Genomic DNA, 61,991 nt, shown 5'->3' on the forward strand with positions numbered 1-61,991 from the left:
GTGGGGAATTAAACAAACCTGAGTCAGCATTTGCTCTTTGAGGAGGTGTGTTTTTCTGTGGGCTTGTGTAGTTGATAGACTGAGAAAGAGCTTGTTTCCCTTGTGGAAACCCTCTTCCTCTAGAAGGGAAGGTTATTCCTCTACCTCTGCTCCTTCCCCTATGAGCATAGAATGCTTGGTTGTGGTCTGGTTGTGATGTGTTTTCTTGTTCTATATCAGCATTGATCATTACCACATGTGCCTTGAGAGCTAGAATGAATTCGTTGTAGGTTGGGTATGGTGCTTTGGATAGCATTGCTGTCTTGAATCCTTGATATTTTGTCCCCAAACCTCTAGCTACATGGAATACTTTTGTGAGGTCATCCACTGGTTTCTTCATAGCTGCAAGTTGATCACATAGAGATTTAATTTTCTTTAAGTATTCATCCAACGAGAGACTTCCCTTTCTCAGACTTAGAATGGCTTCATTCAAGTGGATTTCGTTCTCCTTCGTCATAGTGAGGAGTTGTTCTTCTAGTGATTTCCACATTTGATATGCTGATTCTGTTCCTTCAATTGTTGCCAACACTTCCTCGGTTATCATGCCTAGAAGCCATGATGTTAAAAGGCCATCATTATTGAGCCAAGTGTCGTATTGAGGATTTGGAGTAGTTTCTCCATCTTTGTCTGTCAAGAGCTTCTCTGGTTCACTACTTCCTCTAAGATGATGTTCAATCCCAAGACTTCTCACCAAAGGTATAACTTGTGGCTTCCACAATAGATAATTGGAGGCACTCAATTTGATGGAGATTAAACTTGAGCATTGGTGGAAGGATTGAATCGAAAGTGTTGTTTCTGATTTAGCCATAGTGAATTGTTGCGGATCGATCAGTGGTACACTCCTTCGAGCAAGCTCTGATACCATAAAAAAATAGATCAAAACTAGATCAGAATTTCTTGAAGCCTTACAATCTGTTTATCACAAACGAGATGGCAAAAGAAAATGTTCTATTATTCACTGGCTTCAACAATGAAAATAAAGAGAAAAATATATTTCCCAAAAATTACTCCTGCTCGAAGAAGAAAACCTATGTAAATATACAGTATGATAGTATACATTCTTGAGCTAATTAAGGTAAACTTGCAACGGTGAAGAAGAGTAAATATAATACAGCAGAATTGTGATCCTTTCCACATGAGGTTTAAATAAAATATCGGGAGAAATCACAGATTTTCTATGCAAGGAAGTTTGATTTAATTGTTTATTCTGCTGGTTCTGTGAGGTGGCTGATGATTGAGCATTTGTTGGAGCCCGTGTAGAGAATGTAGCTACTGATGTGGCTTTTGTACGAAGATCTCTCGAATCTAACATTTTTTTGTGTGGTGGACTGGTGATTTTTTTTTTTTTTTGGTTTTTGGAATAGTTTTTATTTCTCTCTTTTGTTTTTTGAAATTAGCTTTCTTAGTGGAGAATTGAAGATTGTTAAGAGTGCCTACTAGGTGTTATTTATTGTTATAACTAAAATCCGTTTAGTGTTATTCTGTTGTATTTTTTGATTTATTATCTTTCAACTTACCTATAAATAGGTAATTGTTGTTTTACTGTTATCACTAGAAAATTAGCGTAGAGTTATATAATTGTTGTTTTGATCATGTTAATAAAATACAGATGAAGCTTCAGTGATCAGTTTCTCTAATTTGTTTGTTTCTTAATTTTTTGTTGAGAGATTTAAAATGGTATCAGAGCTATTTTAGGTCTAACGACCGATTGTGAATTTTTTTTTCTCATCTACTCCAGAATCTTCTGCTTCCGAAGTGCTTCATTCTTCCATTTAATTCCAAAGCTCTTAATCCAGGGAACAAGACTACCACCGTTAAGCTTGATGAGGAGAATTTTCTTCCGTGGAAATTCCAAGTTCTCACGATACTTCGAGGCTATGATTTGGAGCAGTATATTGATGATTCTGCTCCTGTTCCTTCCCAATTTCTTACTTCTACGACTGATACAAGCTCTAATTTTGTTCCAAATTCGATGTATTCATTTTGAATTCGTCAAGATAGCTTGATTGTAGCATGTTTGTTCGGATCAATGTCCAATTCTCTATTATCGGAGATGCTTGATTGTAAATCTGTTTCTGAGGTTTGGCGCACTCTAAATGCTCGATTTTCCTCGCGTAATATGGCCAGATTGATGGATCTGAAATCCAAACTTGAAACAACAAAGAAAGGTGGTTTAAAGCTTGAACACTATTTTCAGAAGATCAAAAACCTTGTTGATTCTCTAACTGTAGCAGGCCGAAAATTTCTCATAATGATCATATTCTTCATATTTTACAAGGATTAGGTCCTGAATACGACTAAAGATGATTCTCCATCTTTACAGTCGAATTGACCACCATTCCTCTATTAATTCTGATGGTTCTTTGCCATCGGTGAATCTTACCACCCAGTCCTCAGCGAATCAATCGTCTGTGCCAGCTTCGTCTGCAAGTTCTAATGATGTGAATAAGCATGGGAGAAATCAAGGGCACAAGTTTCATAATCGGCGATTTTGGAATAATAATCATGGCCGCATTCAATGTCAGCTATGTGGTCGCTTTGGACATACTGGTTTTGACAGAAGCTTTCAAGGTTCAAATGCTAATTCGTTTCATCCAAATTCTTCTCAGTTTTCTCAGGCAGCTGGTTTTGGTTTTTCTTCTGGTTTTAATGCTCTCACACTACAACATGATTTGAATAAGGAGAACCAGTGGTTTCCTGACTCAGGTACTTCCAACCATGTGATTAGTGATCTTGCTAATTTAGGCATCAGTACTGAATATCTTGGGGATAACAAAGTTCTTATCGGCAATGGTGCAGGTTTGGATGTTCTTAACATTGATTCTTCTATTCTTAACTCTTCTTCCTCTCCCAATTCCGTTTTTCTACTTAACAATCTCCTTCATGTTCCCCGTATTACAAAAAATATTATCAGTGTCAGTCAGTTTGCCAAAGACATTTTGAATTTCACCCGTTTACTTGTTTTGTGAAGGATCTCAATGACAAAATACTTCTCCAAGGCACACTTAAAGATGGACTAAACAGCTTTGTTATGCATCCTTCTGACTTCCATTTAGATAGTTATGGTATGTCCACTGTTTCCAAAATTGAAGAACACACTTGTGCTGCTACGTCTACTGTTTCTTCTCTTTTCTTTTTAGTTTTAGAATTGTGGCATAATAGGTTAGGCCATTTGGCTATTCCTATTGTAAATCATGTTCTTGACTCATGTAAAATTTCATATCCCCGTAATAAATCTCATGCTTTATGATGTCATGCTTGTGCTATTGGTAAGAATCACAATTTACCTTTCTCGAACTCTTCCAATGTCTATACTGCTCCTCTTCAATTAATTGTTGCAGATGTGTGGGGCCCTGCTTTCAAAGCTTCTAGAAATGGTTTTCGTCATTATATTACTTTCACTGATGTTTATTCTCGTTATACATAGATATATTTCTTAACTTTCAAATCTGAGGCCGTTAAAGCATTTCAGTTGTTTAAATTCATGTTGAGAAGCTTTTTAGTCGATCTGTACTTCGTTTGCAAACCGATGGCGGGGTGAATTTCATCCATTCATTCCCTTCCTTAAATCCAACGGTATTGAACATAGATTGACATGTCCCTATGCTTCCCAACAGAATGGTATAGTGGAACGTAACGAAATGTTGTTGATATGGGCCTCACCCTTCTGTCTCATGCGTATTTATCTTTGGAGTTTTGAGATGATGCGTTTTCTACAGCTACGTATCTCATTAATCGTCTCCCTAGTATAGTTCATCTTAATATGTCCCATTTGGAGAAGTTATTTGGTCACACCTCCAATTTTTCTTTTCTAAAAATTTTTGGTGGCTTGTGTTACCCTTCATTGCGATCCTATAATCGTCATGAAATCGAACCTCGATCTACTTCTTGCTTGTTTCTAGACTATAGTTCGGTTTACAAGGTTATAAGTGTCTTTCTGCTTCCGATCGTACATACATTTCCCGCCATGTTCTTTAATATGAAACCAAATTTCCAACCTCTAATTTTCTTCTTTCCTCAAGTACCACTCCTTTGTCCTTTCTTTGGTTGGAAATCAATTACCCATTCTCTCTCCTATACCTTTTTCCCGTTTATCCACAAATTCTGTTAATAGTACTATTCCTATTGACTTGTCCTTTCATGGTCAGCCTTCAATTAATGCTCATGTACCTTGTCCAACACCCCATTTGTCCTCTTCTCCTTCTTTAGTGGCTCATTCTTCAAGTCATCAATTTTCTCCTTCAACTTCTCCTACTTCACGTGATGTTATCTAAACAGCTGCTGTCTCTTCTCCTCTCAATAATTCAGTTAGTCAATCAAATTCTTCTCCTTATACCTCTCTTATTGGTCCTGTTCCTACCTCTTCTAGTCCCCTGCCTGCACCATATGTTGATTCTTCTTCACGGGCTATCTCCTCACCTGCTGATCCGCTTGCTCCAATTTCTTCACTTGCTGTTGTTAATCGACATCCCATGCTGGCCCGAAGCAAACTTGGTATTTTCAAGCCTAAGGTCTTCTTAACTGAGTATAGTAATGTTGAACCACCATCCGTTAAAAGAAGTATTACGTTGTGGTCATTGGGTTCGAGCTATGCATGAGGAGTATGCTGCTTTGCTAGCTAATGACACATGGTCTTTAGTTGCTCCTCCTTCTGACAAGAAGATTATAAGGAGTATGCTGCTTTGCTAGCTAATGACACATGGTCTTTAGTTGCTCCTCCTTCTGACAAGAAGATTATAGGTTGCAAGTGGGTGTTTAAAAGTAAAAGAAATTCTAACAGACTTGTTTCTCAGGGATTTCATCAGGGGACTGATTTAGACTATATTGAGACATTTAGCCCGGTGTTTAAACCTACTACGATTTGGGTTTTGTTTACTATTACTCTTTTTCATGGCTGGTCCTTACGTCAAGTTGATATTAATAATGCATTTTTGCATGGTGTTCTTAATGAAGAGGTCTATGTGGTGCAGCCCCTAGGGATGATTGCTTCTTCTCCGACTACCTTTGTTTGTCGATTAAAGAAGGCTTTATATGGTTTGAAACAGGCTTCTTGTACTTGGTTCGATCGTCTCAGCTATTTTCTTCATTTTCTTAGTTTTGTAAGTTCTAAGGCTGATTCTTCTTTACTTGTTTGTCATAAAAATGGTCATTTCGGCTACGTCTTGGTTTATGTAGATGACATCGTCATACTGGGAGTTCTCCTACCGCTATTGACCATTTAATTAAGTCTCTGCATCACAAGTTTTCGTTGAAAGATCTGGACAATCTTAGTTATTTTTTGGGAGTTGAGGTGTCTTATCCTTCGTCTGGTGGTTTGTTTCTATCTCAACAGAAATACATTTTCGATTTGTTACATAAGGCTCAGATGAGCCCAAGCTAATGACACATCTTCTCCTATGATTGGTGGTGTCATTTTGTCTGCTTTCCATGGTGAAACTTTTTCTGATGTTTGCTTGTATGGGAGTACAGTGGGTGCTTTACAATATGCCACTCTTACCAGACCGAAAATTGCCTATAGTTTTAACGAGGTCTGTCAATTCATGCATTCTCTGTGCCTTGTTCATTGGCAGGCTATGAAGTGTATTTTACGTATTTAGGAGGTACACTTGATCATTGGTTATTTTTTAAGCAGCCACAAAATTTGATTCTTTAAGGTTTTGCCGATGGGGATTGGGCGTCTGATCCTGATGATTGGAAGTCTATCTCTGGGTATTGTGTTTATTTTGGTGGTAATCTGATTCAGTGGGCCTCAAAGAAGCAAAACATTATTTCTCGTTCCAGTACAGAGGCGGAATATCATAGTTTGGCTCATGTTTCTGTGGAGTTAATTTGGTTACATTCCTTATTTTGTGATTTACAGATTCATTGTCACAACCACCTATACTTTGGTGTGATAATCTTAGTGTTTATCTCGATGAAATGAGCGGAATGGCTATCCCAATTCCAAAAATATTCACGACTTCAGTATCTTATCGATGGCTTCCCTTGCATTGCCGGGTATGAGCGGTTTTGTTGCAGAATTAATAGTCTTTTTTGGAATAATTACCAGCCAAAAATATCTTTTAATGACAAAAATACTAATTACTTTGGTAATGGCAATTGGAATGATATTAACTCCCATTTATTTATTATCTATGTTACGCCAGATGTTCTATGGATACAAGCTTTTTAATGCTCAAAATTCTTATTTTTTTGATTCGGGACCGCGAGAGTTGTTTGTTGCGATCTCTATCCTTATACCTGTCATAGGTATTGGTATTTATCCAGATTTTGTTTTCTCACTATCAGTTGACAAGGTCGAAGCTATTTTATCTAATTATTTTGCTAGATAGTTTTCATAAAAAAAAAATGAAACTGCTGTTCATTTAAGTGCCAATCCGGTGTTGCACTATCGCACTAAGCATGTGGAACTTGACATTTATTTCGTTCGAGATCTTGTCCTACCGAAGCAACTGCAAGTTCGTCATCTTCCATCTCATACTCACATCGTAGATGTGTTTACTAAGCCTCTTTCTTCCTCCAAGTTTCTTCCTTTGCGTTCCAAGCTAACTTGACATTTATTTCGTTCGAGATCTTGTCCTACAGAAGCAGCTGCAAGTTCGTCATCTTCCATCTCATGCTCACATTGCAGATGTGTTTACTAAGCCTCTTTCTCCCTCCAAGTTTCTTCCTTTGCGTTCCAAGCTCAATGTGTGTTCTTCATCACACCTTGGCTTGAGAGGGGTGTTAGAGTGCCCACTAGGTGTTATTTACTGTTATAATTAAAATCCATTTAGTGTGATATTCTGTTGTATTTTTTTATTTATTATCGTTCAACTTACCTATAAATAGGTAATTGTTGTTTTACTGTTATCACTAGAAAATTAGCGTAGAGTTATATAAATGTTGTTTTGATCATATTAATAAAATACAGATGAAGTTCAGTGATCAGTTTCTCTAATTTCTCTGTTACTTAATTTTCACTACAGCAAATCTTGGTTTTAATGTTGGACAAAAAAAAAAACACGGAGGAAATGATGTCGGACAAGAAAAACACGAAGGAAACCATGTCGGACAAGGTAAAAAACGCACCAATTTTAATATATATATATATATATATATATATATATATATATATTTCAAGTATCTATGTCGGGCCTAGCCCACCATTGTAAGTTTAGTTTTAATGACGGGCCAGGCCCGACATGGATAATGTGTGATTTTAATTAACCCTAACTTCAAAATTTCACCCAAAATTTTACAATCGATAATTTTTTGCCTCCCACCTCCCTTTGCGAACCCAGCTTCAAGTTCAAAACCCTCTCTACCATGGTTGTGAACCCAGCTGCACTACGTGGGAAGGCCAACGAATAGCCATGAACGGCGGTGCGAGCGACGATCCAGGAGTGATTTTCTGGCAGCGGCGAGCTTCAATTCGGCAGTAGGCGGCGACGACGAGCGAATATATTAGGCAGTGGCCACAACATCGAAGGTTCCATTCTTCTTCTCTTCTCTTCCCTAGTATTAGCTCGTTTTCATCTCCTTCTAGTTTGGTAACTTCTCATTTTCTTATAGTTTGAGTTTATGTTATTTTATCTATAATTTTCTCTGTTGTGCCCTGTTGCACGAATGAAATGAAATAAAAAAAAAAATTGGAGTGCGTTTAGATGGGAAGGGAAGGGAAGGGAAGGGAAGGGTAGGGGATAATCTTGTTTGTTGGAGGGAGAAGAAGATTCGAAAAATGGAAAATGAAGGGGAAAAAAACTAAAGAACCTGAAATTGAATAGGGTAGGAGGAAAATAATCTTGTTTGTCCCTTGCCATTTCACTTTATCACCACTTAACAAACTAACCATCTACCGCTTACGTCTCCACCCACTCTCTATCTCATCCTATATATTTTAGATCGGTAGTCCTAGTCATCATTTGAATTGGTTAAGTGTTGTTGCTGCTGCTTGGTGAATTGAATTGAGATGTGTGGATTTAGAAGGCATGAAAGCAGTTGGTTTTGTCTTGTCTTGGGCATAGAATGATTTTGTCTTGTCTTGGGCATAGAATTTAACCAAAGTCGACAAAAGGGTGAAGCCGAATGGAATGGAAATTGGCATATTTTAAAATTCTAATTCCACATGTCATTCACCCTCTTTTAGTCTCTACTTTCTTGTCTTCTCAATTCTATTGTGCACTTTGCTACTCTCATCAATAATAATACTACTTTCAGATCTATATTCACTCACCCTTCAAACTGACCCAAATTAGCGTGCAGATGAGCTTCCATCTGATCATTGAAAAAAATAAACAAATAAGATCAAAGACCCGAATAAGATCTTTTTTTTTCTTTTTCTTTTTTGCACCATTTTCTACAGACCTTTGAAAGTTAAAGTAATAATAATATAAACAATAATAACAAACACTTTTTCTTTTGCGGGTGAGTGTAGAGTACAGACAGGTGGGGTCCATCTATATTTCCGTTATAACCTTCCATGTTTACTAGCTACCACTTTACACACCCCACCTTATCAACCATTTGTTTCTTAATCATTCATGTTTTACTTCTTAAGAACCCGACAAAGTACACAAGCTTAACCATTGTTTTTTCTTTTTGTAGATTAAACTTTCATAAATTTAGTCATGGATAAGTCGTGGATGACAAAAAATAAGATGTCAACCGAGTATAGTTTAGGGGTTGAGATGTTTATTGAAAATGGATTACGACATTCAAAAAGATCAAATGTCATTTGTTGTCCATGTTTAAAGTGTGCGAATGCAAAGTCTCAAAATGTGAATGTAGTAAGAGATCACTTATTTTTTTATGGTATCGATCAAAGCTATATGACATGGATTTGACATGGTGAATCACTACCGATTAAGAGAAACATTGAAAGTATGTCTGATAGTGTACAAGAAGAAGTTGAGGATGAAGATTTTGATTACACAATAGGGATGTTTGAGGCTGCATATGATTACTTTGATGAAAATCCACAAAATTTCGAGGAGCTACTAGGTGATGCGAAGAAACCATTATATTCAAATTGTAAGAACTTTACCAAAATATCTGCATTGTTGAAGTTATATAATTTGAAGAAATCATTAGGTGAGTTTGTTTCACCATCCCTATATTTTAATGTTGCCAAAAGGAAGTCAAATTTGGGATTGCAACCTCAAGACCAAGCCGAATTGAAGACTCAGAGCTCACAACCAAAAATATCCACAACTAAAGTCAGTAATGTCTCAAAGAAAAAGGAGAAAGGGAAGGAAGTTGTCAATGCACCTACTAAAGTTTTTATCCCAAACGAACAACCAACAATGGTAACTAATTTGTTTTAATTTTGTCACTTACTGTTTTTGGGCACGACACTTATCTTTTTTGAGCATAACATTTAACATTTTGCTTTTAAATTTTCTAAGGGAAAACTGTCTCATCTGGCTATTGGATCGGTGGAGAACATTGTTGTAGTTGGCACAGTATTTGATAATGACGTTCAAAGTCCAACAATTCATGGAGTGCCATTAGGTGTGGACAATGTCAGAGCGATTGTAGACATTGTCATGGGCGAAGATGCTACGATACCAATTCTTGTGAAGGGTGAGATAGAGACATTAAATCAAACCATTGGTAGCTTTGTGGCATGGCCTCGTTGACTAGTAATTTTAGATGAGGAGAAAAATGTATGTCTTATTCTAACTTGAGTGAAGTTTTAACTTTTCGTTTGTTAAATGTTGTTTGTAATTTTGTTTGTCAAATGTTCCTTCTCCTCGAACATCCAAGCCAAGAACACAATCATCTGAACATATTAATGTCCACATGATTATTAAACTCCTAAATCAATATGACGTGCGTTCAATGAACAATAAGGATGTAATTGAATTCAATATCGGTGATTACATATTTGGAATGGAGAAGATCATTGGTTTAACACGTGATGACATCATACAATATTGCAAAATGATTCAAATAGGCTATATGTGTATGCTCATGTCCATCGCGTAAGTATATTAAATCTATTTCATATCTTAACGTCCCTAACTATGAAGTTTAATGTTTTACAATTATATGTTTAGGTATCTTTGGAATGAATGTGAGGAGGAGACACATAAGAAGTTCTTGGTGGTTGACCTTGATAGTACCACAAATTATGTCTTTAAGAAGCTTGTTCTAGACATCTAGCCAATAGGGTAGACATGAGTAACTTGGAACAAGTAGTACTCATCCCACATAACCGCGGGTAAGCTAGCAATTTAACTTGATTTTACTTATTTACAGTTTCTTTATTCCATTCATGAATGTAATATTATCATGTTGGTTATTAATAGTTTTCACTGAAAGTTGTTTGTTATACATCTTCGAGAGAATTGTGTTTATGTATTGGACTCTCTAGGAAGTAAGATTGAAGAAAATTATAAGGGAATCATAAACACGTAAGTGCCTTGAACTCTTATAGTTATAATTTTTATAATTATGTCATTCTAATGTTTCAAGTTATTTAGATCATTGAAAATGTGACAAGCCAAACACTCTATTCAACATTGTCACAGTACTACAATTTGGAAACTTGTGAAGGTAAATTTGCATTTGATTACGTTTTAAATATGCTCAAATTTGCATTGAAATCTTTTGTTAACTCATAATTATGTTACTTTTCAAATTTTCTATATGTAGTGTCCTCATCAACTAGGTTCTATCGAGTGTGGGTTCTATTTGCAAAATTATATACGAGAAATAGTGCGGAACCCTAATACTCTCATAACTGAACTTGTACGTATTATCATATACCTTTATGTGTTTATATATGCTTTATCCTTATATTAATTAGTATTATCTTTCTTTTTTTGTAGTTTAATACAAAAAATGCCTACAAACAAGAAGAAATCGACAAAGTTCGAATAGAATGGACATCATTTGTTGGACGATTTGTGTAGTACCTATGGATTCATTAGTTTTGTTTATTTGATGTAAGTATTTTGTTCGGGTTACTTTCTATAGTAGTACTTAGTAGATTTGAAATACTTGGTCTTGTTTATAATATATAGAACTTTGGATTGTTATGCTGAATGTAGTTTTGTTGGAGGGACGGGCGGTCCCATTTGTTTCTGTGTGGAAGGGTGTTAATATATAGAAGTGTTTGGTTGTTGCTGAATGTAGTATATTATTGCGTTCCAAGTTAATTTTGAGTTATTCTAAAGTAGAGAGGTCATGTTGAAATTTGTACTTGTTTGATCAACTCTTAAATAATTGTGTTTTGAGTTTAATGTTAGTTTTTGAGTTAATTTTAGAATAGATCATGATGTTGAAATTAGTTTTAGTTGCATATTATGTTTTCAATTTCAATAATATTGAGATTTATTTTGTGTCAATAAGTTGGAAGGAGATATATTGGTTGGTTAGTTTTGAGTTCTATTTTAAATTGGATAGGTCATGTTGAAATTTGTATTTTTTTTTGTTTGTGTTTTGAATCTAAAGGTTAGTTTTTTAGTTAAGTTTTTCGAATAGATCATGATGTTGAAATAGTTAAGATTTAGTTGCATATTACTTTTTGAGTTGCAATAATATTGAGATATTATTTTGCGTGATTAGGTTGGAAGGAGATATATGGTTGGGGTTAGTATTGAGTTATATATTCTAAAGTGGAGGTGTCAGGTTGAAATTTGTACTTTTTATTATTTGTGTGTTTTGAGTCTAAGGTGAAATATTATCATAAGCCTGAAGGAAATATAGTTGGTTAGTCACATATCGGCAACCAACTATTTTTTTAATTAAATTATTCACGAAATAATGACGGTCAATGTCTGTCATGAAATATAGTCATTCCATGATGCACGAGACGTAGATACAATGACGTACAAATAATGACGCTCAAACAATGACGTACAAACAATAACGCTCAAACGATGACGTACAAACAATGACGCACAAACGATAACGTACGAACAATGTCGCACATATAATGACGGGCAAAAACCGCCATGCAAAATTAAACGAAACAAGGACACTCATAAAGATTTCGGTCACCGCCCGTCATTGTTATCCTTCCATGACGGGCATGTCCGTCATGGAAAAGAAGATTTACATGACGGGCAATGCCCGACAATTAAAATTGTTCGTCATTGAAAGGAAACAAGGACACTCGCATAGATGTCGGTCAATGACCGACATGGTTACTCGTTAATGACGGGCAATGCCCGTCATGAAAAGCCGAATTTGTTGTAGTGTTTCTGTTGAGAGATTTAAAAAAGATCTAGTAGTTAGCTTTTTTTTACCTTAATCTCGACTAATTAATTTAATTAATTAATATTTTGATGATAACAAACACAATTAGTAATTATTATTTTTGGTGTATTAGAATTGTTGTTATAAAACATAAATTTATTATGAGCTTCAATTAATTATGTGTAGACACCGTATTTGATTCGGTTCATTTTTTATTTTTTTATATCTTATTTTTTTTTAGTTTAGAAAAAGAGGAAAAAAAACTAAGTTTACTTTATTATTGTCTTTAACCTAAAGTTTAATTAAATTTAAAAAAAATTTGATTTGTTTAAAGGTTTTGATTTTATTAATAAAATTAAGAAATGAATTTTATCTTGTTTTCAATTCAAAAGAATTTTTTTTAAAGGTATTGTTTTAAATAATGAAAATGAATTTCTTTAAATTGCAAAGTTTAAGTTGAGTTTTAAATAAGGAAATTTTTGTTTTGATTAGGTTTTAAGATAAAGCTTTAGAAAGAAAATTAAATTGGTTTAAACTTAGGAAAACGAAGTCGACACCATTGGGTGCTGGCACGATGGCAAGAAGCTTTGGTATTGAAATTCACGATCTAGGATCGAGCCCTCCTGTGTGTAGAAATAAAAAAGGTATGTTGTAATTCATTAATCAATTCGTATTTGTATCTACAGTATAAAATTCACTGTGTGACCAAATAAGATATTTGCCAACATGAAATTAGCTATGCAATAATTGATACCTGTTTTTGACTAAGAGATAATTAGTTCGAATCCCGAATCTTTACTTGTTGATATTTAATAAATAAATATCAATTTGATCTCTACACCATGTGGTGTGTAATTATTATACCAAGTACTATCAATCAAAATTTAAAATGTCAAACATCAAATACTCAATTTTATAATAATGTAGATAGAAATTAAATATCGTGTTGATGTTAATAGATATTTCTAGAAGAATAAAAAAAATTGATAAAAGATATTTAAATGAACAAATAAACATTTCAATAAGTTAAATTAGGTTCTATGTTTATTCCAAAATGAAAAAAATGCCTATTTATGACTGAAAGAATATTCTCCTACCTCTTTATTCTTTCAAAATTGTTAAATGAATCAATAGCATGTACCTCATAATTTATTAATCACTCGATGTCTATAGTATAGAATTCACTGTGACACCAACTAAGATATTTGCCAACATGAGTTTAGCGGTAGTTGACATCTGTTTTTGATTAAGTGGATATGAGTTCGAATTCTCCACCTTCACTTGTTGACTTGTTGGGAGTTTTTAATTTAAACACTCTCACTATTGATGATATACTTCCCCATCTCTCTTTTCTATTATTTTCTCTATCTACAAAATTTTCTCTCTTAATCTTCTTATTTCTTTCTCATTTAGGGTGTATCGGGGAGCGATACTATGGTGAGTGATTTTGAAAAAAAAAAGATTTAAGAATAATTAATTTTTCAAAATCACCATCCAAGTGGTACATTAAAAATCAATTTAAAATGATATTAAACTTTCCTAAAATCAGTGATTTTGACAATGATAAAAGGGTGTGTTTTGGAGTGAAGGTAGAATGGGCGATTTTTTTTTTCTTTTTAAAAAGAGAGATTGAAGTATAATTAGTTTTTTAAAATTGTTCACACGATATTTCTGGAGAAATTATATTTCGTGGACTAAATTTGTATTGATATTTGTGGTTTGTACAATCTATAATATTTATCCTCTTATTCTTTCCCTTGAATTCTTAGCTTGTTGATCTTGATCGGTCTCTTGGCGGCTTGTTCATCTTGATCGGTCTCTTGGCGGCATGTTGATCTTGATCGGTCTCTCGGAGGCGTGTTGATCTTGATAGACCTCTTGGCAGCTTGTTCATCTTGATCGGCTTCTTGGTGGCTTGATGATTTTGATCAATGTCTAGCTTGATGATGATCTTGATCGGCCTCTGGCTTGATGATGATCTTGATCGACCTGTGGCTTGTTGATGATCTTTATCGACCTGTGGCTTGATGATGATCTTGATCGGCCTCTGGCTTGATGTTGATCTTGATCGACCTCTTGATTTGTTAATCTTGATCGAACTCTTGGCGGCTTGTTGATCTTGACTGACCTCTAGACTTGTTGATCTTGATCGGCCTCTTAGCAACTTGTTGATCTTGATCGGCCTCTTGGCGGCGTGTTGATCTTGATGATCTTGTGACTAGCCTCTAGCTTGATGATGATCTTAATCCGCCTCTGGACTTGTTGATCTTGATCAAACACTTGGCAGCTGGTTCATCTTGAACAGCCTTTGGACTTATTGATCTTGATAGGCTAGGTCTTATGGACTTATTGATCTTGATCATTTATTATGTTTACTAATTTCTTATTTTCGAACATTTTTTATACTTTAAAATAAAACTACAAATTTCAGGTGTAACACACATATTTTTTATTAGTCAGTAGTTATACAAAGTACTACTAATATCTCTTAGGGATCACGATGCAGCATTCACGGCCCTTTTCATCAACGCGATAAATTTAAGTAATACATCCTCTTTGTATTGCAAAAAAAAACCCATGGGACCTGATCCTCTCTGGTACCCATCACGATTGGGTCAAGGAATCCCCAGTTTGACTGAGGAAGGGGTCAAACCGGAGATCCTAATCAGGGTCCCCGACGGGGATGGAGGGAGGTCTCCCCGCCCGGTCCTCGTTTAATATTTTATTAAATTTTATTTTATGTATATAAAATAGTATTAATATATATTATTTTTTATAAATATTTTTTTTAATTTTGTAGCTGTATTTATTTAAATTTTACGTTATTCCATAAAAAAAGTTTATATTTTCTAAAGAATTAAAATATTTATAAATTAAAAAAAATAAAATATAAATAAAAAGATCGAGGACAGGTTCTTCGCGGGGAATCCATCCCCGATCAGGGAATCCCGCCCCGTCCTTGCCCCCGAATTCGAGGGCGGAGGCGAGGATCGAGATGGCCCCCCGGCCGTGCCATGCCCCGTTGCCATCCCTAGTTGTTGTATATGAACGTAACATTTTAATTTGAATATGAAATGTGTTGTATCTAGGGGTATTCTAAAACTTTGGTGACAAAAGAATCGGAGCAGGCCAATACCAAACGTAATGGTTGGGATGGACTTAGATAGAGATAAATTATTGATTGAGTTGTGTTGGGTTAGAAACGTCAAGAACCAAGTACTACTACTATCCCTTAGGGATCATGATGCAGCAATCACGACCCTTTTCATGAACGCGATAAATTTCAGCAATACATCCTCTTTTGTTCGTGGTCTTTTCAATCCAAAAGAAATACTCATCACATCTCTTCTCTTGAGAAAATCTGTTGTAATTTCTGCTGGTGGCGATGACGGTTTTCAAAGTGGTGTGTAGTCAGTCAAGTGAATCCTGCGTATGTATAGGGACATTGAAAAAGACTTGTATGAGCCGATTTCTGATAGTAATATATTATTACCTCTTGTGCGTCTGTCTTGAGCGTGGAAGGTGTCGGAGTGGGCCATTGTCCGGCTACTAATCAAAGTTTTAAATGTCGATATCAAAATTTTCAAAGAAAAAAAATGTTGATATCAAATAAAATGCCGATTTCTCAAATTTATAGGAACTAGATAGAAATTGATAAAATGTCCATGTTGATGAATATTTAAGTGAGCAAATAAATAGTACACCATTCTTAAATAAGTTAAAAAAATCTTATCATTAATATTATATTCACAATGATATTTTGTTGATGTTTTCGATTTCTATTGTTAATTTTTCTATGATATATAATAGAAATATCGATTAATCACCCTGATCGTAATGTCACAATCATGAATATATGGAAATGTGGTAGAAAATATCGACATTACTCTGTTACCTAACTTTTCATGTTTTTTGTGGAAAAAAAAAAACCAATCAAAAGTTTCTAATTTCAACGTGAAGGAAATATCGTCTCAATTTTATGAAAATGTTGATCAGGGTAGATATTTATGAAAAAATTATATAAAAATATTTAAATTAACAATAAACGTTTCACCATTTTTAAATAAAATTCATAATTATTAATATTATATTTAGTGAAATGCTGTCAATATTTTGTTAGTTTATCTTGCGCTATACTGTGAAAATTTCGAGTCACTATGTCCAACCGAAAATTAAATAACTGAAAGCAATAGTCAGTCTGGTTGTTTCATGTAAGAGACTTTATCAAAACGAAAATTTGAGAGCGAAAAAGACTCCGAAATTGAAAGCATTCTAAAGATAGATTGTGGTGGCGAAAAAATATGGCCAAAGGGCGGATTACGTTATGGGTTTTCACAGCACTATAAATTTCGAAGTCAGAAGTCTTATTTTTCACAAATAAAAAAAACAAAAAAAAAGAAGTCAATCTGGTGGGTTAATATAATTCAAGTCACCGTCCATTATGGCCATCCCGGAGAGATCGCACGCCGCCGCCGCCGCTCGTCGGTTAATAATTCTAGGCATGGCATGGCTCTCCTGTATGGCCTGGTGCAGCTCCGCCGTTGCACCTAACTTTTTTGGTGACTTCTCCGACGGTCGTGGTCGTTCCCTCGCTGCGGCTGCACCGGCTACTCCGGCTAAGGCTGGGGCCGCTCAGGCTGGGATTGCTCCTGAAGCCGCTAAGGTTGGGGCCGCTCCTGAAGCCGCTCCCGCTGGGGCCGCTCCTGAAGCCGCTAAGGATGGGGCCGCTAAGGCTGGAGCGGCTCCTGCAGCCGCTCCTGCTGGGGCCGCTCCTGCCGGTGCCGCCTCGGGCGGGAAGGTTATCGATGTTAAAGCCCATGGCGCCGTACCGGATGGCAAGAAAGTTAGCACACAGGTAAGATAATTGTTTACCATAATGATGCCAACTCAAAAGCTTAAGGCTTAATTGATGGGTTAATTTATTTAATTCATATATACATATCTCAACATTAAACGTGAGCACGAATTGGGTTGAAAATATACAGGCATTCATGAACGCGTGGGTTGAAGCATGTCGTTCAACTGGACCAACAAAACTGCTTTTCTCGGCAGGGACGTTTCTTATCGGACCAGTGGTATTTGCCGGGCCATGCACCGCGTCACCCATGACTGTCGAGATTCAGGGAACTGTCAAAGCTACCACAGATCTTTCTGAATATTCTGGTCCGGATTGGATTCTGTTCGAATCTGTGAACGATCTGACGATCACCGGGAGTGGAACCTTCGACGGGCAAGGTCAGGAAGTATGGAAGTTCAACGATTGTAGTCAAAATCCCCGTTGTGTACTTCTGGCGCACACAATCAAGTTAAACAAGGTGAAAAAAGGGTTGGTAGAGCACGTTTCTTCAGTGAACGCCAAAGCCTTCCATTTCTTCTTGTTTGCTTGCAATGATATTAGCTTCAACAATGTCAAAATAATAGCTCCTGGCGAGAGCCCCAACACAGATGGAATTCACACGAGCGAATCTAATCTTATCAATATAACAAACACCTACATTAGCACTGGAGATGACTGTGTTTCCATTGGCCAAGGCACCACCAATATCAACGTTCACAATGTCACCTGTGCCCCAGGACATGGAATCAGGTATTCAATCTTTTCCCATTTGAAATAGTATTATATGCAAATTTTGTGCTAACATATGCAGATTTTGCAGTGTGGGAAGTTTAGGAAAATACCAAGATGAGAAGGACGTTGTGGGAGTTACCGTCACAAATTGCACGTTGAGAAACACCACAAATGGATTAAGAATCAAGACATGGGCTGATTCACGTCCAACCCAAGCTTCCAAAATCAGTTTCCAAGACATTATCTTAGATGCAGTCAAAAACCCCATTATCATAGATCAAAGCTATGGCTCCAAAGATAAGAGCAAACCCGTAAGTATTAGAACAAGCAACAAGAACGTTACTAAACGATCCATAAAGACTTCGTTTGATAACGATCATGACCATGTTATTATATCTTACAGTGAGTTTGAAGTATTATTATTAATGTTGTTCATGTGTTTGATATGCATGCAGCCATCTCAAGTGAAGATAAGCGAGGTCAATTACAAGAACATTCGAGGCACGACGATTTCGGTCGTCCCCGTTTCGTTGCAGTGTAGTGCTAAAGTTCCGTGCGAGGGCGTCAAATTGGAAGAGATTGATATGTCCTTTGTTGGCTCAGAGAAGAAGAAGGCAGCTTTTGGAAATTCATGTTTGAATGCCAAGATTACAACCGTAGGAAAACAAATCCCACCAGCTTGTGCTGTTTAATTTTGAAACATTCATTTATATAGCTCACATTCTTTCAGATTTGTCAATACAACAAATTTGCCTTTTTAATGTCAGAAAAAAAAAAATTCGGATGAAACCAATGTTTGACAAGGTTAAAAACGCGCTAGGAGATTGGAGTGAGTGTTTTTGCAGGTGTAGGAGATTGGACCACAAGTGCATATGTGCCTCAATTGACACCAACAAAGCCAATGTCAGAAAAAGAACAAGCAAGCTGTGTTGCGATGAACTTACACAGACAACAAATAGAGCTTCCACGGAGCAAGACAATGAGGATCATAATTCTCACCAACTTAGTGTTGACGATATCTTTTCAACTCCGGTCAACATTCATAAAGCTGGTATTGAGGAAGGATCCTCAATTCCTATCAATGCTGCTAAAACAAAAAATGGTCATGCACCTACCATTGAGGAAGGACAATCAAATCCAAGTGGCAATACAACCCATGATGATATTGACCATATAGAAATCGATGGAGAAAAACACTCTCAAATGGAAATCAGCTCTACCTCCAGCGACCATACCGAGAGATATGAAGGAGATGAAAATCATCCAACATCAATGCTAGTGCCCTCTTCTTGTGAAGCAGAAGTTGTGATAGCAGCAGAATATTTCATCTCAAACCCTTAACAACCTACTATAATTCAAAATTCTTCTTTACTTCCTGATATTAGTGATCAACTAACGATTGAATTACCACATTTACCTGCAGGGATTCGAGAGAAAGTCAATTCAAAACAACCAAATCCTCCAATTCATCAAATGATTACAAGAGGAAAATTCGCAGCAAATCCAACATTGGATCCTCAATTAGCAACAACTTCTAAGAAAATACAAGCTGAAAAAATTCATCAAGCACACTTGTCACTTTCTACATATCCTAAAAGCTACAAAAACGCTTCGGATATTAAGATCTTAATGTAGTTTTGTGGACGGATGGATGGTCTCATTGTAATTAAAAATGTTAGATGTTGTTAAATATAGTTTTGAGTACATACTAGGCATATTTTTTTAAAAGACTATTGGGATTTGTGTACAGGCGGAGAAAAGGAGGAAAATTTGTTAGTTATCTATAGAGAAGCTTTTATGCATATTATGTATGTATGTATAATATTGCATGTTACTATATTTCAAGTGTGGTTTACGATATTTTAATAGAGACTGAAATTTTGACATTCTTTTTAGTTATGTTTGATGAATGAATATTGAATCTTTATTTTCTATATTTATTTAATTATTATATAAAGAAGAAGCTTACTCTTTACAAGTACACACTTGTTTTGGGTGAGTACTTTTATTTTTTTTAAAGACGGTTGAGATTTGTGCATAGGTTGAGAAATGAGGAAAGATTGTTTGGTTAGTCCATGTGAGCAACCAATATTTTTTATATTAAATTATTACCCAAATAATGATGGGCATTTCCCACCATTAAAAACAAACATAAATATAATGAGGGACATATAATTCGTTTTTGGCCTTAGGTTGAGAAGGCCCTCGGTGCTCTCCTTTCTCTCTCTCTTAGTCCTAGTTCCAGTTATATGATGTTCAGGCCCAAAGTCGAGCCCTGTCCCTGTTCCTCTACTGATGCTGGAGGCATCCCAGCCCATAAGCCCACGAGTGTCAAACCTAGGGTTGACATCTTGTGAAATCCTAGGGCCAGTGACAGAAGTCACACCGGATTAGGGTTATTCGGTTTTGCAGGTATCCGGTCCCTTGATATTCGAGTTTGGTGCACGAGGTGGAGTGAACCGGTCTACCAGAATCCAAGCATCAACAGACATCATTTCCATTCAATAACGAGTAGTACTCGTCATTAAAACCCGATTAGGATCCATATTTATTACAAAATTAGGTTCTATATATTTCAAAGGTTAATAAACTTTTTGAAATATTTTTCGAATGAACATTTATGAAATTAAGTGCTATTGATATTCCAAAATTGAAAAAAAAGAGCCTATTTATGAATATCAAAATTGAAAGAATATTCTCCTATCTCTTTCTTCTTTCAAAATTATTAAATGAATCACCACCACGTATTTGGTCATTTATTAATCAATTCGAATCTCCCTACCTTTACTTGTTGATATTTAAGAAATAAAAATTAATTTGATCTGTACAACATGTGGCGGGTAATTATTATACCAAGTACTGCCAATCAAAATTTAAAATGTCAACATCAAATAAAATGTTTGAGTTCTCAATAGATAGAAATTATTTATCTATGTTTATGTTAATGGATATGTCTAGAAAAATAAAAAAAATGGATAAAAATTGATAAAAGATATTTAAATGAACAAACCATTGTGGTTAAATAAGTTAAAAAATCTTATCATTAATATTATATTTCCAGCGATAAATTGTCAATGTTTTCAATGTTTTAAATATTTTAAAAGTGCAACATTTATGAAATTAGGTTCTATGTATATTCCAAAATGAAAAGAAAAGGCTATTTATAATCGAATGATCTCCTGCCTCTTTCTTCTTTCAAAATTGTTAAATCAATCAACACCATGTACCACGTAATTTATCAATCACTCGATATCCATAGTATAAAATTCACTATGAGAGCCAATAAGATATTTGCCAGCATGAGCTTAGCGGTGGTTGACATTGTTTTATTAAGTGGCCATGAGTTAGAATTCTTCACCTTCACTGGTTGGGCGCTTTTAATTTAAGCACTCTCACTATTGACGGTACTTCCTCATCTCTCTTTTTCTTTTATTTTTCCTCTCTGAAAAATTTTCTCTCGTGTCGAGGAGTGATACTATGATGAGTGATTTAAAAAAAAAAGAGATTTAAGAATAATTTATTTTTCAAAATCACCATCTAATTGATACCTTAAAAATCAATTTAAAATGATTTTAAACTTTCCTAAAATCATATTTTTTATTTGTCAAACATGATCAATGGAAAGAAAAGTGATTTTGACTATGACAAAAGGGTATGGTTGAGAGTCATGGTAGAATGAGCAATTTTCTTTTAAGAGAGATTGAAGTATAATTGATTTTTTAAAATAGTTTACACGTTATTTTCGGAGAAATTATATTTCGTGAACTAAATTTATATTGATATTTGGGGTTCGTACAATCTCTAATATTTATTGTCTGATTCTTTCCCTTGAATTCTTAGGTTGTTGATCTTGACCGGCATCTTGTTGGCTTGTTCATCTTGACCGGCCTTCTCGACATGACTTGTTGATTTTGATCGATGCTCTGGACTTGTTAATCTTGATCGGCCTCTTGACGACTTGTTGATCTTGATCGGCCTCTTGGCTATGTGTTGATCTTGACTGCCTCTGGCTTGATGATGATCTTCACCGCCCTCCGGCTTGATGATGATCTTGATCGGCCTCTAGCTTGATGTTGATCTTGGTTGGACCCTGGCTTGATGTTGATCTTGATTGGACTCTGGTTTGATGATGATCTTGATCGGCCTCTGTCTTGATGTTGATCTTGATAGGCCTCTGGCTTGATGTTGATCTTGATCAGAATTTGGCTTGATGTTGATCTTGATCGGCCTCTGGCTTGATGTTGATCTTGATCGGCCTCTAGAATTGTTGATCATGATCGAACACTTGGCGGCTGGTTGATCTTGATCAGCCTTTGGACTTATTGATCTTGATAGGCTATACGATCTGGACTTGTTGATGTTGATCATTTATTATGTTTACTAATTTCTTATTTTCTAACCTTTTCTTTATACTTTAAAATAAAACTACAATTTTCATGTGCAACACACATATTTCTTACTAGTTAGTAGTTATATAAAGTACTACTAATATCCATCACGGATCATGATGCAACATTCACGACCTTTTTCATCAACGCGATAAATTTCAGCAATACGTCCTCTTTTGTATTGTAAAAAAAAACACGCAGGACCCGATTGGGTCAAGGAATCCCTAGTTTGACCGAGGACGGGGTCAAATCGGGGATCCTAATTGGGGTCCCCGGCGAGGATGGAGGGAGGTCTCCCCGCCCCGTCTTCGTTTAATATTTTATTAAAATTTATTTCATGTATATAAAATAGTATTAATATATATTATTTTTTATAAATAGTTTTTTACTTTGCATTGTATTTGATGAAATTTTACATTATTCCATAAAAAAGTATATATTTTCTAAAGAATTAAAATATTTATCAATTATTTAAAAAAAATAAAAATAATAAAATCGGGGACGGGATCTCCGTGGGGAACCCATCCCTGATCGAGGAATCTCACCCCATCCCCGCCCCCAAAATTTCGGGGACGGGGCCGGGGATGAGGATGGCTCCCCGACCCGGACCCGTTGCCATCCCTAGACTAAATCTCCCATAAAATTAGTTGTTGTATATGAACATTTTCATTTGAATATTAAATGTATTGTATTTAGAGTGATTCTAAAAATGTGGTGACAAAAGAACCTGAGCAGGTTGTGGGTTCTAAACATAGATTGTGGTGGGGAAATAATATAGCCAAACATGGCGGATTAGGTTATGGGTTTTCACAGCACTATAAATTTCGAAGTCAGAAGTCTAATTTCTCACAAATAAAATAAAAAAACAAAAAAAAACTCAATCTGGTGGGTTAATAAAAGTCGAGTCACCGTCCATTATGGCCATCCCGGAGAGATTTCACGCCGCCGCAGCCGCCCGTCGGTTAATAATTTTAGGCGTGGCATGTCTCTCCTGTATGGCCTGGTGCAGCTCTGCCGTTGCACCCAACTTTTTTGGTGACTTCTCCAACGGTCGTGGTCGTTCCCTCGCCGCGGCTGCACCGGCTGCTCCGGCTAAGGCTGGGGCCGCTCCTGAAGCCACTCCCGCTGGGGACAATAAGACTGGAGCTGCTCCTGAAGCTGCTAAGGCTGGGGCCGCTCCTGACGCCGCTCCTGCTGGGGCCACTAAGGCTGGAGTCGCTCCTGCAGCGGCTGGGGCTACTCCTGTCGGGGCCGCTCTTGGAGCCGCTCCTGTCGGAGCCACTCCTGCTGGGGCCGCTCCTACTGGGGCCACTCCTACTGGTGCCGCCTCTGGCGGGAAGGTTATCGATGTTAAAGCCCATGGTGCCGTACCTGATGGCAAGAAAGTTAGCACACAGGTAAGATAATTGTTTACAATGTGTTAGTGAAGGATAAACGTCACTCAACTAAAAGTTTAAGGTTTAACTGAGGTTTACTTAATGCAGGCATTCATGAAGGCATGGGTTGAAGCATGTCGTTCAACTGGACCAACAACGCTGCTTTTTCCGACGGGGACGTTTCTGATCGGACCAGTGGTATTCGTCGGGCCATGCACCGCCTCGCCTATGACCGTCGAGATTCAGGGAACCGTCAAAGCTACAACGGATATTTCTGAATATTCTGGTCCGGATTGGATTCTGTTCGAATCCATCAATGATCTAACGATCACCGGGAGCGGAACCTTCGACGGGCAAGGTCAGGAAGTATGGAAGTTCAACGATTGTAGTCAAAATCCCCGTTGCGTTCTTCTGGCGCACACAATCAAGTTAAACAAGGTGAAAAAAGGGTTGGTAGAGCACGTTTCTTCAGTGAACGCCAAAGCCTTCCATTTCTTCTTGTTTGCTTGCAATGATATTAGCTTCAACAACGTCAAAATAATAGCTCCTGGCGAGAGCCCAAACACAGATGGAATTCACACGAGCGAATCTAATCTTATCAATATAACAAACACCTACATTAGCACTGGAGATGACTGTGTTTCCATTGGCCAAGGCACCACCAATATCAACGTTCACAATGTCACCTGTGCCCCAGGACATGGAATCAGGTATTCAATCTTTTCCCATTTGAAATAGTATTATATGCAAATTTTGTGCTAACATATGCAGATTTTGCAGTGTGGGAAGTTTAGGAAAATACCAAGATGAGAAGGACGTCATGGGAGTTACTGTCACAAATTGCACATTGAGAAACACCACAAATGGATTAAGAATCAAGACATGGGCTGATTCACGTCCAACCCAAGCTTCCAAAATCAGTTTCCAAGACATTATCTTAGATGCAGTAAAAAACCCCATTATCATAGATCAAAGCTATGGCTCCAAAGATAAGAGCAAACCCGTAAGTATTAGAACAAGCAACAAGAACAACGTTCCATAAAGACTTCGTGTTATAACGATCATGACCATGTTATTATATCTTACAGTGAGTTTGAAGTATTATTATTAATGTTGTTCATGTGTTTGATATGCATGCAGCCATCTCAAGTGAAGATAAGCGAGGTCAATTACAAGAACATTCGAGGCACGACGATTTCGGTCGTCCCCGTTTCGTTGCAGTGTAGTGCTAAAGTTCCGTGCGAGGGCGTCAAATTGGAAGAGATTGACATGTCCTTTGTTGGCTCAGAGAAGAAGAAGGCAGCTTTTGGAAATTCATGTTTGAATGCCAAGATTACAACCGTAGGAAAACAAATCCCACCAGCTTGTGCTGTTTAATTTTGAAACATTCATTTATATAGCTCATATTCTTTCAGATTTGTCAATACAACAAATTTGCCATTTTAATGTCAGAAAAAAAAATTCGGATGAAACCAATGTTTGACAAGGTTAAAAACGCGCTAGAATTAAAAAAAAAAAATTATGTTTCAATGTCGGGCTAGCCAATGTCTATTATAACATGACTTCTCAAGATATTGGCTCTTTTGGCTCATCCATCTTCACCGGATCCCATTTTTCGGACCAAATGCTCATTTGAGATGTTGAGTTCTGATAGCATCTCAACAATTTCAATGTTCATGAGGTTCCATCACAATATTTATTGGTCAATCTCAAAATCAAAAGAACCACGATCTTGAGGAGGCATATTAAGGATCCCACATTAATATTATAAATATTCATGATGAGGGGAGTAGCCCACTTATACCCTTCGTTTAGGCTCTGATACATATTAATATTTCATGGGTTCCTATTAAAACTAATTGCCAATTAGAAGAGTAACCATGTCTATTATAGACCTTTGTTAGGCCTCCCTCCACTACGCGAACAAACCAGTTCCATTGTCTTGTGGATCCAGCTCCACTGCATGCGAACATTGATGAGAAGGCGGCGGCAACCTCCATCTCTCTGAGTGACAGTGATGTTCAACTATTTGAGTAGTGACAACCTCCCTTGCTCCAAATGGCTCCAGCGATGGCGAACAAACAAGCAATTCGATGATTCTTCAAGGTGAGAGGTTACCTCAAGTGATTTTGAACATTGCGGCACAAACTTCGACGATCGAACATCTACATATTTGCAATTCTTCGACCTTCGATCTGTACAATCGATTTCTTTCGGCACTGATCCAGTGATTACCGAAGCCTTTTTGGTAAGGATCAGTAGGTAAGACTCTTAAATCTATTTTTAATAGTTTTATTAGAGTATTCTGAACTGAATTACTTTTATTTAAGCTTTGGATTTGTTTGAAAGGTTGAAGAATGGGTCTGTTTTTTAGATATTAAATGTGGTGGAATGGAGGTGGGCATTGGTTTTTTTATAGGGTTTTTGACAAGAAATATTAGCAATCATACTTGATTTAGGGTTAGGGTAAAATGAACAAAAATGAGGACACCATTCAAATGTCATACCAACTTTGATGTAATAAATTGATATAAATAAATGAAAAGTAAATGTTGAAGATCAGTAGAGTGAAGAAGTGAACAATGTATTTAATGTATTTGAGATTGATTTGATGCTTATTCCGGTTGGGACATTCCATAATTTGGCTCTCCAAGAAGATCATGAACTCCATGGACATCGGGTAATAATGAGTATTGACACTTTGGACGAACTGGTGACACAACTAAGATCATAGTCATTTTCAAATAGCAGTGCTTGCGATGAGTTAGTTGTTGTGCCCTTATTTTAAGTTATATATACACACATGTATATACATACACGTGTGTGGAGCTAATTGTAGTAGGTAACAAAAATATTTGATGTATTTCAAAAAATGTCACCAGTTTTGCAAAAGTTCAAATATAACAAAATATTTGAATTTTTATTTTTTGAAATTTTTATTATTCCAATTTTACCCTTATGATATCTGATATATATCTGACGTATATCTATATCTGATATTCATATGATGTATATCATACATCAAATCTATATCTAATATCCATCCGATCTAAATTTGTATATGATATACATCCAACCTATATCTAATGTACATCCGAGGTAACTCAGATATAATTCCGATATACATTCGATGTAACCCTAATATAAAGTATCAGATGTAATCATGATATACATTATCAGATATACCACCGATATACATCAAATGTATGTAATATACATATAATATATATACATATATATCACTAAATATATTTCCAAATGATATACTAAATATATTTGCAACTGATATACTAAATATAAGGCATATCAAACGTTTAATTTTTAGTGATATATCAGCGGTTTAAATTATAGTTTACCCTTTCAATTTGTTGATTAATATACTAATATTATCAATAATGTTGATTACTATGTCACTACTATTTATTCAATATTAATATTAATTAGATACTAAATATAAGGGATATCACTGTTTAAATTTATAAAGTATATCAAAATTTTAATTTGTCTTTTTGGACGTGCATGGTCCAGTAAACCTTTTATATAATAACTTTATATTTCAAAAATAAAAATAAAAATTTTTGCACCATTGTTTTCATGTGAAAAATATATTGGATATAATAGTATTATATCAACACACATGTATCATAGTTATATAGTTATATTAGTAGATATAATGGTAATATCAAAGGTATATAAGTGGTAAATTAGAAGCATATTAAGTATATATGAAATATATATCAGTGTTATATTAGTGGTAAATCATATAATCATATAAGAAATTATATCAGTAGATACCATAATTATATCAGTGGTATATCATTGGTATATCAATGGTAAATAAGATAAATATCACATATATATGTGTTGTATCAGTGTTGTAAATCAATGGTTATTATACGTATATTAGTGATAAGACATGTTAGAAGGTGAGTAGATATGATGGTTCTACCAGAAGTAAATCAATTGTATATCATTATTATATCAGTGTCAGATATATTACAGATATATATATCAGATATATTAAAGGATGAATTTGTAATTTTATAATTGGACCTCCATTTTTTCTCAATAGAAATGCTATATTTGAAAAAACAAAATATGGTTGTTATTTTGCTTATTTCACTCGAATATTTTGCGATATTTGCAAGTGTCCCTGGAGTTTTTTCTTTCTTTCTTTTTTTTCAATTTTCAACTTTCCGTGAAAGGAAGAAAAACGTGGGAGTGACCAATACTTTTTGTTGTTGCAAAAAATCTGAAGAGACAGTAGTCGTTCTTTGGCAGAGAAGAAAAAGGAGAAAAAAAGTCTATAAAGGGTTGTTGGTAATTCGTTCTCATGAGCTAGTTTAGTGAGGTTTTTCTTTCTTGTATTCATGGGTTCTTATTGGTATAGAACCTAGAAGCTAGGTAGCTGTGGTCGAGGCCTCTAGAGTTATTGTATCCCATTTTATTTATCCCAAAATTATAGTATAATCCTTGTGTAACAGAAGACTGAACATATCTCGTGGTTGGGTGAACGAGTATAAATCTTGTATCATTTACGTCCTTTCTTTTATTCTACGTAGTTTACTGAAATTCGTTAAATAATTGTGTGCGCATAGTAGCAAACGATGATTTTTTCAACCGAGCCTCCAATTCCAAGACACCTTATCGTTCCACATTTATATCTTTGCTCATTTTGGAATTATAACGACAATCATATCTATTTTCTTATTGGCTCATATGGCTATCTTTATGGGAGGCGTCAAGTTTACTCTTGCATAGCTTCAATCCGCTGTGAGTAATTCAATAACTGAAGTTCTGTAGAAATTTCCTTTAGTTTAATATCTTGCACTTCAAATGTAATTTCTATCATTTCAAATGTAATTTCCTTTAGAAATTTCCTTTTGTTTTGCTTAACAGGTAAGATTTCCAATTTCATGGTGTTCGTACCGGAAAAATATCGATAGTCAAAATAAATCTTCGAGAACACTCAAAGATAGGAAAACTTGCAAAAACGAATTACCACTCCGACGATCTTATTAGTCTTTGTGCTGAGTGATAAATGATAAGTAAAAATTTAGTAAGTTTTCGCATACCAGCTACCTTAGTTTAATTTGGTATTTATAGTGGATAAGAAAGTAACCGTTGGAGAGAGAGGGAGGCTCCCGTTTGAATTAGACGGTTCATTCTCCGTGAAAACGGGAAACCACGCACTTAGTGGAGGAAACGATTGGCATACTTTGAAATGAGCTCTACTAGACAGTTCGGTCTTGGTCCAAACTGACATCATCTTTAATACGTTTATCCATGTGTCCTTTTCTTTTAATTGAATTAAACGACGACATGTCCGCAAAATCAAGAACTAAACACATGGGTTCTTTCTATTATTTGCTATAAGGTCGTGAGTCATGAGTTGTCTGCATTCCAACTTTCTCCTAAACATGTACTTTCTTCCGTATGGTTCTTTACGCATCTCTAGATCTTGTTTCTAGTTGAAATATAGCTAATAGAGATGGCTTCTATAGAGATGAAGAAAAAAAAGTGCTGCATTTGAAGATAAATTATTCAATATTTGGCAAAAAGGAATATGTGTTGTAGTTCTATGTATTAGAAAAAAGAGAAGAAATTTGATATTTCTCATTTTTATTTACATTCTCCCAGAACCCTATATGTACACGAAAGAATGATACAAAAAATAACTAAAATTAGATAACAATATATCTAACTACTTACCGCACATAACAGAAATTCTACATCTCCTGATTTATCTGACTACCAAGATAACAAGCTAACGTATTGTACATAATAGAAAATTCTATATCTCCCAATACTCCCCCAGATAGATGGTAAATGTCTAAGACACCCATCTTGGATAATAAAGGAAAAAGAGTAAGTGCAGGAAGTGCTTTGGTAAAAGGATCAGCAAGCTGGAAATGAGTCCGTATAGGCAAGAGTTTGAAGAAGGCGTCAACTATTTTGTCCCGAACAAAATGACAATCCAATTCAATGTGTTTCATACGCTCATGAAAGATAGGATTAGATGCAATATGAACCACAGCCTCATTATCGCAAAACAAAAGAGCTGGCGGGTTGAAAGGTACCTGTAAATCAGACAAAAGACTAGACAGCCATACTAACTCACAAGTAGCAAACAGCTAATGCTCGATATCCAGCTTCAGCAGATGAACGAGAAATGGTAGCTTGCTTTTTGGACTTCCAAGAGACTAAAGCATCGCCTAAGAAAAGACAAAAACCCGTAGTGGAACGCCGTGAATCAAGGCAAGAAGCCCAATCGGAGTCGGCAAAAGCTCGGAGTTGAAACGAAGAAGAAACAGGTAGGAAAATACCCTGCCTTGGAGCATTCTTTAAGTAACGTAATAGATGGTAAACAGCAGTCAAATGAATCTTGCAAGGGCGTGATACAAAATGACTTAACTTATTCACTGCAAAAGAGATGTCTGGGCATGAAATTGTTAAGTACAGAAGACGGCCAATAAGTCTGCTGTAAATGGAAGCATCTGGTAGCAAATCGACATCAGAAAGTTATAACTTCAAGTGAGGATCCATAGGTACATGGGCCGGTTTATAAGCTAAAAGACTCGTGTCTTCAAGAAGCTGCAATGTATAATGGTGTTGTGACACACAAATACTCTTAATAGAACGAGCAAGCTCAAGTCCGAGGAAGTATCTGAGAGATCCTAGATCCTTGAGTTGAAAACGATCATTAAGTAAAGACTTTAACTGAGCAATTTTAGAGGAACATGCACCAGTAATTATAATATCATCGACATATACTAATAGGACAATAAAACCAGGACCAGAACCTTGAACAAATAATGAATGACCGACTTTAGATTGTTGAAACCCAAGAGAAACTAAAGCATTAGAAAACTTGGCGAACCATTGACGAGAAGCTTGCTTCAAGCCATAAATGGATTTATTGAGACGACAAACCAAATGCTCCCCTGAAGTGGAACCGTAGCCGGAGGATGATATCCTAAAGGCAAATCCATATATACCTCTTCAAAGAGGTCACCATGTAAAAAGGCATTATTAACGTCCAATTGAATAAGAGGCCAATTATGAGAAACAGCAATTGTAAGAAGGACGCGAACAGTAACTAACTTTGCTACTGGAGAAAATGTCTCAACAAAATTCAAACCTGCTTGTTGTGTAAAACCTTTGGCAACCAATCGAGCCTTATAGCGTTCAATAGAACCATCAGCTCGATGCTTAATTTTGTAGATCCACTTGCAACCAATGGTGTGTTTCCCTCGAGGAAGAGAGACAACCTGCCAAGTATTATTCATCTCCGTAGCTTTCAACTCTGTTTGCATAGCCTCCTGCCAATGTTCAAAAGGAAGAGCTTGATGATAGAATCGTGGTTCATAATGGGTAGAAATATCCAAAGAGAAAGCCCGGTGGGAAGGTGATAGCTTATTATATGTAATATAATTTTGCAGGGGATATTTAGTGGACAAAATAGGAAGAGAAACGGATGATGCTAGATGACAATGGTAATTCTGAAGATAAGAGGGCCTTTTGGAAACACGAGAGGTTCGGCGAGGGGCAATAACATCACGAGGTATAACAGCAGTCGCATCCCGAGATGGCAAATAGACGAGCCATGTCCAAAAGCAGTGGAACTATCATTTATAGGAGGTACAATATCATAATCTGGAGGAATATTTGACACATCATCATGAGAAATTGGATTAATATCAGAACATGGCAAAGGCAAATGAACAGGATCAGCATTATCAAAGGAGGCAACAATAATATCAATATTTGGAGCATCAATTGCAACATTATCAACAACATTATCAGTACGTGCAACATCAATAACAGTAGTATCAATATTTGCTTCAGTATTAGAAAATTGATTACAAATAGATTGATCAGTAGGCTGAAAACCAACATCCTCCAAATGCAACTGAGACGCAAATTTATCATCAAAGGACTTTGGAAGGACAAAGTCAGATAAGAATTCTGGTACATCTGATGCAATAGTGACTGTATGAAAAGGAAAGATGTTTTCGTGGAAGAGAACATCATGAGAAACAAAAAACTTTCTATTAGCAATGTCAAACAGTCGATACGCCTTCATGCCAGGAGGATAGCCAAGAAAAACAGCCGGAGTAGCACGAGGAGAGAATTTAGAACGATTCGAAGACAGTGTGGATGCAAAACATACACAACCAAAATCTTTCATAGTAGAATAATCAACCACTGAACCAGTTAACAACATAAAAGGTGTGCGCCAATTCAACAAACGAGATGGAGTCCGATTGAGAAGAAATACAGCAGTGAGAATACATTCACTCCAAAAAGAAAGAGGAAACCGAGACTGAAAATATTGGGCATGAGCAACATTTAAGATATGTTGATGTTTTCTCTCAACCACAGAATTTTGTTCAGGCCTAGCAACACATGCAAACTGATGAATGACACCTTTTTCTCGAAAGAAATACTCAAAAATTAACTCAGGAGCATTATCAGAACGGAAAACTTTAATGCATTTATTATACTGAGTCTCAACAACAACAAGCTTGGAAATTTGAGGGATAATAGTCAATACGTCAGACTTCCTTCTGAGCATGTAAACCCAAGTATAACGAGTACAATCATCTACAATTGTAAGAAAATATTTATAACCGGCATGAGAGGAGATAGCAAAAGGATCCCAAAGATCAGCATGAATCAAATCAAAAGCATCTTTTGACAGGTTATTATGAGAAATAAAAGATAACTTCCTCTGTTTTGCAAGAGGGTATATATCACAAGGTTCAGTATGCTCAAATTTGGAATTATCAAAATGTATGACTGATTTTAAAGCAGACAAATGGTTATGGGATAAGTGACCAAGCCTGGCATGCCAAAGTGCAGACAAATTTCGAGAAATAGCAGCAAAAACAGTCTTGGGACGCTGTACAGCAACAATATCAGCAAACGGCTAGAGCAAATATAGACCATCATGAGCTTTACTCTTGCCAATCGTCCTCAAAGTGGACCTTTCCTGAATTTCACAGTAATTAGTATGAAACTGGACAAAAATGGATGCATCCACGGTGAGAGCACTGATGGATAACAAGTTGTATCGAAATTGCGGAACAAATAGGACATGTTTGAGTATTAAAGAGTTTAAGAGGTTAACAGTGCCAGCAAAGTGAACAGGCATACGAGATCCTTCAGGTAAAACCACAGAAGTGGACACGGCAATATAGAGGAGAAAAGCTCTTTGAAAAAATAGATATGTGTCGATGCTCCCGAATCAAGAATCCAACTGTTATTCAAGGTAGAAGGCAATATAATATTAGGGCAAGTACCTGCCAAATCAGTTTTGACAGCGACCAACTAAGTTTGAAGCATATTCAAGATATTGTGGCATTGAATAAAAGCGTCTGAACTTCAGTGACAGGAGTCATAAATGAAGCAGCGTTGGTCGGAGATGAAGATGATTGTTGTTGAGAGGAAGGAACAAAATTGCGGGATCCTCCTTTTTGGCGGTAACCAGGGGAATACCCATGCAATTTATAACAACCAGCAATTGTGTGTCCGTATAGTCCATGAGTACAAACTGGCCGAGATTTCCCAAATCGTGAAGAAGAAAACGAGATGGATGAATTGGACACACGAGTTGACTGTCCCACAGCTAGACTTACTGTAGGAGAAGACGTCGAAAATAACGGAATAGATCGTTGTTGTTCCTCTTGAGAGATCAAAGAAAAAGCCTTATTGATGGAGGGAGATGGCTCCATGAGCAAGATTTGAGCTCTACTAGAAGAGAAAGACTCATTGAGTCCCATGAGAAAGCTCATAAGGTATTCAAATTGAAAGAATTCTTCAATGGATTTCATGCCGCCACAGGAACACTTACCGCAAGAGCAGTTAGGTCGATATGTTACGTATTCATCCCAAATACTCTTTAGTCGCGTAGAGTACATAGAAACAGACTGTTGATCCTGGGTAATTGTGGCTAAGTTGCGCTTGAGTTGAAAAATGCGATGTCCATTCTTCCGTTGAAACCGTTCTTTCAAATCAAGCCAAATTGTACGAGCTGATTCAAAAAATATGAGGCTGGCGGATATTGATTTCGAAACAGAGTTCAAAATCCAAGCAACAACAACATGGTTATTACGAATCCACGAAGGAAGTAAATCTCCCGTAGGCTTCGTGATTGAACCATCCACAAATCTAAGTTTATTCCTTATCGATAAAGCAATAATCATGGAGCGGCTCCAAGAGACGTAGTTGTCATCACTGAGAAGTTCTGTAACCAGGACGAGATTTGAAGTATCACTGTGATGAAGATAGTATGGGTTGTGCAATGAAGCATCTGAACGAGTTTGATTCAGATAAGAGGAAGATGATTCAACGGTTCTGTGACAGGTGCCATCGTCTGAGTGATAGGTGCTATGTGGCGCATAGAGGCAACGAAAGTGAGAAAACTAGAGCTCTGATACCATATTAGACGAGAAGAGAAGAAATTTGATATTTCTCATTTTTATTTATATTCTCCCAAAACCCTATATGTAATGATACAAAAAATAACTAAAATTAGATAACAATATATCTAACTACTTACTGCACATAACAGAAATTCTACATCTCTTGATTTATCTAACTACCAAGATAACAAGCTAATGTATTGTACATAATAGAAAATTCTATATCTCTCAATACTATGCAATATTGAGAACATTTGGAGCATAGAACTGAGGACTTTTGGTGAAGTTCTGGTCTATAGATGCATTCGCTCTTGTAGTTTTTAAGGACTTGTTTGATTGGTGATCAAAATAACAAAAACATAAAAACAATGGATTCAATGAAAACGAGAGTTTGTATTTTTTGTTTTCTGTGACCTTTACAGATTTGGTAGTAGATTTGAAAATTGAATTTAAAGTTAAAAAATTGTTCAACTTATATTTTAAAGTAAACAAATGGTAGTTACCAACTATATATTTAGTTTAATCTAAAATATATAATGTCAATTAATTTAATAACGTTTTTATTATATATTTTGTACCATTAGAATGTTATATAATCTATAATATATTATATTTGAAATTTTTTTTTAATTTTAACAAAAATAAATTTTTTATAATATGAAATAATATATTTATCAAAAGATTTTATTATTTTTTAATATAATTCTTCATTTTAAAGTTTCAAATTCAAGATATGAAACAGGGAAAATATAATGATGTTGTTTCTAGAATTTCAATTGTGGTTTGGTTTTGGAAATAGCTTTCTTATTGAGAGAATTGAAATATTTTGAAGTTAAAAAACACAATTAGTATTAATAATTTTTTCGATCTATTAATTATTTTTGGTCTATTAGAATTTTTTTTTCTTAGTACAATATGTGGGGATGTGGAATCGAACTAACAACCTTTTGATTTGAGATATATGCGAATTACTACCAAGCTATACTCGCTTTGGCTTGGTGTGCTAAATTGTTGTTATAAAGCATAAATTTATTATGATCAATTATATTATATGATTTATTGATAATACCTATTTGATTTAATATCAAATTTGGCATTTTGAGGTATTCATGGTGTAAAGTTCAACAAGACAATTCTAAAGCCTCCTAAATCACCAAAATTTGGAGCTCAAACAAAAAAGTTATAATTAATAAATTGTAAGGAAAAACACGAGAAAGGATGACGTGGAGCTAAATCAACCAAGCGGGCGAATAAAATAGCAACACGAGTGAGTCGTATTATTAAAAAAAAGAAAAGAAATTGATAGAAAAGAAAATTAGAAGAAAGAAAGAAAAATAAAAGAACAAAAAAAAAGTTGCCATTATATATATATATTATTTTATTCAAGTAAATCTCAACTTTTAATCTATAGTGATTATATATATATGAGGTAATGAAGAGCTCGATAAGTATCTGCAGATCCTCTACTCTATCGACCACAAATATTGTTGAACCAACTTTTATGTATATTATTTTATTATTGAAGTAAATCTCAATCTTTGATCTACAATCATTTATGATCCAATGCCAAAATAGATTTTCATTTCAAATCAATTTCAAACTCTTTTCCCTCCTATATTTAAACATCATTCTTCTACAAAATTTAACAATAATTTTATCTCAATTTTATCTCCAATTCCTCCATCGTAATTAATCTCTCTGCTTCCATTTTTGTTCCAATTTATTGAGGGAGATTTCATTTTGAGAGATAATGTGCTTCCAATGTTATTTTTCTTAACCATTTCAGGGCTTTATTTCGTAAGAATTTTTCTTACATTTTTTTCTCTAATATGTAGTTTTTTCTTCCAAGACTAGATGGTAGGTTGAATTAAAAAAGAAAAGAGAGAGAAATTATCATTCTAGTTATCTTTATATAGGATGTATGTGAGCATGAGACAACAAAGTGAACTTGTACGTACATAATTATCCATCTTTATGTGTTTACGTTAAATGAATTTGTATGCTAGTATTATCTTTCTTTGTCTTTGTAGTTTTAACACAAAGAGTACATATCACAAAAAGAAATTGATGAGATTGAATGAGCAACTTTTTTGTTGGAAGATTTGTATAGACTTTACTTATGGATATTTTGTTTGTTTGATGTTGAACTAGTTGAATTACTTTTTTTCTTAATAGAATTGAAACACAAGAATCGTTGGATATTCTGATGAATGTAGTTTTTGTGGAGCGACAGATGGTCCCATCACAAAGTAGAAATGTTAGGTGTTGCTAAATATCGTTTTGAGTAAGTACTAGCATTTTTCTTAAAATACTATTTGGATTTGTGCAAAGTTATGAAAGGAGGAAAAATTATTGGTTATGTATAAAGAAGGTCTTATATATATTATGTTTAAATATATGTTATATGTTATCGTATTTCAGGTGTGGTTAGGATGTTTTGATAGAGGTCATGTTGAAATTTTGACTTTTTTTAGTTATGTTGGATGAATGAGTATTGAATCTTCATTTTCTATTGAGTTATTATAAAGAACAAGCTTATTGTTACACACGTGTTTTGGGTAAGTATTTGCCTTTTTTAAAAGACTATTGAGATTTGTGCATAGATTGAGAAACGAGGAAAGATTGCTGATTAGCTCACGTGTGCAATCAACATTTTTTTTATTAAATTATTACCCAAACAATGACGGGTATTGCCCACCATTAAAAACGAACATATATATAACGAAGGACATATAATGCTGAACATTTAATGACCGACATTGTAAGCTACAATAACACTAGAATAGATGTCAGGTCACAATTGACATCATAAGTGACCGTTATTGTAGGAAACAAGAATGGTCACCTATAATGGGTCTGTCATTGATATCCGTCGACATCAAACATTACATTAACATTCGAAATGATTTAGGTCGCGTATCCAACATCATTTCCCTTCAGTGACGAGCAGTACCCATCATTAAAAACTCGATCACCATCCATATATAGTCCAAAATTAGGTTCTATATATTCCAAAGGTCAAGAAAAATATTTTGAAATATTTTTAAAGTGAACATTAATTATGAAATTAGGTTCTATATATATTCCAAAATGAGAAAAAAAAAGCCTTTTAGGACTATTATCAAAATTGGAAGAATATTCTCCTACCTCTTTCTTATTTCAAAATTGTTAAATGAATCAACACCATGTATCTTAATTAATCAACTGATATCTGTTAGTATAAAATTTAATGGGAGTCCAAATAAGATATTTGCCAACATGAGCTTAGCTATACGATGATTAGCACCGATTTCTGACTAAGAGGTCATCAGTTTGAATCTTTCACCTTTACTGGTTGATATTTGAGAAATAAATATTAATTTTATCTTTACAACACGTGTATAAAAAGTACTACTAATGAAAATTTAAAATGTCAACATCAAATAAAATGTCTGAGTTCTCAATTATATAAGAATGGAGATAGAAATTAAATTTCGATTTTAATAGATATTTCTAGAAAAATAAAAAATATCAAGAAATTAATAAAAAATATTTAAATCAACAAATAAACATTTCACTATTGTTAAACACACTAAAGTATCTTATTATTAATATTTTATTCACGGTTATATCTTATCAATGTTTTCAATTTTTGAAATATTTTAAATGTGCAACATTTATGAAATTAGGTTGTATGTATTTTCCAAAAGGAAAGAAAAAACTATTTAATTATGATGGAAAGAATATTCCTTTTTTTAATATACCATGGGATAATTGGAGATATATGCCAATAACCGTTAAGTTATGCCCGCTTTGGCATCCTATTACCTCTTTCTTATTTTAAAATTGTTAATTGAATCAACATCATGTATCTTGTAATTTATTAATCAACTCGATATCCATGGCATAAAATTCACTATGAGACCAAATAAGATATTTGCCAACATGAACTTAGTGGTAATTAACATCTGTTTCTGATTAAGAGATCATTAAATTCTCCCCCTTACTTCTTGAGCCCTTTTAATTTAAACACTCTCACTGTTGACATACTTCCCCATCTCTCTTTTCTTTTTCTTTTCTTTTTTTTCTTTCAAAATATATATCTTCATTTTTCTCAAAATTCATTTTCTCTCCCCAAAAATTTTCCCTCTTAATCTTATATTTTTTCTCATTCACGAAGCGTCAGGGAGTGATAATATGATGAGTGCTTTTGAAAAAGGAGATTTAAGAATAATTAATTTTTGGTTAAAAAACATATTTGGTCCCTGTACTTTCATTAAAGTTACGATTTGATCCCTGAACTTTCAAAAGTAACCATTTAGTCCATGTACTTTGAAATTGGTTACGATTTAGTCCTTGCCATTAAAAATTAGGTTAAGATTTAACGGAATGCTGACGTGGCTGCCATTTAGGATTGATGTGTACAAATTAAAATCCATCTAGCGAGTTGGTTCAACATCGGTTCAGTTCGGTTCACATTTAAAACGGTTTAGGACTTTCAAAATAGAAAAATGAGACCTTTAATTTGAAACATCTCCAATCGCTTCCCACACTTCCCTTCCCCTCTGGACCTGTGGCAAGATTTCGCTTTCCGTTCCTCAATCTCCGGCGCCTTCCCGGACCTCGCTTGGGGAGGCGGCTCCATCAACACACGTCTCGACTGAACGGAGACGCCGCATGCTCACATCCTCAGGGCCGCCCTCCCTGCCTTTGACGGAGAAAACGTTCTCTCTCACCCACGATTTATGCCTCTCTCACGCACGAACATCTTTTTCGGTTCTTCAGAAGTCTTCGCTTGATAAGCTACGTGGTATGTACTGTGTTTTCTTATATGCACCTCCAGTTATCCTCAATGAGAAATTAAAATTACCTTTGGTTTGATTAGTGAGATTTTGACTTCATGGTAATGAATGAGAAATTTTTATTTTAGCAAAGAGAGATTTTGACTTCGCTCCTTTTTTCAAGTTCATCCCATCTCAATTTTTATTTTCTATTTTAGCGTGTAATGGTGCTCCTTGAAATCGTTGTTGCCCCTTCATTCCGCTGAATTGTTAACAAATTTTACGTGTAGCCATTTTCCTTACTAATTAACTATATCATTTAATATAAGTGCATAGCTATTTTTTTACAAAACTGCAGCATGAATACGTGTAGCTATTTTCCTTACTACAAAAGTTGGTGCTAAGCTATGAATTTCAAAAGTTCTATTTTGCACTTATTTTTTTACAACGAATATTTATATTTTATTCTATATGCAGAGATGACAACTTTTGTAGTAGAAGTGCATCACACTGGATATTTTATCCATGAGCCGTATATTAAATACATAAGTGGTAAGGTGGATCGCTATACAAATTTTGATCCAGATTACTGGTCTTTCTTTGAGGTAATTGGTGTTGTTGAACAGTTGGGGTATTATAGCTATCTAAAATTGTGGGGTAGGGATCCAACAAAAGAAGTGGGTGGTTATCGACTAATAGAATCTGATAAAGATGTCATGGAGTTAGCTAGTCTTTTAAGTGATGGAATGAAATTTGAGATATATGTAGAACATGAATGTGAGGATGAAGCGATACTCTTAGACAATGATAGTGATGCATTACCTTATATTAGTGGTTGTGAATCTGAATTTGAAGATGATGATGATTTGTTATCTAATATATATATTGATAAGGATGTGGAGGGTACTGCTTCAAAACCATCAGAAATCATAGGAATAGATGATAATGTTGAGAATAATGATGGCGGAAGTGATATTGACTCTAGTGAGCTACTCTCATTAAAGGATTCGTCTGATTCTGAAGTTGATGTTAGAATAAAATATCCTGTTTATAGAGAAACAACGGGTGATGAGAAACCATACTTTGAATTAGGCATGTCATTTAACTCATTGAGAGAGTTCAAGAATGTTGTGGATGATTATGCTGTTAAGGGAGGATGGCAAATACGATTTGTGAAAAATGATAAGACTAGAGTTAGAGCCAAATGTGTGGATGGCTGTAAATGGTTGGCTTATGTTGCCAAGGTACAAGGAGAAATGACTTATCAGTTGAAGACCTTTGTTGGTGAACACTCGTGTAGTAGGTCCTTCAGCAATCCAAGCCTAACATCTAGATGGCTAAGTAGACAAATTGTAAATGATGTGAAGGAACAACCAGATATAAGATTGAGAGCCATCCAAGAGAAGGTACAACGTAAGTACATTTCACAAATTAATAAAGTGAAAGCTTTTAGAGCAAAGAAATTGGCTTTAGATATAGTGCATGGATCACACAAAGAGCAATATAGTCAATTATGGGAGTATTGTGCGGAGATACATAGATCCAATCCTGGTAGCAGTGCTCTTTTGAACTTGGATGTGCGACAGGAACAAGAAGAGGTTGATGGTCAACCAATTGGTAGAATTATAACAATCAATACTTTTCAACGGTTGTATATATGTCTTGATGGATGTCGACGAGGTTTCATTGCTGGTTGTAGGCCATTTATTGGTTTAGATGGTTGTCATTTAAAAGGCCCTTATGGAGGACAATTACTAGCAGCAATTGGAAGAGATCCTAATGACCAATACTTTCCCTTAGCCTTTGCAGTAGTTGAGGCAGAGACCAAAGACTCGTGGACATGGTTTTTGACTAAATTACTTGTGGATATTGGAAGTAAAAAAGTTACATTTATATTTGATCAACAAAAGGTATTCTCATTAATTTTTTTAATTACAATTATTTTTAGTTTCCTTACATATTCATGACATGTTTATTTTAATTATATTTTCAGGGTTTAGTGCTAACCTTCAGTGAATTAATTCCAGAATTAGAACATCGCTTTTGTGTGAGACACATCTATAGCAACATGAGAAAGAGGTTTCCTGGAATGCAGTTGAGAAAGCTTTTTTGGCGAGCAGCCAACGCAACTTATTATCAGCAATGGGAGAGGGAGATGCAAGAAATAAAAAAGGTAGATGAAGGTGCATACAAGTGGGTGTTGGCCTTACCTCGTGAGAAATGGAGTAAGCATGCCTTTAGTTGCGGGTCTAAGTGTGATTCTGTGGTTAATAATCTATGCGAGGTATTTAATGCTACTATACTTGAAGCTAGAGACCAACCAATTATTTCTTTATGTGAATGGATTAGAACTTATCTAATGAGAAGATTTCAAAAAAATAGACAGATGATTGAAAAGTTTGATGGGGAGGTGTGTCCCAAAATTAAAAAGAAGATTGAGGAGGAGAAACTTCATAGTAGGAATTGGTTACCTATATGGGCCGGTGACTTGAAATTTGAGGTTAGGAATGGTTGTGACAAGTTCGTTGTAGACCTTGATTCAAAAACTTGTAGTTGTAGGAAATGGAACCTCACTGGGTTGCCATGTCAACATGTCATTAGTTGTATTTTCTATAAAGGGCATAATGTTGAGACATATGTTGAAGATTGCTATAAAAAGAAGGCTTACATTGCATGCTACGAGCCTCTTGTTTACCCAACCAACGGTCCAAACTTATGGCCAAGTACAAATTTCAATGTCATTAGTCCACCACATATTAGAAGAGCTCTCGGTAGGCCAAAGAAATTAAGAAGGAGAGAGCCCGATGAACCAAGAAAAGGTAGCACAGTTGGTAGGAGACACTTATCTATGAAATGTAGTAAATGTAAACAATATGGACACAACAAAAGGAGTTGCAAAGGGCCCATCGATAAAGAAAAACATTCACAGGTTAGTACTGCAAAAAACTTCAATATATTTGTTGTAAGTTTATTACTATTATTATTATTATTCTTTACTTTTTGAACACATTGCAGGAAAGTTCATCTTCTCAAGTAGTTGAAGTGAATAGGCGGTCCAAGTTATCTATCAAAGTTAGAAGGACCTAGACTTGTAAATGAGATTTTATGGTTGTAACAACTGTTTATAGATTTCTAACTGTGAAATGTATGAGAAACATATGAGAAACTGATTTGTTTTGTGATGGTATTAAGATTTTGTAAATGAGTACTTTTGTAATGACGGGTATGGAGATTTTTTGTTTTGTAAGGACAGATGTGAATTTTTTTGTGTCGCATTATTTGAACCTTTTAAGTTTTACAAGTCTTGGTTCATGCAAATAAGCTAGTTTTGTTATATCATTCACACCACATTTCAATTTTAAAAGTCCTGTCCGCACAAAAAATAATGAATTATTCACTCTCAAAGATTACAAAAAGTCTTAAAAGGAAAGTTTGAAATACAATTCAAATGCGTACAAAGATTTATCATTCAATTTGACAGCTTTTAAAGGTGAACCGAACCGAACCGAACCGATGTTGAACCAACTCGATAGATGGATTTTAATTTGTACACATCAATCCTAAATGGCAGCCACGTCAACATTCCGTTAAATCTTAACCTAATTTTTAACGGCAAGGACTAAATCGTAACCAATTTTAAAGTACAGGGACTAAATCGTTACTTTTGAAAGTTCAGGGACCAAATCGTAACTTTAATGAAAGTACAGGGACCAAATGTATTTTTTAACCTTAATTTTTCAAAATCACCATCCAAGTGATACCTTAAAACCAATTTAAATTAATTTTAAACTTCTCTAAAATTTATGTAAATAATGTTAGAAAAGAGAATGGTTTTTTTTTACAAAACTTAAATTATAAAAAAAAGATAATGTAAATAAAAATAAAATATGAAAAAACTAATGCCTCCTATATATAAAAAAATAATTAAATTATAATTTTTACTAATTTTATTTTCTAACATTTACTTTATACTTTCAAATAAAACTACAAATTTCACGTGCAACGCGTGTTTCTTACTAGTTAGTAGTTATACAAAGTACTACTAACATCCCTTAGGGATCATGATGCAGTAATCACGACCCTTTTCATGAACGCGATAAATTTCAGCAATACATCCTCTTTTGTTCGTGGTCTTTTCAATCCAAAAGAAATACTCATCACATCTCTTCTCTTGAGAAAATCTGTTGTAACTTCTGCTGGTGGCGATGGCGGTTTTCAAAGTGGTGTGTAGTCAGTCAAGTGAATCCTGCATATGTATAGGGACATTGAAAAAGACTTGTATGAGCCGATTTATGATAGTAATATATTATTACCCCTTGTGCGTCTGTCTTGTAGCAGCTTAAATTCCTTTTTCTCAATGAAGTAGTGGAGCGTGGAAGATGTCGGAGATGGGCTATCTTCCAGCATAAGGTCGGCGAGACAGAACTCCAAGTGTACTAGTAATTACTCATAGATCATTGTACTACTGATCAAAGTTTTAAATGTCCATCAAAATTTTCAAAAAAAAAAAAAAAGTCGATATCATATAAAAGGCTTATTTCTCAATTTTATAGGAATGTAGATAAAAATTAAATATCGATAAAATGTCGACGTTGATAGATATTTCTAGAAAATAAAAAATATAAAAAACTATTTAAATGAACAAATAGGCTGTTCACGGTTGTTAAATAAGTTAAAAATCTTACTACTAATATTATATTCATAGTGATATTTTTGTTAATTTTTTTTATGATATAATTGAAATATCTACTATCTCTGATAGCGATGTCGAAATCATAAATATATGAAATGTTGCAACATTATTCTATTGTCAAAAAAAAAACAAATCAAGGTTTTAAATGTCAATATAATAGAAGCGTCGTCTCAATTTTATCGGAAATGTTGATGTGAAAAGATATTTATAAAAAAAAAATTATATAAAAAATATTTAAATTAACAATAAACCTTTCACTATTTTGAAATAAAATTATTCCTATTAATATTAAGTTGATATTAGTGAACATTTCTCATTATTTTGGCGATTTTTTTCCCTGCTACAATCTCAATATTCACTGTGTCAGAACCCATAAGTTAAAATTCAGCTCATTCTTCCACTTAAGAGACTTGATCAAAACGAAAATTTTGAGAGCGAAAAAGACTCCGAAATTGAAAGCTTTCTAAAGATAGATTGTGGTGGAGAAAAAAAATAGCCAAACATGGTGGATTACGTTATGGCTTTTAACAGCACTATAAATTTCGAAGTCAGAAGTCTTATTTCACAAATAAAAAAAACAAAAAAAAAAGAAGTCAATCTGGTGGGTTAATAAAATTCAAGTCACCGTCCATTATGGCCATCCCGGAGAGATTTCATGCCGCCGCCGCCGCCCGTCGGTTAATAATTTTAGGCATGGCATGTCTCTCTTGTATGGCCTGGTGCAGCTCTGCCGTTGCACCCAATTTTTTCGGTGACTTCTCCGACGGTCGTGGTCGTTCCCTTCTCGAGGCAGCACCCGCCGCTCCGGCTGGGGCCGCTCCAGGGGGTGGGAAGGTTATCGATGTTAAAGTCCATGGTGCCGTACCTGATGGCAAGAAAGATAGCACACAGGTAGGATATTTACCATATGTTAAGGATGAATAAACATACTCAATCTAAAAGCTTAAGGTCTAACTGATGAGTTCAGTACTAAACCAATTGAGTTGGAAATATGCAGGCATTCATGAAGGCGTGGGTTGAAGCATGTCATTCCACTGGTCCTACAAAACTGCTTTTCCCGGCGGGAACGTTTCTTATCGGACCAGTGGTATTCGCCGGGCCATGCACTGCCTCGCCCATGACGGTCGAGATTCAGGGAACCGTCAAAGGTTCGACGGATGTTTCTCAATATTCTGGACCGGATTGGATTCTGTTCGAATCCATCAACGATCTAACGATCACCGGGAGCGGAACCTTCGACGGGCAAGGTCAGGAAGTATGGAAGTTCAACGATTGTAGCCAAAATCCCAATTGTGTTCTTCTTGCACACTCAATCAAGTTAAACAAGGTGAAAAAAGGATTGGTAGAGCACATTTCTTCGGTGAACGCCAAAGCCTTTCATATCTTCTTGTTTGCTTGCAACGATATTAGATTCAACAACCTCAAAATAATAGCTCCTGGCGAGAGCCCCAACACAGATGGAATTCACACAAGCCAATCTGATCTTATCAATATAACAAACACCTTCATTAGTACCGGAGATGACTGTGTTTCCATTGGTCAAGGCACCACCAATATCCACGTTCACAATGTCACCTGTGCTCCAGGTCATGGGCTCAGGTACGTAATATAAAGATCGAAACTTTTCAAAATTTGAAATAATATTATATGCAAATTTTGTAGTACCTAACATATATGCAAATTTTGCAGTGTGGGAAGTCTAGGAAAATACAAAGATGAGAAGGACGTTATGGGAGTTACTATCACAAATTGCACATTGAGAAACACCACAAATGGATTAAGGATCAAGACATGGGCTGATTCACCTCCAACCCAAGCTTCCAAAATCAGTTTCCAAGACATTATCTTAGATGCAGTCAAAAACCCCATTATCATAGATCAAAGCTATGGCTCCAAAGATAAGAGCAAACCCGTAAGTAATACAACTAGCCACAAAAACGTTACTAAACAATCCATAAAGACTTTTTGATAACGATCATGATCCTATTATTATATATTACCGTGAGTTTGATGCATTATTAATATTGTTGTTCATGTGTTGGATATGCATGCAGCCATCTCAAGTGAAGATAAGCGAGGTCAATTACAAGAACGTTCGGGGTACGACGATTTCGGTCGTTCCGGTTTCGTTGCAATGTAGCCCTAAAGTTCCATGCGAGGGCATCAAATTGGAAGAGATTGATTTGTCCTTTGTTGGCTCTGATAAGAAGATGACAGCTTTTGCAAACGCATGTGTGAATGCCAAGATTACGACCGTAGGAAAACAAATCCCACCAGCTTGTGCTGTTTAATTTTGAAATATTCATATATATATAGCTCACATTCTTTCAGATTTTATACATAAATCTACTTGTCAATCCGAGTTTATCTCATTGGATAAAGACATTTATTAATTAATCATCTCTCAAAGTGTCAACGATTTAATCCCCATCCCTAGCGAATTAAATTTTCTGTCTTATTTACTGCAGCGAAGAATCAAAGTTATTAATTAAGTCATCATGTACAAAATAATTAAAATTTGTAAAAAGAAAGCTAATATGCGATTAGATTTTCTTGTTTTGTTGACATAGACAAGTAGGTAAGTCACTAAGAAATGCATCTTTTCATGTGCAGTTGAATTTTGCTTGACAAGCTTATGCATGGGTCCAAATGTTTTAATTATAAAGTAATAATTTAATAAATCATCCATTATTTTGTTAACAAATTTCAACAATTTTTGTATGGAAGAACCTAATTGAGACTTTTTTTTAACATTGTAAGAGTTAAATGGAGAATTTTAAAATATTAAGGATTAAAATTGAGAATTATACTAAAAATTAGGAACTATTTGGTATACTTGGCCTATATATATCTTTGAAGTCCAAATTTATTTTTGGTTGATAATAGTTTTCTATTTTTATATAATTAAGAATCTTTTAGATTGGTGTTTGTTGATTACCTGGCATTAGTTTACAAATATATTACCCTTTTTTTAGTACTACAAATTTATGTTTATATATAACTTATAAACATGGAACAATTTTTTTTTCTTAAACTACCACCCTTAAGTAATTTCTTTATAGAGTTTAAATTTCATTAATTTATCTCTTTATATCTTAAAGCATAATAGAAAGACTTAGAGTGAATTTAAAATTGTTTAAATATCTTTTGAAAAAAATTGTTTTTAAAAGAAACATTTATTTTCTAAGCATTAAAAAAACTAATTGTTTAAAAAACAAAGAATTAAATTGTTCGTTGAAAAGCACTTTGTGTGCTTCTTATCTATTTATAGAATTTTTTTATTATAGAAAATTTAAATAAGTGCATTTATTTTGTTAAAAACACATAGATCGTAACCAAATACTATCGTTTCTTGTTTCCAAATTTCTTGTGAAAGAAATTTTGGAAACAATGAAAAGAAGTTTTTTGTTCTCATTTCCAATTTGTTCCAAAAACATAAATAAAAATATTGTTTTATCATACTTGTAGACACCGTATTGTAGACACCGTATTTGGTCCGACTCGCTTTCGTTTTTTTTTTAATTTTATTACTAATTTATTTATTATTATTTTTTTATGTTTATTGATTTAGTTTAAAATAACATAATTTACTTTATTATAAAATTTAATGTAAAGTTTTAATTGAATCAAATTAAGTTTTAAAATTAGATTTTATTTGAAAATAATTGGTTTTTTGGAGGGCTGGAGTGGGGAGGAAAGACAGACAGAACCCATACAGAGAAGAATTCACTTCTTTCTCTCTACCATCACCTTCTCTTCCTCTTCACCCAGGCCGGCAACCCCGACGATACATAGACTACACACGTCCCCCGGTGATCACAAGTTCAGACCAACCTGCACCACAGTAGTCCAGCGCAAAGTTCTACAACCGACGCACGGATCACCGACCACCTGAATCCGACCTCGAGTGCTCCTTGAATTTCCTCACTGCAATACGTGGTATAGAAAATGGTTGTTTTAGAAATGATTTGATTTTTTTAATTTGTTTTAAATAAGCTTGTTTTAAATTTGACATATATATATATATATATATATATATATATATATATATATATATAAATATATATATATATTAAAATAAAAATTTGTTTAAATATGATTTGGTATATTTTAAAATAGATTTGTTTAAATATGATTTGATATATTTTAAAATAGATTTGTTTAAATATGATTTGATTATTTTTAAAATAAGTTTGTTTTAAATATGATTTGATTATTTTTAAAATAAGAAATATGATTTGATTATTTTTAAAATAAATTTGTTTTAAATATGATTTGATTATTTTTAAAATAAGTTTGTTTTAAATATAATTTTTTTAAATTTTAAAAACAAGTTTATTTTAAATGTTTTTTTTTTTGTTTTAAGGAAGTTTGTTAGAGGAATTTCAAATATTTTTTATTTTATTATTATTATTATTATTATTATTATTATTATTTTCGTTTTAGTTTTATTTTTTTTAACATTTTTTTAAATAAAGATTTGTATAATAAGAATTAATATGAAGTTGTATCATATGGTGTTGGTATAGTGGTAGGTTACTTAGGAGTAATTCACACATCTTAGGTTTGAGTCTTTGCTTGCCTAAATTAATGTTTTTTTTTATATCATTATTTTACCAAACAAATATTTTAGATAAAATGTTTTTTTTAATTTAAAAAAAAAAAGCTTTCGTTTTTATAAGATTTCAAATCTTAGAAAATTTATATAAAATATTAAGTAATATCTTAGGATGTTGGCACATTGGTAAGAAATTTGTATAATGGACTCTCACATCACAAGTTCAAGTCTTGACAAAATATGATACCGTTTTCGAACGGGTGTCGTAGGGATGATTGGTGGCGACTCCAAACCCGAATCTCGAAAGAGACCCGTCAGGGAATGACGTCGGCCGCTCCGCGTCGTGATGACGTTACGACAATACTTGAATTAGGAAAACAGAAACGTAATATTTTTTTCTTCATTAAAAATAAAAATAGAAATGCAATATTTGTTTCTTCGTTAAAAATAAAGAAACAAGAACTGCCCTTAATTCTTGAGTTCTACAAAGAAAATTGATATTCACAGAAGAATCACAAAACTCTAAAAATAAAAGTTTGGAAACAATTTTCATCATTATCGTTATCGGGTAAAACCAACCCTGTGGGTCGGATAAAAAAGAATGAACGCAATGACGAGCGCACCAAGCCCAATTCCAAATGCTCGATTTTGGGGCCGAGCGCACATGGACATTCCGCGGATAGGGTGTTGACACTGTACCCAAACCGCAATACACCTCAGAAGATTACCCAGTGTACCACTGCACCCCGCTCTTTTTGCAGCATAGAAGGTAAAAGAGGATGTTGGTGGTTCCACGGGCCCCAGGTGCAACACACTGTCCAAGAGCGTGGAGACGAAGGCGTTCGTGGCACCCAACTTGACATTGACGTACCCTTGCCTAGAAATTGTCATCAACAATAATGAATTTAGTAAAAAATTCACAATATTAATAAATAGCTAGGAATTCTTAAGAAAATGTATAAAAGAGTAAATGTTTTAAATTCTATTATAGTCTCTGAAATTTGAAATTTGTTCTAATTTCAAATCTTTAAAAGGTCTATTTTAGCCTATTACTTAAATAATAATTCTACTTTGGTTCGTACTTTCAAAATTTTTTGTTTTAATATATCTATTTTAGTCCTTATTCTTCGTCTTCATAAAATAATACTAAAAATTCAAGAACCCATTAGAAAAATTAATTAAAAAAAATCTAAGATGAAATCTAAAACCAAAATTTGATACATACTATTATTCTAATTCAAACACATGGCATAATTTTCAAGAAAATTTCATGTTCTAAAACTAATTACCAAGTCATTTCCTCCCCAATCATGGATTCCAATTTTCAATAAAAATAGAAATAAAAGCAAGCCGGACATTCTATACTTAGAAACCCCCACAACCTTAAAATACTCGAACCGATCTAACTTTGTTCAAATTTTCTAAATTTAGTTTTCCATTAAACATGCATAAATAGGGCCCCTAATAATCCAAAACAAAATAGAACCCCTCGCCTTCGCCAATAAGCACCATCATCTACAAAACCAAAAAAAAAAACAAAAAACAAAAAAAAAAAATAACCATGGCAATGGCGAGAAGCTTCAAGCTCTTTCAAATCCTTCTCTTAGTGTTTGCATGGCAATGCTGCGAGAAGGCATGCGCCACCTTTGAGGACATGACCGGCGCTGCAAATCCTGAAGCCAGTAAGGAGTTCTCGTTCCGATCGTTTGCGTCTCATGGCATCGGAATTCCGAGCGCGTATGACAGCAGCAACAGCAACAACATTGCCCCGAGTATAAGTATAGACTCGTTGAGCCCTGCTTCTGCTCCTGCAGGGGCATCATGGGTCGCCTCTCCCAATTCTGGAACTTCCGGCAAAGATGCCAGTTACGATGTTGGAACTTCAATGTCCCGCAACAGAGACGGTACCTTCAATGACGGTCCCCGTGGCCAGCTCGATTATGGTTTTAAAACTAAGTGAGTGTCTGTATTTGACATTTTCTAAAGTCAGAAGTTCGAATCCTCGAAAAAAAAACCAAATATATATATATATTTTTGTAAAACAATGTGTTTGATATGTCAAACATAAAAAAGGTCAAAATTTGATAGGTATAAAAGAATGGTTCTCATACCAACCTATATATAGTTGCGGGATATTATTTGTAACCCATTTAAGGAATTACAAAGTATTTATTATTTTTGATACTTCTATCCAAGTCTTCATACAATTAATATCTTGAAATTTTTGTGGATGCTCGCTTTTTTATGTTCGTGAACGCTCTTTTATTATCTTTTCGTTTTAAAATGAAGATGGAAATATGATCACACAGTGAATTGTTAAAAATAAGGTCACGTGTGATAGTGAGGTAAAAAAAAAGTTTTCAATCATGCCTTCGTTGATTGAATTCTTCCCTTCAAATATTTAAAATTGATTTCGACTTCATCTTAATAAGAAAGCTAGCATAAGAGTTATTTCGAAATAATTTTGAAGTTGAAATTATTGAAATAAAACTTGTAGGAGCATACTAATTTAAACTGTCACGTGTAATTTTAAGAAAATCTTGATAACAAAAGAACTTAATTTTAAGACTTTGATTAGAGTTTTGAGAACGTCTTTATATATTATAAATAAAGAAATTATGTCATCTCTAGCATAGTTTAATAGACAGTTACATATTGTAGGTATGTTCATGAAACTGAAAAATCGAAGAATTGAATTAAATCATGTTGAATCGACTAGCATAGTTCGATTATTTTAAATATGAAAAAGCATATTATGGTGTCGGCTAAATTACTATGATTCAACTGTAATGACTAAAATATACTTATCATTAAAATTTACGCAATTTGTTATAGTTTTTAAAAGGTAATTAGTTAAAATTTATTTCATTTCACTTTCAATTTATTATTACGTTTACTTCAAATTTATTTGTTAAAAATTAAGGGAAACCATTATTACAACAAAATTGTATTGTCTGTTAAAAAATATATGGTGTAATTAAAGAAATTGTTGTGTTAAACTAGTTAATAAATTTTTGAGTACTAGATAAAATTTGGTTGTGTGAGAAAGATATAAAATATGAAATAAATGTTGAATTTGTTAGAGAATAAATTTGAAATTTGAAATTTTATTCCACAATAATTCCACTTTTAAAAACTAGCAATAAATAGATTTGGTAAAAAACATGTTTTAAAAAGTTTTTCTATATAGATTTTTTTTAATACAATGGAGATGAGACTCAATCATTTATAAAACATAAATTTGAGTTATACTTCAGATTGACTCATTCTCACAATACTCTCATCGATCCTAAATTTGTTAAGACTTTTCTAAATGTGATTTTCGAACATTCTAGGCTTGGAATTTTTTAAGAAAAAAGAAAAGAGAAAAAAAAAACATATATCCAGTGAACCTAAAATATTTGAACCAATCTAAACCATTGTGCTGTTCATATAGTTTTCCATCAAACCAAGGAGTAAAATACTTATTTATTACCTAAAATAATTTTATGAGTTAAAGTTAGTTTATGATTTTTTTTTTCAAAATTAGTTTGGATTGAAATAAACTAACTCGAGGTTAATAACTAATTAAAAAGTATCATTTTACCTGCCATAAAATGAGATATATTTATATATCCATTTTAGTTTAATTTCATTTAATAAGTTTAATGTGATTTATACACTAGGCTAACTTTAAAATAATTTCTCATTTCATTTATACACTAGCTAACTTTAAAATAATTTCTCAAATGTTTAATATTCCATAATACACTAACTAATATTGAGTTATTAGTTTAACACATTTTTTAATCCAACCAACCAAAACTAGTATATTTTAGGGATGATATTTTTAAATTAAATAAATTTGCAACTTGAACCATTGGATTAATCCACCAATGCAACAGAGATAAAATATCTCCGAGAACAAACACAAGTTAAATAATGACATGACATTGTTTATATAGTCAAATTTTCAATGATGTGTACATATTTATACATTTAAAAAAGTTATGAATTTAAATAAGAAATAAAATTAAGGATAAAAGTTAAAAAAAATGTTTAGATGCTATTTTGTTCGAGCATTGATTTTGATTAATTTGAATTTTTATACTTTCAACTTTAAGTTAGTCCATGTCCTTTTTAAAAAGTGAACATTTTAATCTCATATTTGTACAATTTTAACACAAATTTTATATACAATGGAAACTCTTTTAAGATATTTGGTGAGTAAATGCTAAAATTACGATCAAAGAGAAAAAAAGATAAATAAAAATTAAGGGACAAATGGTCACTCGTTAAAAGTATATGAATTAAAATAGAACTTTTAAAATTACAAGAACCAAAATGAATAAAAAAAATTAGAAGTAGAAGGATCAAAATTGACGTTTTGATTAAACAAGATATCAAGATTAATGAAGGTCGAATAATATTTAAACCAAAAAAGGATTTATGAAAAAAAAAAAAAAAAACTATTAGGACAAAACCAGATGTCGTCAATTCGTGAAGAGGAGAAATTTTTGCTGCAATTAAGAATTATTGATAAGGTTGTTCCCTTAAAACCCGTATTCATAAACTACTGTGAACCAAAAATATTTGAAGCGGTCTAAATTTGTTGAACTTTTCTAAATATAACTTCCCATGAAACAAGTATATATAGGGCTTCCAATCGTCCCAAATTCCCAAGCACAAATAGCTTTGCCATAACTACTTAAGAAACAATCCTCTGAGTCAGTGAAACCAGCTTCTGCCTGAAACTTTTAAGACATACCTCGCCATGGCAATCGCGAGAGGCCCTAAACTTTTTCACACCCTTTTTTTAGTATTCGTTTGGCAGTTTTGTAAGGAGGTGGGGGCTACTTTCAATGATGTTACTGGCGCTGCAGAGGCCGACCTTGATACCCCATTTTCCTTTAGTGCGTTCAAATCAAATGACGGAGAGAGTCCTGCAGGATCGCCAACGGGATCACCGATGCAGAGTCCTGGTGGAGCACCGATGCAGAGTCCTGGCAGGGCATCAGTGCAGAGTCCTGTCGGAGCGCCGACGCAGAGTCCTACTGGAGCACCAATTCAGAGCGCTACCGGAGCGACGACGGGGAGCCCTGTAGGAGCACCGACCGCAGGAGCGCCGAGCTCGACCGGGGGCTCTGCAGGAGCGCCGAGCTCGACCGGGGGCTCTGTGGGAGCGCCGAGCTCGACCGGGAGCACTGTGGGAGCGCCGAGCTCGACCGGGAGCACTGTGGGAGCGCCGAGCCCGACCGGGAGCACTGTGGGAGCGCCGAGCTCGACCGGGAGCACTGTGGGAGCGCCGACCGGGAGCCCTGTGGGAGCTCCGACCGGGAGCCCTGTGGGAGCGCCGACCGGGAGCCCTGTGGGAGCGCCGACCGGGAGCACTGTGGGAGCGCCGACCGGGAGCACTGTGGGAGCGCCGACGGGAAGCCCGGTAGGAGCGCCGACGGGAACTGCGGTGGGAGCTCCGACTGGGAGCACTGTGGGAGCGCCGACGGGAAGCCCGGTAGGAGCGCCGACTGGGAGCACTGTGGGAGCGCCGACTGGGAGCACTGTGGGAGCACCGACAGGAAGTCCGGCAGGAGCGCCGACTGGGAGCTCTACAGCTGCAGGAGCGCCAACCGGAAGCACTGCAGGAGCGTCGACGGCGAAAAGTCCTGTAGGAGCGCCGATGTAGGGTCCTACAGAAGCACTAATAACGAAGCTCGACCATAAGAATGGAGGATTTACCATTTTGTTGTAGACCCCTGAATTTGTTGAGCGTTCCATTTCATTGTTTTCCATATATTTTTTTAATTTAATTTAATTTATCACTTTGTTTTGATTCATAGTATTTTTCTTTCTCGAACTTTTGTTTATTTTTTGGCAAATAGTTTTCCTTTTTTTTTGTGTTTTATTGAAAGAGAATAAAAACCAAGGGAAGAAACCCACCCAGAAGAAGAATGGAGCAATGAAAATTCGAGGAAGACGACAATGGATTGAGATCGATTAGAGAGAAAGATATATCGAGTAGAGATGAAGAGAAACAATTGGAAAGTGGAAAATCCTAAAACATAAAAGGATATATATATGGTGGTTAAATTTCAGTTTGGTTTGGGTTGAACCAAAAATTCTTTTGTCGAACACTGCTTGGTTTGGGAAAATGGTAACCCAACCCAAACCGAGCTTTTGCCCAATCCAACCCTTACAGTTTGGGTCGGATTGCACGGGTTCTTCCAAGAGGAGGTCACGAGAAACACATCACAAAAAAGGTCTAATATTCTTAATTTTTTTTGCTCTCTGCCTCCTAATGTTTATTCCTTTTGGTTTTCTCTCAATTTACTTTTATCATTCCCCCACAAACTCTTCTCTCACGACTCCTAACTCTCTCACCAATCCTAACTCTTTCCTCTCCCAATCTATCACACGGCCTCTCTCATTCTTTTTCTTTCTCCTCCACTCACCATAGCTTCTTTCATCTTCTTCTTTTCTTTTTGGTAATTACAACTTTTTGTTTTATTTTCTCTTTTTCTCTCCTTATACACTTTCTCTCAATTTTTGCTCTATTATCACTATTTTCACCACAATTTGCTTCTTTATTGTTTGACTTGGTGACACATTTGAATAAGGGGGCAGAAATCAGAGTTTGTTTTCAAGACGGTAAGTTTCCATGTTATCAAATGTGAATAAAGTAGGTTGATGTACTTTGTCATATATTGTTTTTGGATTCTTGACGATAAAGATCAATATCTCGGGACCAAGATTTGATTTTTAATATGTTTCCTAAAAAAAATGTATATTTTTAATCGATGTTGTTTATCTCGATGTTGTGCTTAAAACAAAATTAAAAATTGTTTTTGTTGGTTTTTTTTTTTTTTTTTGCATTTTGTTCTAAAAAATAAATCATCTTTTGAAGCAAATTTATATCATTTCTTTGAAAAAAAATATATTTTTTGTTATTGTAATTTTTCTTTTATAAGGAAAATTTTATTGTAAAAAAATATTTAAATAATAAAAAACATTTTTATAAAGACATTTCCAAATTTTAAAAAGCATTCCTGATATTTCGAAATAATAAAATAAATAAATAAATAAATAACAAATCAAATACTTTTATTTAACAAATTTCTAAAAAAATTTATATGATGGAAATTGAGGATTCAGGTTGATTTCCCGACATTCTTGAGGTGATTATCTTTGAGGTAAGATGGAACGTAATGATTCTTACGAGGAGGATCTGGTCCACTGTTTCAGAAGCGACATTGTAGAGGGGGAATCTACTGGGACTGATTTTTAATTTGGAAGACGAGATTGCATCTTAGCCTAGAGTCGATGCCACCCCAAAGAAAATCAAGCATTAATTTTTGAATGCTCTTATAGGCATTGACAGAGGCCAGCTTTGAAGACCGAAAGAAAATAGGTTGAAAAACTGCCATAATTTTGAGAACACCCATAAATACAACACATTTAATATTCAAATGAAAATGTTCATATATTACAGAAATTTTTGTCTTGGAGTTCCACAATTAATTTCAAAAAGCAAAACGTAATAGTACATCTTCATTTTTCTTAGCAACTAATTCGGTTAAGCCCCATTAGATTTACTTTTTCTTATTTTTCTTTTTAACTAAGATAAATTGATTTATCTTTCAAGGAGAAGACAGCTCCATCCCTGTTTTCCAAGGAGAAGATTTGTTGAAAGATACGAGGTCTCGAAACTCCATACCCCCATGCATTTAGGATTGGGGGGCACATCACCTCCCAACTGACCCATAGGATTTTTCTGTCCTCATTAAACTCACCCTATCAAAACCGAGTCATTGTCATACTTATCATCTCCTGGAATAAACCATAGGGAAGTTGAAAACAGTTCATGGAGTAGTAGGAAATAGCTGGCTTTTAGAAGCACCTCTTTACCCCCAATTGAAAATAATCGGTCCTTCCACCCTTGCAATGGGGACCAAACTCTATCTTTCATATAATTTAGAGTCTCCTTTCTATTTCGAGGCATAAAAGTCGGTAACCCCAAATATTTCTGGTGACAAATCACATGCCGCACTTGTATAGATGAGGCAACTTCTTCCATTAGCTGACCCGTAGTATTTGGGCTAAAGGAGATTATAGATTTATCATAATTGATGAGTTGACCCGAAGCTCTCTCATAAGAATGCCTACGATTCTCGTTGCCTCCACCATTGTTTTGAAAAAAAGGAGACTATCATCTGCAAAGAAAATGTGAGAAATGGAAGAGCCACCATGAGACAACGAAAGAAATGAATTTCCGTCTAACCGCCCTCTGAATCAAGCGAGACAAACCCTCGGTGCATATAAAAACAGGTAAGGAGAAAGAGGATCTTCTTGTCTGAGATCTCTAGTAGGAAGTATATGGACCCGTTACTCGCCATTCAGAAGAAACGAGAAGGAGACGGATGAAACACACCGCATAATCAACTCCACCCAGTCACTGGCAAAAACCCATCCAATCAACTCCACCCAGTCACTGGCAAAAACCCATCCGCAACATCATTTGCTCAATAAAACTCCACTCAACCCTATCGTAGACCTTGCTCATGTCCAATTTCAAAGCTGCCCAACCCACCTTGCCAGATTTTTTATTTCGAATGGAGTGCACACATTCGTTCCTAAGAATCTCGTTGTCAACCACACACCTGACACGAATGCACTTTGGTTTCTAGATATAACCGAATTCAATAGCCCCTTCATGCCATTCACAATAGCCTTCGAAATAACCTTGTAATAGACATTACACAACGAAAATGGGTCGGAAATCCATACTTAAAAACTCTTTTGAAAATAATAAAATAGTTTAGGATATGTTTTTCTAAAATCTGAGTCTAGGATACAGTTTTAATTAAGTTGGTTTTTATGAAGAAGACATACCTATTAGAGACTATTTCAAAACTATTTCATTTTAGTCTCATACTAGTTAGAAATATGGAAGATTTAAATATATAAGTCGGATAATATTTTTATTGATATGAGATTATTGCCTGTAATTTGTCTGGCAGAAAAATTCATGGGAGAGGAAGAGGAGAAGAACAGAGAGTAAGGAAAAGAAAGAAGAAAATAGTCCAATCTCTATAAAAGTATTATTTAATTAATGTATTTGGTCAAATTAGCTAGTAACCAAGTAATTAAAACTCACATCAATCTTAAAGTTGGTCAACTAACTATTTAAGATATTTTATAAATCTTTGACTCTAGCAAAGATATTTTGTTTTGGTACCATAATTGGATGGGTCGGGGCTTCTCAAGCATCGGTTCCCACAAATTGATATCCATATTTGTGAACTTCTACATTGGTTCTCTCACGGGGCATATGTGGTTGGAGCGGAGCAACAGAATTTTTTTAGACTTTTCAAAATCCTCTAACAATCTTTGAAAGGACATAAAAGGTTTATGAATCCTCCTTTTTTTAATTATGATATAACTACCATTTTCTTAAATTTGAGTGCTTTTTCTAAGCCTCCCCTTTTTTATGTATGTTTCTAATATACTTTAATGAAGTAGTTCTCTCCTTCAAAAATAAATTTTAAGACTAATGCTCCGTTTGTCATCTGAAATTTGTAGAAAATGATTTTAAATTCTAGGATTTTAAATGATGGAAATAGTTTCAAATTCCTAATTGCATTTGGAACCAAAATGATGGTAAATCATTAAAATTAAATTTATGTTTTGGACGTACGGGAGAAATGAAAAGAATGTATAACATTTTACTATTATGCCCTTAATATTTTTTAGAATATTATATTATTAACAATATAATATTTTAATATAAATTAGTAATTTCAACCATAAAAAACATAAATAATTTAATCAAATGAACCAAACAAAATTTAAAATAATCAATGTCACATTTATTTCAAAAACTAAACAAAAAGAAAAAACTTGCTAGTTTTTTTATTCAAATACTAAAAAAATTCTTAAAATCAAATTATTTCAATTTATTTGCAACAATTTGTTTCTTTTTTATTTTAGTTATTTTATGATATACAGTACAAAAGAATAAAAGCAAAAAAGGACAAAAGAAGAAAAATATACCAAAATACATAAACATATCAAGACTAAACAATATTGAAATATAAGGAATCTTAAAAACACCAAAAACAAAATAGAAAATAAAACTTTAGAACAAAAAAAGCCAGTTTATAGTTATTAGAATTAAAAAAAAAACTATGGACAAATCAAATTTTGAAACTAATTTAGTTGATGATGTACAAATAAAGGAGGTCCGAATAATAAGTTTTTTCACCAAAGTAGGGTAAAATTGGAATTTGTTATATTTAAATTTAAAATCCTCACAAATCGAACCTATTTCAAACGGAAAATATTTAAACAAAAAACAGAATTCGAAATCATTTAGGTTTCAAATTCTTTTTTAAAATTTATCTAAACACCAGAAATGATTTCAAAATCCATTAAGATTTTGAAATCCCTCCAAATCGGAGGTAAAAGTGTCTAGTTTGAAACTTGACCAAATAGACAACTCCTCAAAACTTGAGGAACAAAAATGGTATTTTATCCTAAATTAAATTACAAAGTTGTTTCAATAAAAAAAGATGAAAAAAGGGAGAAAAATTACAAAGTTGGTTCCTTTTGGAAAGAAATGGCAAAATAAATTTTTGACCTTAGGTTTGAATTAGATGTCTATGGATCACATAAAAGTTTTAAAATAGACATTTTTAATCCTGAGTTCGACTATTAATTAACCTTACATAGAAAGGTTTAGGATGGGTTGCTCCAAATCCTTGAAGATTCCGAGCTGCGTGAGAAGGTTATTCAAGGCCTCAAACTCGACATTTTCATCATAAACTTGTTTGAGAGTGTAGATACTGTATTCTTTTCAGATTGTTTTTTTCATTTTTGTTTCTATTATTTCAGATCTTCATTTGTTTGAAGTAAAAACAAAGTCATAAAAATAACAAAAATGAAGTAACTTTAAAATTAAGTGAATTAATGAAAATTAAGTTTGAAATCATTCAATTCACTAAATATCTCGCACTTCCTTTTTTTTTTTTCCTTTTCCATTCTGTCCCCACTCTCGATATTCTACTTAACTTTCTCTTTTTCTTCTAAAAATTTCTCGTTCTCTCTCACATTCTCCTTGTTGCGGCCATACTTTCTGTTTTTTTTCTATCTTCTCTCTCCACATATTTGGAGTAACTTCCCTTCCTTCCCCTCAAGTTTCTTCTGCTATACAAGAAAGTTGATAATTACTTTTGAAGAGAAAATGAAAAGGAAAGTGTTCAAAATCTATATAAATGAATTAAATTTATCTAACTCGTCAGCTAAGTTTTTTGGTTGAGTTGTTGTTTATTCATACAGTAAATCGACATTTCCATTTGATACAAAAATATCAACAAAATGTAACTAATGTATATAAAATATTAATATTAATCATTTTTAACTAATTTAGAAATAGAAAAATGTTTATTTGTTAATTTAAATATTTTTTACGATTTTTTTTAACTTTTACAGAAATATCATCGACATCAACATTTTATCGATATTTCTATGAAATTTTGAGACCTCGACACATCAACATTTAAAACCTTGATCTCAGGTGTCACTTCTCCCACTCATTTCCAGTTGAATTGAACATCATAGGAAGGTTTTGAATTTATTTTGCTATTTGGTTCTCTCCTTTCAAATTGCCAAAATGCATGGAGTGGATTAATGTTTAAATAGGGGAGATAAAAGCATATTTTGTTATATAGCAGAATATGATATTGTTGCACGATAGTTCTTCTATGATTCTATGAGATTATTCTTTACATTCTTCGTTCTATTTTTTTTTCTTTTGTTAAATTATCTATCAAACCTATTTGATCTCATTCTGTATTTTTTTAGAAGTTTGAATGTATCAATATATATGCAGATGTATTTCAACTTGAATGTTAGTTTCATTTAATTTTTAGTTATTGGATCTAATTTTGGAAGATCTAATTTATTTTCAAGTTAAATTATTATTTTGTAGGAATTAAAATCATAATATTGTGTACATATCTTTTTATATTCCTTAAATTTAACGAAATTCTGTGTCAAGGCATAAAATGCAAAAATTTAAATAGAAAATCAACTCTAATCTTTTTTAAAATTTCAAAATAAATTGGAGGAAATAAATATTTATTTTTTTAGATTAATAGGGTTTTGTTATGGACTTTTGTTAAAATCTCACGAATAGATGAAATTTACCACCAAAATTAATTTTAAAAAATTATTAAAAAAAACAACTTATTTGTAATAATCGTTTTCTGGAGAAAAGAAAAGTAGTGTTATCTTTATGGATTTTTATAAAATCAACAAAGACATAAAATTTCACTTTAAATGAATTTCAATAATTCAAAACAAGTTTCATAAAAACAATTTAAAATATATTTCAAAAGCCACTAACGAGTTTTCGAAAAAGAAAGGAAGATTGAGCAGTGTTCTCTCCTTGAAATTTGTTTCTAATATATTCTTTAGGTAAGGAAAACTATTATGAGAATTCATAAAAAAATTTCGTGTTTTTTGAATGACATTTATGTCACTCATCCTTATTAATTTTATGTTTTATTTTTAAAATATGTAGTATAAACCTGAGATAACTCAACATAAAAAAAATTGTGGACCTTAATCAATTTAATTGGACAATAAATATAAAATACTGGTATTACAGGGTGCTAACAGCTCCCTACACATCAATGACTCTTGAACTCAAAACCAATTTTCCTTATGACCAAACGTACCCTCTTAACATGATAGTGACTCCAAATTCTTTTATTTTAAAAAACCTCAAAAGAGTACGTCCAATGCTTCACATCAAATTCACACCTTGTAACAATAAGGAGATTCAAGCCTACCACCAACAGTTCAACCGTCGTTGGATGAGAATGAGTCTCCTCAAGTAGAACTCGATTTGCTATCTTTACGAGGCGTCGGGTGATTTGGTGAAATTTGGTTAAAAGTAAAATATTGGCAATTTTCGGTATACAACTATGTTTCGAAAGTAAAATAATTAAAATGAATAAAAATTGAAAATTCATAGATAAAAATAAACATTTTAAAAATACATAGAAGTTGAGACTCCAATGACGAAAATAATATTGAAACCAAAAAATACTTATAAATTAAGAAAATCCATTAAGATAAAATTGGGTGTCATCAAATTATTGGTACGTACACATGCATGAACAGCATGAATTCTTGCTGCAACTAAGAATTATTGGTTGGGTTATCCCTTAATAACCCTATGTATAGAAAACTGCGATCCCAAAATAGTGGAAGTAGTTTAAATTTTGTTAAACTTTTCCAAATATAACTCCCATCAAATAAGTATATATAGGGCTTCGCATTGTTGAAATTCTCAAGCACCCACACCATCGCCATAACTTGCTCTGTGAAACCAGCTTGTGCCTCAAATTTTAAGACATATATTTCACCATGGCAATGGCGAGAGGCTCCAAGCTTGTTCACATCCTTTTCTTAGTGTTTGTTTGGCAGTTTTGTGGGGAGGTGGGTGCCACTTTCAATGATGTCACTGGCGTTGCAGAGGTCGACCTCGATCGCCCCTTTTCCTTCCGTGCATTCGCATCACATGGTGGAGCACCGGTGCAGAGTCCAACTGGAGCACCGGTCGAGAGTCCTACCACAGGAGCCCCGGAGAGTTTTATTGGAGCACCAGAGAGCTTTGTAGGAGCCCCGGAGAGCTTTGTAGGAGCCCCGGAGAGCTTTATCGGGGCCCCGGAGAGCTTTGTTGGAGCCCCGGAGAGCGTTATCGGGGCACCGGAGAGCTTTATCGGAGCACCGGAGGGTTCTATTGGAGTACCGATGCAGAGTCCTACAGGAGCACCGACAACTGTGTCAAAAACCAGGATGCTGTCTGATGATGGTTTTGGTTTTGGGTTCGGAATTATGGGTTAAAACCTCTTAATTAGAGGCAAGCGTTGTGTTGTTGCTTCTCATGGTGTCCACCCTACAAAGAGCATCGAAAACCTCGTTGTTAGCCTGTCTACATTACCACGGAAATAT

At 34.4% G+C, this 61,991-nt stretch overlaps 5 protein-coding genes across 5 annotated transcripts; 4 read left to right on the forward strand and 1 right to left on the reverse strand.

The window, feature by feature from the left end:
* The first annotated feature begins 1,696 nt into the window (after positions 1-1,696).
* On the forward strand, positions 1,697-3,283 carry LOC111020007 (uncharacterized). Its single transcript, XM_022296548.2, has 2 exons — positions 1,697-2,838; positions 3,011-3,283. Exons 1-2 carry the CDS (start codon positions 2,343-2,345, stop codon positions 3,019-3,021), a joined length of 507 nt encoding a protein of 168 aa, XP_022152240.1. The 5' UTR covers positions 1,697-2,342; the 3' UTR covers positions 3,022-3,283.
* Positions 3,284-16,604: 13,321 nt separating this feature from the next.
* On the forward strand, positions 16,605-18,555 carry LOC148208869 (exopolygalacturonase-like). The gene is made up of 4 exons (XM_088117794.1): positions 16,605-17,080; positions 17,211-17,812; positions 17,883-18,105; positions 18,250-18,555. The coding sequence occupies exons 1-4, from the start codon at positions 16,667-16,669 to the stop codon at positions 18,484-18,486; spliced, it is 1,476 nt and encodes a 491-aa protein (XP_087973920.1). The 5' UTR covers positions 16,605-16,666; the 3' UTR covers positions 18,487-18,555.
* Positions 18,556-23,036: 4,481 nt separating this feature from the next.
* Positions 23,037-25,004, forward strand: LOC111021182 (exopolygalacturonase). Its single transcript, XM_088116949.1, has 4 exons — positions 23,037-23,579; positions 23,667-24,268; positions 24,339-24,561; positions 24,699-25,004. Exons 1-4 carry the CDS (start codon positions 23,100-23,102, stop codon positions 24,933-24,935), a joined length of 1,542 nt encoding a protein of 513 aa, XP_087973075.1. The 5' UTR covers positions 23,037-23,099; the 3' UTR covers positions 24,936-25,004.
* Positions 25,005-32,237: 7,233 nt separating this feature from the next.
* LOC148208870 (uncharacterized) lies at positions 32,238-35,955 on the reverse strand. Its single transcript, XM_088117017.1, has 3 exons — positions 35,944-35,955; positions 32,864-33,985; positions 32,238-32,553 (listed from the first exon to the last, which is right to left on the reverse strand). The coding sequence occupies exons 1-2, from the start codon at positions 35,953-35,955 to the stop codon at positions 32,909-32,911; spliced, it is 1,089 nt and encodes a 362-aa protein (XP_087973143.1). The 3' UTR covers positions 32,238-32,553; positions 32,864-32,908.
* Positions 35,956-44,010: 8,055 nt separating this feature from the next.
* Positions 44,011-45,838, forward strand: LOC111015625 (exopolygalacturonase). Its single transcript, XM_022290712.2, has 4 exons — positions 44,011-44,329; positions 44,436-45,037; positions 45,128-45,350; positions 45,493-45,838. The coding sequence occupies exons 1-4, from the start codon at positions 44,072-44,074 to the stop codon at positions 45,727-45,729; spliced, it is 1,320 nt and encodes a 439-aa protein (XP_022146404.2). The 5' UTR covers positions 44,011-44,071; the 3' UTR covers positions 45,730-45,838.
* The last annotated feature ends 16,153 nt before the right edge of the window (positions 45,839-61,991 follow it).

This window comes from Momordica charantia, assembly GCF_013281855.1.
Source record: "Momordica charantia cultivar OHB3-1 chromosome 9 unlocalized genomic scaffold, Mcharantia_2.0 BLBB01000009.1, whole genome shotgun sequence".
NCBI lineage: Eukaryota > Viridiplantae > Streptophyta > Magnoliopsida > Cucurbitales > Cucurbitaceae > Momordica > Momordica charantia.

Bases quoted from the DNA above. Each gene is read 5' to 3' on its own strand.
- LOC111020007 (XM_022296548.2), top strand. From the start codon at position 2,343: ATGATTCTCCATCTTTACAGTCGAATTGACCACCATTCCTCTATTAAT.
- LOC111021182 (XM_088116949.1), top strand. From the start codon at position 23,100: ATGGCCATCCCGGAGAGATTTCACGCCGCCGCAGCCGCCCGTCGGTTA. The intron at 23,580-23,666 runs GTAAGATAATTG...TACTTAATGCAG, and splicing joins GCAAGAAAGTTAGCACACAG to GCATTCATGAAGGCATGGGT. The intron at 24,562-24,698 runs GTAAGTATTAGA...ATATGCATGCAG, and splicing joins CCAAAGATAAGAGCAAACCC to CCATCTCAAGTGAAGATAAG.
- LOC148208869 (XM_088117794.1), top strand. From the start codon at position 16,667: ATGGCCATCCCGGAGAGATCGCACGCCGCCGCCGCCGCTCGTCGGTTA. The intron at 17,081-17,210 runs GTAAGATAATTG...GAAAATATACAG, and splicing joins GCAAGAAAGTTAGCACACAG to GCATTCATGAACGCGTGGGT. The intron at 17,813-17,882 runs GTATTCAATCTT...CAGATTTTGCAG, and splicing joins GCCCCAGGACATGGAATCAG to TGTGGGAAGTTTAGGAAAAT.
- LOC111015625 (XM_022290712.2), top strand. From the start codon at position 44,072: ATGGCCATCCCGGAGAGATTTCATGCCGCCGCCGCCGCCCGTCGGTTA. The intron at 45,038-45,127 runs GTACGTAATATA...CAAATTTTGCAG, and splicing joins GCTCCAGGTCATGGGCTCAG to TGTGGGAAGTCTAGGAAAAT. The intron at 45,351-45,492 runs GTAAGTAATACA...ATATGCATGCAG, and splicing joins CCAAAGATAAGAGCAAACCC to CCATCTCAAGTGAAGATAAG.